Below are 70306 nucleotides of genomic sequence, written 5' to 3'. Positions count from 1 at the left end.
AGACAGCTTCCTATTGTTTCAAATGGATAACTTGAGCTTCCAACCCAATTTTCCAAAATTAAAATCAGCCAGTTTAATCCTAGATAAGAGGTGATGCACGATGCTGAGCAAAGGCATTCTTAAATCACCTGTTCTTCTATAATAGACGTAATCTATCCCCCTAGTACAATAGGGTACAATGGGATAGGATTGCATTTAGGCACTGATTTCGATCAAGAAGTGCAATTGGTGCAACTCATGCTAGCTTTGCCTATTAAACTTGATAGGACTTATGGTCAAGTTTAATCAGATTTGATTGAATATGGACTATTTATTTGTCATTTTTGGAACACAGAAAGTCAAATTATCGTCAAAAATGAAAATAACGTCAATTTTAAGGGTCATCTCAGGCCAAAAATGTAAATTTTTGTTAGAGACAAAATTTATAGAAATTGATCACACTATTAGATTGGAAACGAAAAATTAGATAAAATTGAGTATTCATTTGTTAGTTTTGGAGTTCGGATGGTCAAGTTATCGTCGATCAAAACAATAGGCAAAATATCGATTTCGTCCCAAATTTTATATAAATAAAATTTTTAATTTTTTATATACTTCGTCTTTTCCAACCCGTCCAACAGCCAACGGAATTTTAAATTTTTTTTTTTTTGTTTGTAACTTTAACCTCAGATTCACAACAAACGACTCACCGTCGACGACTGACACAAAAGGGAAAAAGGTCCGCAACCTCGACATTTACAAAACTTACCCAAGATCCTTTCGTTTCATTTTCTCTTTCATCCCATATAGTCAAAAATCAGCCATATACATATACTGGGATTTTGAAACTTCGACATCGGATTTTACTTGTTTCAGGGTCAAACTGTCTTCCGTCGCAGAAGAGAGAAAGAACGATGACGTCGAGATCTTCAAGACCACTGGGCCAGATCCAAAAATCAGCCATTTCAAAATTTGAATCATCTCGATTTTTGTCATTCGTCTCGATTTTTGTGCACGTGCTTTAATTTCTTCGCCTAGAGATGGTAAGGAACTCTCAATTTCTATTAGTAATCGTAGATTGTGAAAATTGCATTTAGGTTTTATTAAAAATTTGTGGTGAGTTTTCAAAAAATTGAATTCAATCAGTTATTTCAAATTCATGCCAGAACTTGCATATTTGATATGTTTAATTATATTTTTTAACAAATTATACGTGGGTAGGATATTTCAACGGGCTATTTCTGTCAGTTGGGTCCTGTGCACCGCTTGGACCCCCTTTTGATCTAAGTATTGTACTTTTTCAATATTATTGATGAAAATGAATTTCATAATTGAAAAAAAAAATGATTTAATATTCAATGAACTCAAATTGAGTTGATGAATATCAGAAAGTGGATATTTTATTTGAAAGATTAAAAACGGTAAAAATCGAAAAAAATTAAAAAGGGTATGAAACGGTAAAATGTCAAAGTCACACCCGAGGGGTGATGTTTGCATTTTACGTTGTTGTGTTGTGTGTAGGTTGGTGAACGGATATCCAGGGATAATATTACTGGTTGCATGTTTATTTACTTTCTGTTAGCGCGAAGTGTTGTTTATGTTTCCGGTTCGTTATTTATTTTAGGCCGGTGGCCACAGTTGCATGGTAGGAAACTAGATATTCATTCTCAATCTTGTATTGTTAATTTCTCTTTTGATTTTCAAATGAAAATTATATATATATATATATATATATGTAGCTACTTCGTGAGTTGTTAAAGAGTTTGTGAATGCCTAAAGGGATAGTGCATCATATCATTCGGAGTAGTGTACTATCCTGGGATGTACGGTAGGGACCACAAAGCTCATACGTGGTATGGGACACAATGAGAGTGGAGTCACAACTGGAATCCGGGTTATTCTTCTTTATCTTTACCAGTGAACCTGTAATGTAAAGGTGGTCGTATAAAAATGATTTGTATATTTGGGAATCATATGCACGCTTGATAGGCATAGACGAAGATGATTAGTTAGTGGTCACTAACAATATATAGTAGTCGAACGTTCTGACACATCGAAAAGAAATCCATTGCTTACAGTCACATCAAACGGCCAGCCTGAGCAGGATAAATGGTCAACCAAGTGTGGTAAGTGCAACGACCGGCCACAAAATCAGAAACTAAAAGTCAGAGAAGAATTGTAACATCATGTCCCGACTGAGAGCGATCCAATCGTGAATCCCAACTCTCTAATTCCAATACTCCACCATAATGTATTATGTATATGTTGCCTTACTTTGATATATAAAATGAAATGCATGTTTAATGTTTCTATTTGGTCAATTAGATTTTTATATAAAGTAAATACTATAGTGAGTACCGTTGGTTGATGTAATGTCAGTTTTAAAATGTTTAGTTGCTCATCCCTAACTATATGTACCAGTTAATCGTAGTTTCTTCTGTAAAATTTTGTATATTTTAAAATGATTCAGTATGTATATTCGTTCATGTTAGAAAGGGGTTATTAGCAGAAATCGTTGGTTTCCTTACTGGGTAACCATTGTTACTCACTCTTTCCTTCTCCATTTTTTTAGTTTTAGATCTGAAGCTTGGCGAGGTAGGTATAGGCACGGGTGAGAATCATCTGGTGGGTCAGATAGACAGCCAGAGGTCATCACTTGGTGAGTATTGGGGTTATAGCCCCTAGTGGTGTCGATTGTCCAAAATTAATAGATTTTGTTTTGAGCGTTAGGACTTTTGTTAGAGTGAGAAATATTTGTATAATCATGTATTCTGGTTGTTCTTCTGCACTCTGATCTTTTGTACGTTATTAGATGTATATAGGCTTCCGTTAGTATTGTATTTTGTATGTATATATGTAGGATTGTATGTTTTTTATTATGTGCAGGTTGAATCGCCTTGGAATGCTAACATAAACAAATAATACCATACCGAAATTTCGAGGTGCCACCTTGTGCCTCGAGATCTGACATGGGGTTTGGTATTAGGCGGGGAGCCACATAAATCCTATCTTGAGGTCTAAGAATCACTCCTGATTGTGGCCGTGCTAAAGGACAGTTTCTCCTGATATGTCCCATCTACCCACACCCAAAACATGTTAATGGTCCCGTTTGTATAGGTTTCTATGGGACAGGTGGTCTTAAAATCTATTTGGTTGGTCCCCTTGGCCCTGCTGGCCTCATTGAAGCCCCAACTGGTCTATAACTCGGTGGCATAGGAGCTCAGTACTACGGATATGTGGGTCCAAAGGTACTCAATCTTGAAAACATTAGCTTCTTGGTCGGGTCAGCCCTAAAAGGAAAAGAAAACTGGGGTTGACTGGTCTACCCCCTCGAAGTCTACAACTCCATCTCCTCTCGCTCAATCCTCTGATCTCGACTTATTGTGTCTCTATAGCTGGTAATCTCAATCACTGACATCCTGGCCATTAGGTAGGGTCGCAGTCCTCTGAAAAATCTACGGGCCTTCTACAAATCGGTTGGAATAAACTCGAGTGAGTATTGTAACAATCTAGTAAATCTCAGCTCATAATCCGTAACGAATAGATTGATTTGCATCAACCTTGAAAATTCCTGATGCTTAATTTTTTGGGCCGTCTTGGATATGAATCTGTCTAGGAACATCCTCTCAAAGTTGGCCCACTCGGAAGGTCCATCTCCCAAGACATTCCTCTCAAAACGCCACCAATGGTTGGCATCCCCGTCAAATTGAAATGTAGCCACCGGTACCCAGTGGTCTCTCGGGCACTACATGGTACTCAAAATTTCTCGGGTCTTCAAAACCCATTCCTCGACCTCAGTCAGGTCGGAAAAACCTCTAAATCTAGGTGGATGTAATCATTGGAAGTTTTGTAGCCACATCGCCAGATCTATCTGTGTTTGGGGCAGGGGAGTCCTCGCAGCCCTCAACGGTACAACCTGTGGCCGTGACTCGTGTGGTGGCTTCTGGGGTAAAATAGGGTCGGTCCCTTGTGAAGAAGCTTGGTGCTCCCTCAACTCAGCCACCTCCATAGCTAGTTTAGCCTGTTACTCGAGCATCTCTTCTCTAAACTTATTCTAGGACTCAGCCATCTGCCCCATAAATAACATTAGTTGTATTATCGGATCGAGGGTCTGATCTGATGCTTGTCCTGCCTCAGTTGTGTTTCAGCATTTCCCTCTACCTCTGTCTCGTCCACTCATCTGGTTTCTATTCTTCAACGACAAGGCATTTATCAACATAAGGTAAAAGTCGTTCTTATGAAAAAATTAATTGATATCTTAAGTAGGAATTTATTAATGAACACCATTTTCATTACTAACAGAACGAACCTAAAATCCTATCTTAGTTTTACTAGGTTCTATGGACTCTAAACATGGAAGAGCTCATAATCCCAATACAGAACTACTAATGAGTTCTGATACCATCTGTGGCGTCCCGCCAAATGCTAATACAAATCCCAAGGTCAAACTCTTGGTACTAGGCGGCACCTCGGAATTTTAACATGGTTCCCTCTGTTTATGTTAGCATTCTACAAGATTCGAAGACCTGATAAGACAATAACCAACAAATCTTGTACATAGAATGTGCCAAAAAATATACAAGATGCAGAAGACAGTAAATTACAAACATTATAGAGTTAGATCAGAGTACGCAAGGAGTGAAATATACAGGATTACAAAAATTTAACCTCTCACTAACATGGAATTATCCCTTCACTCAAAAAACTATGTACATCTCCTGGGACGAACAGACTCCTAGTAGAAGTAGTCCCAATGCTTATCGGGTAATGGACTCTGGTCATCAATATGACCAACCAACTACTATTCGCCTGATTGCTTTATACCCGCCTCCCCAACTACGGGCTCTATAACTAAAAAAAATGGAAGGAAATGGTGAGTAACAATGGTTATCCAGTAAGTCAACACATCACCTAACGTGATCGGGTAATCATACTGAATCATTTTAATATATGCAAAACTTTACAAATTAAACTACGATTAACTGGTATATATAGTCAGGAATGGCCAACTAAACAGTTTAAAGTTCCACAATAGGTAGCCATGTTTTTCAATTTATAATTCAAAATAGAACAACAGATACATATTACACAATGGTAGAGTAGTGGAATTAGAGAGTTGGGATTCACGACTGAATCGCTCCCAGTCAGGACATGATGTTATAATATTTCACTGGCTTTTAGTTCTCAATTTTGTGGCCGGTCGCTGCACTTTCCACACTGGATGACCATTTGTCCGACTCAGGCAGGCCGTTTGACGTGACCATAATTAATGGGTCTCCTTTCGATGTTTGAAAACGTTCGACTACTCTAAGTTGTTAGTGATCACTGACTAATCATTTTCGTCTATGCCTATCAGGCATACATGTGATTCTCAAAATATACAACTTTATTCATATACGACCACCTTTACAATACAAGTTATTGGTAACGATAGAAAGGAATTGACTCGAAATTCAGTTGTGACTCCACTTTCATACGCGTCCCATATCACATATGAGCTTGGTAGCCCCTACCGTACATCCTAGGATAGTACATCACTTCGAATGATATGACGCACTATCCTTTCAGGCATTCACAAAGCTTTTTAACAGCTTACAAAAGTAGCTACATATATATATATATATATATATATATATCATTTTTTTCTTTGAAAATAAAAAAGAAATTAACAATACAAGGTTGAAAATAGATATCCAGTTTCTTACCATACAACTATGGCCACATGGCCTAAAATAAATAATAGAACTCAGCGCCTTGTGCTAACAAAATTTAAATAAACATGCAACTAATCATTATCCTTGAATATCCTTTTACCAACCTACACACAAAACATCAATGTAAAATGCAGACATCACCCCTTAGGTGTGATTTTGACATTTTGCTGTTTCATCCCCTTTTCCCATTTTCTCGATATTTTCACTTCTCAACTTTTCAAATCCAACATTTCTATTTTCAAGCTCTCGAAATCTTTTTGATCTTTCGATCGAAAAACTATTAAATTTTTATTAAAACAGAATCCCAATAAGTGCATGAAGTCAAATTGCCAAAATTAGAAAAGCTAGTGAAAATTTGACTAAATGTAGGAAACTCAATTTTAAAAGTTCTTGAAATTGAAAATAGGTTTTTGGAAATAAAAGTCTTGAGCACGAGATTCAACACAATGTAATTTTTATAACTTAATTCAAAATAACTCGAAAGATATTAACTTTTGAAAATTTGTCGAAAACGTCGAAATTTACGTTTTGTTCTTGAAAGCAAAATTTGGATTTTGATCTTTTGAGATTTGGATCTTAAAACCATTCCCATTGTTCCGAAATGGGGGGTAAAACCTTAGTTTCATTATGGAAAGTAAAGGGTGGGAAATCATATACAAGCTGTGGGAAGAGCAAGCCAAAGCTAAAATCAAGTTTTGACTAAAAAAAATTCTGACGATGGCGCCGTCAACAAGCTAATGCTTGCTCGAACTTTTGGTTTTTCGATATATTTTTTAGGTTTTCCCTTTCACTCAAATCCCTCGACCTACCCATGAAACTAATGTTAAAACTTGATAAATAAATAAAAAAACATATCAAATCTCTATTTCTAACATGAATTGAAAATCAAACAAAGATTTCTACTATTTATCAATTCAACACAAGTTCGATAAAAATTCTTAAATACTTATTTCGAAATCTAATGTTACTACTAAGAATCGAAAGTCCCCTACCGAAGTTCGTGGACACCAAAGGTGATGAGCTAACACGAAACGTAAGGTTGGATGGCACGAGAGTCAAGGTTGGACTGACTTGAGTGCAAAATGAACAAGGGTTTGCAAAACATCCAATGACGGTGCTCTCCTTCTCTTTTACAATGAAGTATTTGGATGAAGTGTGTTGTGGTTTACTCGAACTACACGACTAGTTTTTTATGGAGGAACGAGAATGGGCAAATAAAGATATTGAGGTGGTATTTCTTATCGTACTCGACAACTTTACCTTTTTCGTCGATGTTCAACACGGCCTCATTCTCAACGAATCTTGAAGAGAATGAGTCGAAACCCTTGAGTTGGAAATAACTGATTGTTTGTGAGTTAGAGAGGAGAAAAATAAAAATAAAAATGACTTAGCTCTTTTTATAAGAAAGCTGGAGGGCATATTTGTATTTTTCCTTCGTTTATATTTGTGAACTTAACCATTCGGACTCAAAAAAAGACAAATGAGTATTCCATTTCGAATATTTTTTTGTTACGGACCTAATGGTGATGTCGAATTTTTCTGATTCTAGCTCTAACAAAATTTCACTATTTTGAATCCCACTCAACACGAAATTCGAGGATTTTATAATTTTTTCATTCGAACTTGAATTTGAGTTTGCTTATAAGCTAAAGTATATATTTTGACATTTCTAAATCTCATGGTGAAGTCGGTTTTCATTGAAAACGAACTTAACAAGATTCGAATATTTTACCCTAAGTCTTTCGTTAGAATTTTCTCACAATTTTACTATTAACTCTCATCGAGATACGAATTAAAAATTCGGGGTATTACATATTTCTTAAAAATCCTTAATTTTTTTTTTTTTTTTTTTTTGAAAATGATCGAAATGCCCCTAGCAGAGCATATCCTTCATTTCTTAACAATCTCAAACATAGAAATATCATTTTGGATCAAACTGAACATTTTTTGAAAAATCTCACATTTTCTTGAAAATGGACAAAGTACCTATGATAGAGCATCCTCCCATGTCTAGACTAAAACTTCCTGAAACATATGAAAAATGATTTTCAATTGTTCAAAAACTCTAAGAAAACATTATCCACATTGAAATTCTCATTTAGGGGAAAAACAAACTTTTCCCTCGCAAATAGTCAAACTTTACTAGCCTTGTAACATTGCAACGTGGTTGACCATGTGAAAAGTAAATACAATGATCAAAATTACAACTTCGCCATTGAATTTCTTTTTTGTTAAATTAAATTAAAAATGTATTATAAAATTTTTATATTACCAAAACCCTAAAATCCAACAATTAAAATTATATTAAAAATTGTATAAAAGTTAACCAATTGAAATCTTAAAATGTGTTGGCTAATCCAGCCATGTAAAGGTTATCCAAACACTAATGTAACTGCTGCAAAAATTATAAAGTCATATAAGTTTTGGCTCCACTTAATGAGCTCCACAATATGATTTCATGAGGGCCCTTGTCACTTTGAGGCCCCCCCCCCCCCCCCCCCCCCCCCAACCCAAATGGTCCCTGATTTATTTTGGTTGCAATTAATTACTTCATCAAATGGGTAGAGGTCATGTCTTAAGCTAACGTCACCAAAGAATATATTCTCAAATTTCTCGAGCACAACATTATATGTTGGTATGGCATTTCTGGTGGTATTGTATCTAACGATGCCTTCAATATAAAAATAAATAAGGACATGAAGAAACAACGCGAAAACTTGCAAATCACACACCATAGATTGATGACATACATGCAAAAAAATGTATGGGGTAGTAGATGCCACAAATAAGAACATCAACATGATCATAGATAAGATGACAATGACTTACAAAATGTTGTCATTTGCTCTCCATCCCTACAAACGTCGATTAGGACCTCAACTAGGAAAACCCCATTATCTCTGGTCTATGGCATGGAAGCAGTGCTACTTGTTGAGGTAGAGATTCCCTCCCTCTAAGTCTTGATGGAAGTAGAGCTAGAAGAAGCTGAGTGGATTCGAGCTACGTATGATCAATTGACCCTGATTGAGGAGAAAATGCTTGCAGTAACATGCCACAGGCTATCAACAACGAGTAGCTTGAGCCTACAACAAGAATGTCAGGCCAAGAGAATTCTGCCTATGTAATCTAATTTTAAAAAAAATATTTCCTATCTAAGAAGACCCATGGAGAAAGTTCATACCCAACTACGAAGGACCATTGTAGAAATGAAAATAATAACAGGATGAGTTTTGATCCTTACTAAGATAGACAATTTTTTTTCCCAAGTCGATAAAAGCTGACACAGTAAATAAATACTATGCCTAAACCTAATAAGTCGAGAGGTCATATTTCTATTACCCAAAATAGTCACATCCCTAGTCAAGCCTCTCTGAGCCTTAAACTTTTCTCCAAGAACTTAGGATTGGGGCATCTTACAGGCTTAGAATCCAAATAGGACTGGACCAAGACAAATCAGGGTTAAGCTCACTAAATATAAAAAATAAGAAAAAGAATACCCCTGGTCCGCATGAGGGTATACTATGGACGGCCAAAGAGATACAAAAAACTAGAATTTTCAATCCCAAACTCAACTCACACCTCAAGAACGTTAAAACCTTCGAGAAAGTCAAGAAGAGATATTAACATTTTAATTTGAGAACAAAAGGATAGATTAGGAAAAGCAATAACCAATTCCACTCCTTTTATTTTCAATTCGTTTTGAGCTTTATTCCCATTCTTTCTAATCTCAAATCCCCCACCAACATTTCAAATTACAATAAAGACCTCTTTGACCATGGAACGGTCAAGGCAAGAGATTTGTTGCAGTCAACCAGTTGGTGATGACAAAACATTGAGTTATTTTGGCATTAGAAAATTAGAGCTCGATCTTGAAGCTCAACTTGGGTCCCCAATCCATGAAGATCATTGGAGAATCTAAAGGAAGAGTCTATATTAGATATTTGAAAAAAAAAAAAAAGCATGACTTAAAAGGGCATGGTAAAAACATGAAAGGGCATTGTGAGTAAGAGAATCAAATTATGGCAAGATCAAAACTATCGACGTAATGAAAATCCAAAAAGACATTGATGTGTGAAAATGATAGAAAATCAGGTCTGGTGAAAATAGTAACAGGCACCAGGGACATTTCCTTAAAAGTTCTAGTCTTATCAACCAAATACCTTAAAAGTTCCAGTCTCATCAACCCCAAAAGATCAATTCAACCTCTTAATCTTGACAAGGTCCGTCACACTTAAGATCGGGGATGACTCTAAAAGTTCTAAGGAAAATTGGGGACATATCCTTACTATTTGTTTAAAACACCTTGATCTCCACAGAGTATCCAGACCAAACTATGTCAATGACCACGACTTGATCATAATGCTAATTTAACAAAATCCCAAAAATGTTTTTTAAAGACGCATGCGTTTAACATCACAAAAAAAGAGAGTATGTTTTGGCCTATCAGGAAAAGTCTAGGACTTTTGCAAAATCAAAATATTTTGTTCTGCAAATCATTTGCTGAAATTTCTTAAGAATTCTGGTGATCCATGCAATTTTTTGGCAATGCAAATCATTTGCATTGTGTAACCAAGCACTAATAAAGTTGATTTTTGGAAATTATTTGCATTTGCAAATGACTTGCAGCATACCAAGCATGGCCTACGTAGAGAGCTCAAGTGGGGAGAGGGACAAAAACTAAAATATTGGACAGCCAGCTGCTTGACAGACGTCCAACTATCATTGTTCAGATGACTTTTTGTGAGTGGGTGTGACCTTAATGCCATCGCGGATGATTCGAAGACACACCTCGAATTGTCCAAGGAAATGCCTCAACACTTTTTTCATTCTTTGTGCGACAAGCTAATCTCATCATAGCGTTTTAAGAGTGGATGAAGTTCCCTTTTTGAATGGATTAGAGAACACTTTGGTTTTCTTAAAAACCGAGTAGTCAACAGTTGAGAAATTAGCTTGTCCTAGTGAGTTTGTTTGGATATTATTACATATGTTTTTTGGGTAACTCACAAAGAATTTATTTAATAAGATTTTTTAGAACAAACTGTTCGGCCTTTTGCATCATAGCTTGGCCAAAAGTTAAAGCCCAAACCATTTGGACTTCTACAGTGGCACCTCGGCCTATGATAGACCACAACTTTTGATCTGGATATCCATTTGACTATTATCATGAAAATATAGAACCAACTATGTCTTCTGGCGTAGATATTTGGTCTTATGCATGGCTCTCATTGAGCCATCTTTCTTCGGGACATGTAGTGTGCTCGACCCATGGCTCTGGCCGAACCCTCTCCTGTGAAGCCCATTAGTTCTGTGGTAGAGTGATCAGCCTATGTGCATCCAGCAGAGCTGGTGAACATGAATCTCAAGGCACCACTATAAATGCCCATGTGATGTTTTCCTTAACGACTGCACAACATTACATTTGACAACTATCAAACTCAGGGACAACCAAACCCATCACTAGACCACACAAAAGTGTTTGAGCTTTCACTGCACCACCTTGATATTAGGCGTATCAGGCCAACATGAACCCAGTTACCAAACATCAATTTAGAGCCTTCTAAATTAAGGAAAAACAATTGATTACTTCCAAATACTTTTGTTTCTGTGGGATTTTCTGAATTATTTAAAAAATAAGAATTAAGTAACCTGAACCAACAACCAAAAATGTTTTGGATCGATCTTAATCCGAGTTTTTTAATTTACTTCATATTTTAATTGAAAATCAGTATAAACTTAGCTGGTACACAATTTTGCCACTGGATTGAACTTGTGACCCAGTTCCCGTATCAGTTTACATACATACATACACAGATACAATACATATACATATATGGTCAGGTTGGGTGACTCTTGATGAATGATTCATTGGAAAAACACATGCACATGATGACTGTAAACATGAAATCCAACTTTTAGGATTTAATCTGGTGACAAGTATCCTTGAGATATGTGTTATTTGGAAACATATAAATCCTGATCACATATATGTCAGGTTCTAGTGATTCATGGAGAAAACACATGATCCCTACTGTGCAAACACGAAACCCAACGGTCAGGGTCTATCCTTGGGATGAGTATCCCTGAGATGTATTTTTATTGAGATACATATAAATCCCAAACATTGGATTTTGTGTTTACATGGTTAAGATCATGTGTTTTGTCACGAGTCTCTAGACCTAGACAATATTTATATATATATATATATATATATATATATATATATATATATATATATATATAGGGAAATGTTCAGCAACAAACATTTTGACAAACATTTTGGCAAAACATTTTTCAAAATATGGGTTGCAGGTTTTGGAATGGGCTGATTTTTGGTGAGGATGATCTCTACGGTGAGGAGATCATCATCACCAAAAATCAGCCCATTCCAAAACTTCTAACCCATCAAAAATGGTTTACAAAAAATGGACGGTCCACGATTTTTCAACCTGTAAACATGGGGCTAGAAGTTTTGGAATGGGCTGATTTTTGGTGAGGATGATCTTCTCACCGTAGAGATCATCCTCACCAAAAATCAGCTCATTCCAAAACCTCTAACCCATGTTTTGAAAAATGTTTTGCCAAAATGTTTGTCAAAATGTTTGTTGCTGAAAGGGACCCATATATATATATATATATATATATATCTAAAATAAAGCACAATGGTTGTCTTCTCTCAATGGATGAGATAACAATTTAATATGATGAACACACCAATGGATGAGATAAGTTTCAAGTTCTTGACTCATCAATCCAATACCACATTTATTTTATCTCAAAGGAACTTCAGCATCAAAGCTTTCCATGAATATGAATGAGAGAGAGAGAGGGAGAACACAGCATGGGGCCTGGGCTCCAATTTTTTGTTACAAGATTCTGAGAATTTGCACAAGTGGTTCTCAATGCACTTCTACCGCACATACATATTCAATGCCCCACCACTATGGGGAAAGCCAAGATGAAGACTGACATAGATACTCTTGTTTAGACTTTTTAGAAACCAAATACAAAAAAAAACAATAAAATAGCAACCCCCACCACCTCTTTTCCTACCTTTTATCACTCACATTATTTTCCTACCTTTTAATCACTCACATTATTGGCGGTTGTCTGATCCCCACCCACCCACCCTTCCTTCAAAACTCTATAATTCACAAAAATCCTACTAAAATAATTGCATCTCCACTCACTTCAATATCATGCAATGAAACTTATTATTCACTCATTTAAAACATAATAATAAAATAATAGCATTCCAACTCACTTCAATATCTGCAATGAAAGCTTGCTATTCACTCATTCATTGCAGAAAAAGGCTCCTCTTCTAGAAATGCATCTATTTCTTGGTGGTTATTATTATTTTTTATTATTATCATTGTCCTTATCTACCTGACATGGAAATTAAAAGAATGCCATTTGATGACCTAGAAAGGGAAAAAGTATCTATGGTTGTCCAGAGATTGGTTTTGTCTTCAACACATAATGTATGGTTTCAAAACTCGGTTTGACGTTTCATTTCGTCAATGGACAAGGCCGAGTTGTCTTGGATGGGTCAACTTGTCTTGGACTAAATAAACCATTTAACTCGATTTAAAATATATATATTTAAATGAAAATAATTATAATTTTTTAATAAAATAAAGTAGATTAGAAGATGTTTAGCCATAAAATCATGTTTTATTTATATAATAAATATTTAAATTCCACACAAAAAAAAAAGATTAATTATTTTAATCAAAATCCCAGTTGACTCGGCCAAGTTCCATTGACTTGGTCGAGATTTTCAAAATATCATCTTATCTAGCAAGATGGTGTGAAGGCTTGGACACCCGTGTATATTTGTCTTGTTGCCGAACAATACCAAGATGACTCGGGTGAGTCATCTTGGTTTCTAATGAGATTTAAAACCATGCCATAGTATAAACATGGCCCACCTCTGCATCAACCCAGACCGTTCACCTCTTGGATGACCCACCAATAGAAAAGTCAGGATTGATGGAAAAGTGGGTTACATATGCATTGAAGGCAGTACAAACCTGTTTAGAGCTTCTAAGTGGGAACAAAACAATGCACTTGTCAAGTTACAGTGTATCCATTGTTCACTTGGGGAGGAATAACATTAATGGCAGACATGATATAAATTACAAGATTATGAATTTGATTGTTTTTAGATTGTCAACCTTGTATGGTTACTTAGTCTAAAGAGAAGCATGTAAAGTTGGTGTGATTTGAGGAGAAAAAAAAGGGGTGAAGTTACGAGAAGGAATCCTTGTAAGCTTCACATTGGCAACAACAATATACATGACATAAGCATTGCACTGGAATACTAAGCATCACTAGGTGGGTCCATTTGATAGAGAGATGAGATAAAATTTACAAAAAGGAAATGTCCACTGACACTTCCTTTCCCTTTAGATACTTCTATCCATTTATTCCTCCTTCCCTTTGTTCTACCCTTTTTTAAGAGCACCAAACACCATCCCTTGAAGCCCCTCCATCCCTTATCCGATTTCGAGAGTGGTGGGGATAATGATCTCACAAAGGGAAGAAGAAGAACTAACCGAGATGTCGGCCAATATCTTTCAAACTGGGTTGAAATCTAGTGGTGATGATAACGAGGGAGTAAGTGACGATGATCTTGGAGAATGGTTGAATTTGAGCCTAGGTAGGCATGAACCATCGACGGTAGGTGATTCTGACTACCCATCGAAATCTTCTCCCAACAAGGTCTTCTCATGCAACTTTTGCGCAAGAAAGTTCTTCAGTTCACAAGCATTGGGTGGTCATCAAAATGCACACAAGAGGGAGAGAGGAGCAGTTAGGAGGTATCAGTCTCAGAGGATGATGACTGTGATGGGTTTACCCTTAAATGTTCCTATAGCCCGATCACTTGGAGTCCAAATTCATTCACTTGTTCAGAAGCCAGTCAGAGGGAATGGAATGGTGGCACGATTTAGTGATTCTAACTTTGGGATTGGGATGGCACGAGCGCCCTTCAGGATTGAAGAAGCAAAGGATATGATGTGGCCTGGAAGTTTTCACGTAGATCCCCAATTCCCCAAGCAACCATCGACACAACTTCAGCTCGACTTGAATCTCCGACTCTGATCCAACCAACCATAACATACGATGTCTGTTCATTACTTCCCATTTTGGGTTGCTCTTTTGTTTCTTTTTTGTATTTTGTATAATTTAGCATTTGTTCTTCAGCCCATGAAACTAACTAGATATGGACCTAACAAAAATCAAAGATTCCAGATCCCTAGGATGCTCTTCTCCTTAGTACACCTAAAAAGGAATGCTAAGAATTCCTATTGTTCATGCAATCTTGCACTTGAAACCTTTAAGTATAATACTAATAATAATAATAATAATAATGCCAAGTATCATTTGTCAATACTATAAAAATGAAAAGTCACAAAATTCTACTTTTCAATTTTTTTTTTCTTCAAGTTTTGCTTAAGCCATACCTCGCATGATTCTAATGATAATAGAAGAGAGCTTCTATTGCCACATCAACTTTTGCTAACAGCAACCCAATTCATATATAAATCACCGAAGAAATAACACATATCTTGAGGTGCTGTCAGCAAAAGTTGGTGTGACAATTGAAGCTCACTAATATAATTAATAACAGGAAATCAAAGAATGGAAGGAAACAACTAATCTTAGATAAAATAATAATAGAGTAGAAATCAAGTTCAATGTAGAAGGGAAATCTGGGGTTCAATCATGAGAATGGTGGTTGGTCCCATTACAAGTATTCACCCCAATATTTTAAGCATTCAATCTATTGTTTCAAACTTATCCAAGCAGCCCTGACAAAAACAAAAAAAGTTACTAAAAGAGAGTATTAGTCCTTCCTAGAACTGTCAGGCTTATCAAGTATGCACCTCTAGTTGTCAAGAAATCAATTCATTTGGCATTTCATGTGTTGTTGATGACTCTTCATCGACCGTTGCGTTGCTTCGTAACCAATGACCATTACATAAACCTTAACTTCATAATAAATCAATGCCTTATTTTCCCTACTTTCTCAGCCCTCTCATTATTCAATCAGATCAACAGTTTCCATACTCTGGTTGAGATTAGATCAGCTTTCATAAATGCTAAAATCATCCTCATTGAAGTCATATTATCCCAAAGGTTTGGGGTCTTCTGAATGAATCATGTTCCTCAATTTCATTCAAGCTTTATGGAATGAAGGACGGAGGTTTGGCTGAAAATCAATATCAATATCCTAATTTGGCATCCCAAAATTCAGATTGCTTTAGATGGGTCACCCATAATTTACCACTTGACAAAAGATGATTCACCTCCACTCTTCTTTGGAAATTTTCTCACCATTAATCCAAGATAACTTGAACCAGATAAACATCATCATCATCATCATTATTAAAGTCTCATCCCAAGATTCAGGGTCGGTTGAATAAATCCATTCCTCTATTTTTTATTTTTTATGTTGATAAGTTGAAATTTTATTGATAGAAAAATGGGGTCGAGGTGACCCCTAAGAGTACAAGAAACTTACCAACAACAAAAATAAAAAATCCCTTAGTCCACCTCAAACTAACTCTCTCCTTACAACAAAATCCTCAAAATAGATCCCATTGAATTCCTTAAAAGCCTTCCCCAAGAATAATTTCAGTTCTTCTATTCATTCAAGTATTTTCATATTCTCTAGAAGCATAACCACTTTCAAACATCTCAAAGTCAGTGGGGGAGCATAATCACTCTCCCTCTTGCAAATAAGAATACCTTTAATTGTACCTTTCTTTTTTATGTTTTCTCACTGTAATTGGTATGTATAGGACATGTAGGGGCAAACTGGTCTTTTCTAGTTCCACATGTCCCACTTAACTGTAGCCCTAATTCTCTTATATAAATATAAGAGAGGAGGCCCATAGAAACTACTCTATTGAGCCTCTCTCTAAACTTCTCCTCTAAATCTCTCTCTTTCTCTTCTAAATAGTAACATAGTATCAAAGCAAAGTTTAGATCATGAAGTTTGAGAACCTACCTTCTCTTCCTATTTCCCTTTCTTCTTCTTCTTCTTCGATCTACTTGGTATTAAAATCTTAGGCTTCTGATTACAACATAGGGTTTTAATCTTTTAATTGGTGAATACTCACAGTACGTGAATACATTTGAAGTTGGTGTTTTGTAGTTTGGTGGTGTGTTTTTTCCTAAGAGGTTCAAATCTACTTTTTGAGTATCCGCGATTTTTCAAAAAAGGGACTTTAGTCATCTGTGATTTGATCTGTAAGTACATAGACCATATTAAATTAGATTTGGTTATTGCAATCTCATTTTTGAATCAGATCGATTTTTTTTCCAAAATCTAGCCGCACTGTGATAAATCCTCGAGATTTGATTAATATTTCAGATCTGATTTATTTGGTGCGATTTGTTTATTGTGAAGTGATTTTGGATGGAGATGAAGTCCAACTTTCTATCTTCTCCTAATTTCTTTAATCTTCAGATGACCTTGATCTAATTAAATTGAGATGATTTTATCCCTTGGTCAAAATCTGTTGAGGTGTTCCTTACTGCCAAGGGAAAGTTGAAGTATCTAAAAGATGATCCGCCTAAAACTGAAGATCCTCACTATTCTGAATGGGTTTAGGAAAATGCTCAGATTATGACATGGTTGTGGAATTGTATGGATTTCACCATTGGTGTAACCTTGATGTTCCTATCTCTGCCAAGGAGATTTGAATTTAGATTGGCAAGATGTATTCTGGAGCGAATAATATTTCTCGAATTTATCAGTTGGCTGAAGAGTTCTTTTCCATTCAGCAAAGTGATCATAGTTTACCAGCATATTACTCTCGCCTTCAAAATATACAAAACGAGCTTAATGTATATCAACCCCTTACTATTGATTTGGTCGTACTACGTTGACAGAGGGAAGAGATAGATGTTGTTCATTTTCTTTCTAGTTTGAAATCTAAGTATAATTCTGTTAAATCTCAGATTTTGACCAGTAAATAGTCGCTATCACTTACTGAAGTTTTTTCTCGCCTTTAGAGAGTTTCTGTTGGTGGTTCTAGTGTTACATCATTGGTATCTGAATTTGACCGATCAACATTAATTGTTTCTAAAAGTACAGATTGTGGTCGTGGTCATAGTAGTGGCCGTTGTGGTAGTCGTGGGTATCGTGGTAACTATGGTGGAGGCTGTGGAGGAAGTTGTGATTCTAGTAGGAGTTGTGGTAATGTTCGTGGTGCACCCAGAAAGTGTACCCATTGTGGACTTGATGGTCACTCTGTGGATTTATGTTAGGATTTACATGGTCCGCCCATAAACTGAGCCAATCAAGCTATTTCTAGTGACATTAATGGTGGTGGTTTTGTTGATCCTCCTCAGGTGGCTTCCCATGCAAATATAGTTACTATCTCTCATGATGAGTATTCCAAGTTACTTTATCCTCCCCAACTTAGTGCCTCGTCCACCAACACTGCGACTTTAGCTCACTTAGGTATATCATGTTTGGTTATTGATTCAGGAGCGTCAAATCACATGACTAGGTCATTAGGTGTGTTTTCATCCATTCAACATTCTTCCTCTTCATCTCAATTTGTCACTCTTGTTGATGGTACTACTTCTAGGGTTTCTAGTATTGGAACTGTCGTTCCCTATTCTACTCTTTCTTTATCTTCTGTACTATATGTCCCAAAATTTCTTTTCAGTTTAATGTCCATTAGTAAGTTAACTCAATCTCTTCATTATTCCGTGACGTTTTACCCCTCATATTGTGTTTTTCAAAATCTAAAGATAAGGAGGATGATTGGTGAGGGATATGAATCTAAAGGTCTCTACTATTTGGATGGTGGTGGAAGCTCGCCTGCTCTTCATGCCACAATCACTCTGCAACAATGGCATTGTCGACTTGGTCATCCTTCACTCCGCTCTTTAAAAAAGATGGTTCCCATTTTGAGTCATATTCCTGCTTTAGATTGTGAGTCATGTTAGTTAGCTAAACATCATCATGTTTCTTATCCACCTAAGTCTGTTAGTAGAGTGCCAAGTCAGTTTAATCTAGTTAATTCTGATATTTGGGGTCCTTATAGGATTGTTTCCCGTTGTAGGTTTCAGTATTTTGTTATTTTTGTAGATGATTTTTCAAAAATGACATAACTTTATTTAATAAAAGATCGTTCTGAGTTATTTTCTATTGTTAAATTGTTCCATATTGAAATTCAAACTCAGTTTGGTGTGCAAATCAAGTTATTTTGTAGTGATAGTGCTAAAGAATATGATTCTAAACCTTTGAATGACTATCTTTCATCCTTTGATATTATTAATCAAACTTGGTGTACACGCACCTCTCAACAAAATGGTATTATTGAACGTAAAAATCAACACCTTCTTGAAGTTGCACGCTTTTTAATATTTCAGAAGCAAGTTCCCAAACCTTACTGGGGGGATGCGATTTTTACATCATGTTATTTGATTAATCGTATGCCTATGCCTGTTCTTGATGGTCAATGTCCTTATATGTTCTGTTTCCTTTGAGTCCTTTATTTTCCTCACCTCCACGGACCTTTGATTGTGTCTCGTTCGTTCATATGTCATCTCCTGATTTTGACAAATTTGACCCACGTTCGGTGAAGTGTGTATTTCTAGGTTACTCTCGTACCTAGAAAGGTTATCGTTGTTATGATCCTTCAGCCCGTCGTGTTTATGTCAGTGCAAATGTTACATTTTTTATTCTGTATCATATTTTACAAATCCAGTACAATATGATAATCTTTTATTTGCTTTTCCTCTTCCTATGGCCAATTTATCTCCCACTGTTCCATTTCCACTTACTTATGTAAGCAAGAAGCAACTGGCACCTTCAGATCTCCATCCTCCTCCAGATGCAGACACCTTAGCATCGTCTTCATAATCTGCAGATCAGGTATCTAGCACTTTTGATATTGATCTTCCTATTGCACAAAGGAAAGGCACTCGTAGTTGTACTAAGCACCCTATTTCTAAGTTTATTTCTTTATCTCATTTGTTTGCTTCGTGTCGTGGTTTTGTTGACGCAATCTGAAGGTCGCATGTCCGTTCCACGCTCACCGCACCAATTTTCTCTTCATTTGTAAATCGATTGAGGGCGAAATATCGCTCTGCCTTCAAAATCCATCCATCTGGATTCGAGCCATCAAACAGTGGCATCTCAAGTTTCCGAAATCGGAATTCATGGCAAAATCTGGTTGAACTCGAGCTGCCATCTATACCATAAGACTCCCCCATGAATGGGCTGAGTAACTTTTCACCTTGAGATGAAAACGCACTGCCTCGAGCCGTATCTTCTTGCAATTTGATGAACTGTTCGAATCATTTGTTCATATTCTACAATTCCTCCTTCAACGTGCCAATTTCCCGTTGAACTTCTTGCACAGCACCTACCACTTCCTCCATAAAATCCATCCGCTGAGCAACGTTTTTGGCTGCCATTTCCTAGGTACGTTCGCTCTGATACCAATTTGGTAGGCACTGGAGCTAATGATAAACTAAGGTAACACAGATAGTAGCAGAAAATTGGATGAGGGAATTTATATTCAATCTCTGAATAGGTACAGATTAGCCAAGCATTTGAGAAGCTTGGGAACTCTCCAAATTGAGCAAGCTCAATACAAAATAAAACTTCTCGTATCCCCCTCAAACCAGCTCCTCTTCTTATATTCTCCTCACCACCTAGCCATAACAGAAAATTCTAACAGAATTCCATAACCATCGTCCTTCCATAACAGCCCCTACTCTCTAATCATTACTTACATGTCAGCTGTCATGTAGAATCCCGGAATTACCCCTGCACCTAAAGTAAGTGAAACGCACCAGTGGCCTAACAATATGTGGTGAAGTATTTGCCTGATGGGTCTGTTGTTGAAAGCTTACCTCGTGGCCAAAGGTTATATTCAGACTTATGGTGTGGACTACTCAGAAACTTTTTCTCCTATGGCAAAAATGACCTCTGTTTGTATTGTCATCTCCTTTGCTACCCACTTTTAGTGGCCATTATGTCAATTGGATGTTAAGAATGTCTTTTTGAATGGTGATTTGGAAGAGGACGTGTATATGGAGCAACCTCCTGGTTTTATTGCTCGGGGGGGGGGGGGGTCTAACATGATGTGTAAGTTGACAAAAGACCATTTATGGCCTAAAACAAACTCCACGAGCTTAGTTTTGGAGATTCAGTGAGGTAGTAGTTCAATTTGGGTTGAAACAGTGTCAAACAGATCATTCTGTGTTTGTTCGCTTCAGTTCTTCAGGGACTATTATTCTGGTAGTTTACGTTAATGATATAATCATCACAGACAATGACACTAATGGAATAGAGGAAATGAAAGCCTTCCTTCAAACAAAGTTTCAAATAAAAGATCTTGGCCAATTGTGTTATCTCTTACGGATAGAAATTGCAAGATTCAAGAAATGTATTAACCTGGTCCAAAGAAAGTATGTTCTTGATTTGCTTGATGAGACAGGTATGCTAGGAAGTAAATCTATGGACACCCCAATGGACCCTAATTCAAAATTGAAAGTAGATAGTGGAGAGTTGTTTGATGATCCAAGAAAATATAGAAGACTAGTTGCTAAACTCAATTATTTGACTATCACTCGTCCTGATATTTCTTTTGCAATAAGTGTAGTGAGTCAATTTATGGAAACACCAAGGGTTTCACATTGAGAAGATGTTCGGATCCTTCGATTTCTTAAACGATCTCCAGGACGTGGTTTGTAGCATAAGTCCAAAGATCATTTGGACTTAGAGGGGTATTGTGATGCTGACTGGGCATGTTCTCCATCTGATAGGAGGTCTACATCTGGGTATTGCACTTTCTTGAGAGGAAATTTAGTTCCCTGAAGAAGTAAGAAGCAAAATGTGGTTACAAGGTCTAGTGCAGAGGCAGAATATAGAGCAATGGCTCTTATGACATGTAAATTGACGTGGTTTAAGAATTTGCTTGGAGAATTAGGTGTTAAGATAGCTACTCTTATGCAATTATATTGTGATAATCAAGCTGCAATTCATATTACTTCCAATCCAGTGTTTCATGAGCGAACAAAGCACATTGAGACAGATTATCACTTTATTAGAGACAGGGTTTTATGTGGGAAAATTAGTACACTGTTCGTGAAGTCTAAAGATCAGTTGGCGGATATGTTCACTAAGGCACTTAATTATCGCCTCAGTCTTATTTGTTCCAAGCTGGATTTACTTAATATTTATGCTCCAGCTTGAGGGGCAGTGTTTTCGTTTCTTTAGTTTCTTTTATTTTCTTTTCTTTAGTAGTTTCTTTTCTATAGTTTCTTTAGTTTGTTCCAAGTTGGACTTTCCAACTAGAGGGGGAGTGTTATTGGTATGTATAAGACATGTAGGGGCAAACTGGTCTTTTCCAATTCCACATGTCCCACTTAACTGTAGCCCTAATTCTCTTATATAAATATAAGAGACGAGGCTCATAGAAACTACTCTATTGAGCCTCTCTCTAGACTTCTCTAAATCCCTCTCTCTCTTTTCAACATTAACACTTACAAACTAGTAGCAAGCTCCAAGAGCATAACCACTTTCAGGATTTCTCAGATTTAAAAACCATTGAGGGCTAATCTAATGTACTTGTTTTCTTTCTATCATCATCTTCACAATCACTGATTGAATTTTCTTCTATAACTATCAGAAACTAAATAACTACATATATCCAGTTCCCTACTGACTAGAATATAAGTTGGTTTCCCACTGACTGGACTCACAAATAGTTCATTCAGCAGCACAGGTTCAAATCGTCTAGAAATGCAATGTTGTTTTACAGTTGCCGACTGAACATGACTTGGGAACTCGCAAAGCGTCCATGGGACATAAGGCATATAAAGTGACCCTTAATAAACAATGAATATAATGTTGGGATTGGACCCATAGCTCAGTTGGTTTGACACATTGCAAAGCAACTTTGAGGTCACGGGTTCAAGTCGTGTTTAACCGTAAAACAAAAATAAAAATGAATGTAATGCCTGCCAAACATTCAGAAATTAACTAAATATACCTAAAAGTTATGGTGGACGTTATTCACCTATAGCAACTTTTTCTTCCATCAATCAGAAAATCCACTTACATATATGTTGGCTATTTAATAATCTAAAGAAAAGAACGACAATTCAAAGTCAATTATCAGTTAAGGTATAGTTCACGGACAACTAGTTGAAAGATGGGTTACTGCTCTCCATTTAGCTTCCTTTCAATACCATTAAGTGATAAATTTACTGATCAACTAGAAGAAGTAAGCAATAAACATGAGCATTTAATTGTAAGCTTTACAAAGTAGATAGCTCTTAAATAAAGTTCTGAATCTTCTGGAACCCCCAAAATACAATTTGAGTTCTCTTGTATGAAATTAAAGTAACCACACCTTTCATGATGAACTAGTAATATAGTGGTTGAAGATTACTGGGGGATTTTCAGCTTTTGTGTCTTATGCATGACGACTGGGAGCCTTTGACTGATAAGATTGGGATCACTATATGCTGCAGAATCAGAAGGAAATCCTTTCTGCACCAGTTAACAAGAACAAATCAATGCGTCAACTTACAACAGCTCAAACTCAGAAAAAAATTGCAGAGCAAACAAAACTATTCTATTTTAATTATGGTTTTGGTTTTGTGGGAGGTGGGGAATTGTGTGTTTTTTTTTAGTGGATCTCATTATTTAATCTAGTCAGACTTGGAATACTAAATTGTTTACTAATGTTATCCCATCAAGAATGTGGGACCATAACCAAAATGTCCACCTAATTGCATCTGCACGGGCAGACCAAACTAGATGAACATAGAAAAAATGGGGAGACCACACTAGGAATAGAGATTAAAGAACCATAGAAAACATATGATTAGGAAATGTGATCTCAATTTGGTGGTTTTGTAGGAGACTCAGATGGGGAATATAGAATACAATGTTAATGCTGATGTTTGGAGCTTGAAAGATGTCCATTGGTGAGATCTTCGAATCTTAGGTTTACAGGGTGGGGGTTTAGGAACAAAAATATGTTGAGCTTGTAGAGTCGGCAGTAGGAACCTTCTCCATTATCCTTTTGCACAAAGTTGTGGGGGAGCAACCTTCGTGGGTTTTTATTAGCATGAGTGGGCCTAAGGATATGAATCTTAGGGCTTGATTTTGGGATAAATGGGATCAAAAAGTGGGTGGGGTGTACATTAGTTGCATGAGGCAAGACAGATGCGGGACTCCAAAGTAAAAGAGGGAGTAGGAGAGGTAGCTAAAGTAGAAGGTTTCTGCAACTAAGTTATTGGTGAAGACTTCAACATCATTAAATTGTTCCATAAAAAGAAAGGTGGTCCCAGGGAGACGAGCATGAAGGATTTTGGGGAATTTGTGAACATAAATTGTTTGATGGATCTCTTTTTTTAATGGGTAAGGAGGACTTGAACTCACGATCTCAAAGTTTCTTTGCAATGTGTCAAACCAACTGAGCAATGGATCTGAGTTGATGGATCTCCTGATGGGAGATAGCTTGTATACTTGGTCCAATAATCAAGATCATGTCCTTTGTAAATTTGATATGTTCCTAATCAATGAATAATGGGCAATTCTTTTTCCCAATAGTTTCTTAGTCAGCTATTGATCAATATCGAATCATTTATTGCTCATTTTGAATTGCAACTTGCAAGGAACTGAATGGGAGCTAGTGTCCTTTACGTTTTAGAGAATATGTTGCTTTAGGCTCTTGATTTTAAGGATAAGGTGGAGAAATGATGGAATTATGTTCTCTTTGAAGGGAAAGAAAACTATATCTTCAAAGAAATCTAAAAGCCTTAAAAAAAAAGATATGATAATGGAATATAGATGAGTTTGGGAGAGTGGATACCAAGAAAAATGAGTAGTTGGAGGATACAAGGCACCATAGACAAGAAATAAGCGATTTATGTGATTTCCAAAGGGGAGAAACCTAAGAGAATCAACCTCAAAGTTGTAATTTGGAAGGTGTGACTGAAATTGGAGTACTGATTAGAAACAAAAATTTAGGACAAGAAGATTGAAAGGAGGATAACAATTCCAAATTCTCTTATAGAAGAGCAAAGGCATCCAACAATACCAAAAGGCTTAAGATCAATGAGATATGTGAATAGGAGGAAAGCATCCGAAAAGGGTCAATTTTTACTTAAAAAATCGTATATCAAGAGTATAACTATAAATCCTCTTTGGATGGTATTTTATTTGGTAGAATTAATCTCAAAGAGAGTAACTAGCTTGCAAATCCTTTCGAAGAGGTATTGAATTCTACAAGGGAGTAAGATTGCCAAGTCGCTCGGTTTGGATGGTTTTTCCTTAGCTTTCTATAAGAATTGTCAAGAAGTACTAAGCCATGATTTTATAGCAAAGGTCTAGGGGAGAGGAGGGAGGGGGGGAGCTCAAAAAACATTTATCTTGGTGGTAGATTGAGACAAAATTGATAAGTTATAGCCTTCTACCATGGGATATGATTAAGTTTTCCATCCTTCAAATTTCTTTTGAATGCGATCTAGAAGGGGATGGCATAAAGAGGAAATCATACGAGATTGGAGCAATGGAAAATCAAGACAACAAATTGGAAGGATGCTTCTAGCAAAGGTTTAAGGAGTCAAGAATATCCAATTCTGATGGAGACATTAAATTGATGGGGACATCAAGACACCATCATTTAAGGTATAGCAGAGGAGGAGAGCCCCACTATGATCATTGTGGACGGATGATCTCTATTTGGGCTTAGTTCGAGATTTGGTGGAGCTTTAGGGAGAAGACCCCATTTGCATAGGTTTTGAAAGACCACATATTGGGAATGAGCAACTCTTACGGAGCATGGATGACCCATTGGGCACATTTTTTAGGATTAGTTTTTGTTTATTTCATTATTTCCAGCTAGGGACCTTTTTGTGATTTATTTTTCAACTATGGTTAATTTTGTATTATGAGATAGTTGGGAGTTTTAAATACTTGTGTTAGTTGATAAAAATATGTTTCAATCTTGACTGTAGGTTTGTTTTGATAGTTGAGATTAGTTTTATAATGGAATTAATTAATGAAATTTGAGTTCTCCAAAGGACGAATGGTGTGAAGCCCTAACTTGGTGTGAGTCGAAGATAGTTATTTGGTTTTTCTTCTAAATCTTCATGCACAAAACCATTCTCTATCCTTTTTTCTTTCTTTAAAACCCTTGTTTGCTTAACACTATTTCTGACTGAACCACCCCAGCTGCCCTAGAACCTACTGAAAATGGGTTTAACCCTAGGTATACCCCAGCCAATCCCCATTTACCACCCTATACATTATTCGAACCCCATAGAATCTGCCCAACAACTCAGCTAAACCCTATTTGGGTTAATTCCCCCCCCCCCCCCCCCCCCCCTATACATTATTCAAACCCCATAGAATCTGCCCAACAACACAGCTAAACCCTATTTGGGTTAATTCTTCCCAGCAGCCCCCGCTCCCCCCCACCCACCCCCAATAGACTAAAACCTATCCAAACCCCATCATCAACCCCTAAATCCATATCCATATCCTAGCCCTATACCCTATTTCTTCCATAACCCCTTATCCAAACCCTAGTTTATAGCTTTTGTCTGGCTTGATTTAGAGCATTGCTACCGGAAACTGTTGATATATATATATTTAAAATTTCACCTAATTTATGATAACTACCAAATCCTTTTCATTGAACACAATTGAGCCTAAACTAGTTTTCGAAATCCTTGAAAGGATCAGGAAAATCCTAATTGTGTGTTGATTGAAAGCTACTAGAACTCCTAACTTCCATAGGACCCTTGTTCATTGTTTAAACGGTTTATTACTGTAGGATTTTGATTAGACCTTGGATTAATTTTTTGATTGCCTATTAGATGTTCATTTTATACTCTGAATTGTCCATGTTAATTTGTTCTAGATCTCATTCTCATCATCTTAGGATAGTTTTCATAGGCCTGCATCAAATTGATTAATGAAAACTAAGGATTTGGGATTCTTTGTTCCATCAATATAGGATTTGTTGGATTTTACCAAAGTCAGTTCTACAACTTTTTTTCATTGACATACCCAATATATTTGCTTTTGGGGAATGGTTGTATTGGAGGTCTATTCCCCTTGCAATTTTATGTAACCAGTAGAAAGAGAAGAATAACGTCTTTGAAGGTAAGGAGTACACTTAGACATCCTCAACAATAAAACATTTATATTTCAGAAGGCAAAGTTGTCTGTGGACCGGACAGGTTTATTTTCAAGGATTTTGTTTTCAATGACAACTTATTGTAAAATTGGCAGGTTAAATTGTTTCTTTAGGTTTTGCTTTTCATAGGTAGGTTTTTTATACATTTTATTTATACATTTTCTTCTCAATTAATAAAACCTATATTTATCAAAAGAAAAAAAAAACAATATAATCTAAAGCATTCTCGTTGTTGTCATGTATTGTCAAGTCATCATCATCGTCACATCAAGCCTTATCCCAAATAATTTGGAGTCAGTTGAACATATCTTGTTTATCGTCACATCATGTGTTTTGCTAATTCAAGCATGTTTATACCTGCTATAACCACCCCAATCTACATCCTTTTTGGTCTCCCCTGCTCTTCTAAAGCCTTCACGTTGTGCATTCCTTCCAAGAGCGATAGTTATAAATCTTGTTGCACATGAGCAAACCATCTGAATACTTTTTCTTAGTTTGTCACCAATTAGGCCAACTTCTACATTTCCATGAATGTGTTCATTTCCATTTTATCTTCCTCAGTATTTCAACTCAGCCACCTCAGCATCCTCATATCTGCAATACTCGACCTATGAATGTTGTCTCTTGGATGCCCAACATTCAACTCCATAAAGCATAGCCGATCTTACTGGCATCTTATAAAAAAATTATTTGCAGCACCCCAAAAGTGCACACCTCCACTTTAGCCATTCACCCCTAATTCCTCAAACTTTCCATCCTTTGGGAAAATGGAACAAAGATAACCAAAATGGTTGCTTCGGGATACTTCCTAGCCATCAATTTTTATTGGCCATCCTCTGTAAATGTGGCATAATTAAAGTTACATACGTATACTCTGTCTCGGTCCCATTATTTTGAAGCCATTGGATTGGAATGTAGCTCTCCAAAGTCTTAGTTTTGCATGGACTCCTCTTTATTCCCATCAACTAACATCATCTGCAAATAACACACACCAAGGGAACTGCTCTTGAATTCTAAGCAATTATTTCATATATAATTAAAGCAAATAGATCTGCATTCAAAGTTGATCCTTTGATGTAATCTGGTTGTGATTAGGAATCATTTGTCTCCACATTTTTTCTCACACTAATGATAACTAACCCATAATAATGTCCTTATAGCAGTATGTCCACCTGGGACTCCTTTCTTCTCAATATTCACCAAATTAACTGTAAATACTTTGTCAAATGATTCCATCATTCCTTGTCAAACGGTTCTCCTATTAACTTTGTTTTTTCTTAAGCTTTATTCTGTCATTCTTTGTCATAATTTCTTAAGTTTTATGCCCAACAATTGGTGCAACTCCATATATAGATATTACAGTACCTTTTCTTCATTAAGTAGGCATCTTTTTAATATACAAAAAAGTACATAATACCCATGCATGTCATTCTTCTATTGGAAAACCATCTGGTTCTAAATTCCTATAGTAGACACCTAATTTTATACCAACCTGACCTAATAATTGGTCACCTCGAGGTCATCTATTTTCCAACGATGACCAAATAAGTATGCACTTTGTAAATATTGTTTGGTTGCCTCTCTTAGGGCGTACGAGGTTTCTGTGAAAGATTTCAAAGGCTCATGGAATATTTTTCATCTGAGAAACAAAAACTTCTTCAAAACGTACAGTTCAATCAAAATATGAGTTTTCAGCAAATCCCACCTCTTAGTCAAATTACCAAAATGCCCTAAATCTCCCAATAACCTTTTTCAAGAAAATCATAAAATGAACAAAATAGGGGGAAATTTATTTTGTGGTCAATCATCAAGAAATATTGCCATCGTGCATCTTAGACTCCAACGAGAATAACTTTGTGAAAATTTATTGAAATCACTATAATAATAAATCAATAAAATACTAACTAAAAATCCTACAATCGTGTCTTGTCCATTGGCAGTACGGTCTTTTAGGCCAATCAGCAGCTAAGTCTAGATCTATGCAAACTTTGATTTTCGAAGTTTTTTTTAAGTCTAAATCAATTAGGAATCATCCCAAACTTTATGATTGGCCTAAATGTGACCCTAAAACCTTGACAAAGGGTATCTATGTAACTCAATTTGATAAGACAACATCACACACACAAAAATATTATAGGGATCTTATGAACTTACTGCAGATAAAGATTGAAATGTGGCTTCCCTCCAACAGCTCTCTCGAAGAACAATGGGGTTGGCACCATTCTCAAATGAACAATACATCCGAGTATCCCTTAATCTCATGAGTACTCCATCAACTCTAAGCTGTAAAGAGAACTAGATCAGTGACTACGGAAGGCAATAAAGAGGCTGCAGATATTTCCTAGAAAATGCATTCTTGCTCTTCAAATATTCATAACTTTTTTTTGTAGGGATCCAGACCAGAACAATTGAGTAATTTTTATTAAAAATAAAATAAAATGATGAATAAAGAGTGCTTGCCTACCCATTTCGGAATTAAAAATTTACATAATGAAGCAAGGAGACAAACTCACCCAGAAACGCAGCAGAAGAAACCAACAGCTTGGCATAACCCTCTACAAGATCACACAACACTAGGTAATATGATATGTATGATGATCTAAGTACATGTAGAAAGGAAGATTGGATCAACTTACCACTTTTACAGTTAAGAGTGACACTCCATTATCAGCCAATTCATCTTCATAAAGAACAACCTACTGAGTCAAAACAACCATGGCACACGAATAAGTACAGAATGAATAAAAATATAAATTAACTTAAGTTGCCTTATCAGTTCTAGTGTCCACCTCATCATAGAAAAGAATGGGCTCCTTTGATGCCAGTGCAACCACATCAATTTGTTCCTTGCAATCCTCCCAATGCACACTACAGCTCTCCTCTGAAGCATTGTCTCTTCCATGCTAGTCATAAAAAGAAAAAAATGACAACAATAATAAGAATAATTACAAGAAGATGATACAAATGGAAAAAAGAAGGGTTACGTTTTCACCCCCGTGATTTGGCATAATTCTATTTCGGCCCCTTAACATTTTGATAATTGCACTTACCTCCACTATAGTTATCTAACGGACTCATTTACCCCACTTCCGTCTATTTGCCGTCAACCAAACAGCTAAAAATGACTTCTTTTTATAAAGACTATTATACCCTTATAAATGTCATTTTTTTTTTCTTTGCATTTTTTTTTTTTTTTTTTGGAAAGAAAAAAGATCTCTATGAAAAAATGGGTTCAGGCGTAAGAGTGTGAATGCTTAGACAGGGACATTTTCCTAGTTTTAAAATTTATTCTTTTATAATAAATAAATAAATAATGAGTGGTAAAATGGTCAAACAACATTTGAACTTTAAAATCGTCTATGAAAAGGGAGGTAAGTGCAATTGTCAAAATGTCAGGGAGTCAACATGGAATTATGCAAGGCTACATGGGATCAAAGTGTAATTTACCCAAAAAAGAAAAAGTGAGCTGTACCTACAAAAAGTTTAAATGAAACATGGGAACTAAGAGAAACAAAACCTTTTGCATCAAACCAGAATTATGCATCATCTTAATTTTTCAAAATAGATCAGTATAAATATATAAACAATGGAGGAACAAACCTCCGCATTTATCTCAACTGTTTCGCTTCCACAATATGGAGTTGTGAATGTGTAGTCATAATCAAGTATCACCTGCTGGAAAGGCTTGCTGCAAATGCAGAGATGAATATAAGATTGTGGTAGCCCTTCTTTTACATAGAAGATATACCAATTTAAATAGTTTGATTACGAACAGACAAATAAATATCGACATTTACATAAGGTGTATATATATAATTTAATATGCATTCGGAAAAGACAAATTACATAGTTGAATATGCATAAGGCTAATTAATTTCTATTTTGTTGGCATAATCCTTGCCGCATAGAAATTACTTGAATATCGAGAGCAACTTCGATCTGCTTGCTTGAGTTCGACACGTGAAGAATTTTCACGCTCACTCCTTGAAAAGACAATGATAACAAGCCCACGATGAAGATAAGACAAATATACACCTCAGATGGAAGCTCCTAAAGTAAGCATTTGATCTTATTCTCTCCAGTACCCGAATAGGAGCAACATTTCTCAAAAGAATATTTTTATCTAACCTTCAATTTTTATTTTTTTCTTTATGAGTATAAATTTATTCAAGGAAAGAGATGAAATAACGTACAATGATAGTCGAGGTGACCAAAGAGAATTTAGGTAGAGCACAAGGACTACCACTTAAAAACGAAGTCCTAAAAAAAACCTCTAAATTTGAAGAAAAGCTTCTACCAAAAAAATAGCTACCCTAAAAATGCACAAAAAAAATCTCTTGGGTTGAGTTCCTCTCCAGCCATAACCCTTAGCACACTGCAAATGGAAGGAAACCCCACTAGATACTCTTCCTCCCAAAGAACAAATCTTGATTACAACCACTAAAACGAGAAAGGACCAAGTTTGGTAACACCCAACTTGGATCGGAAAGCGATAGAAAAAAGACCAAAGGGATGAGACTAGAGGGCAATGCAACAAAATGTGAATTGCTGACTCTCCATTTAACCCTCAAAAATCTCTCTGGCTTAAACGAAATTATCACCGTGTCTCCTCTTTTAACTTTGCAAATTGAAGGTGAGTATATGTATTGGTGCATATCCAGAGCTAGGCGATCTAACTAAGATATCGTCCAAAGAATTGATCTTATAGAGGTGAAAACAACTGCAAATATGCCTCGAGCCAAAGCCAAAGGCGCCACAACCCATGTAGAAACACTTAACTACGCTTCAATGTCACTAATGAAGAGGATAACCAACCTTATGAACTGCACCTTCCAAATGACATACTTTTCACCTGCATTGCCACTAAACCATAATACTGTGGCACAACTCTGGGCACACCCTACTAATCACATATTTGTTAAGTAACCTATAAGTGATAGGATACTTCATCACTTACTTTTTACACGACCTTTCATACATAATAACGCATAGCCTGTAGGAAACAGGATGTAGTGGCACCTACTTCTTACATAACCTTTTGACAGAATATAGCATAACCTATTAGGCTATCACACCACATGTAAGAGCTCTCCAACACTTCTTCAAAGTTATCTCCATGATATGGAGATAACATCTTTTCAAATTGTACTTTGAAAACCAAATCTAAAAATTCATCATAATGGAACTTTAAAATCATCCTCACAAAAAATCAGTCAATTCTGAAATTTCTAACCCTAGTTTATAAGTTGAAGAATCGTGAACTATCAATTTTTTACCATTAGTTTGTAACCACTTTTCATGGGGTTAGAAGTTTGTGTAAGGGTGATCTACTCACTGTAGGGATCATCCTCACAAAAAATCAGCCCATTCCAAAACTTTTTAGTCATATAAGACAAAGCTTTGTCTAGAATGTTGTCTAGGATTTTGTCAAAATAACCTGACCATATATATATAATCTAATATAATTATATATTATACACATTCATGATCTAAATAAATAAATGATTTTCTAGGTTCTACAAATTAAAAATTAGTATGATTGATGATTTTCAAACATTTTGAGCAATCAATTTTTCACCATAAAATGAATGATTGACCCAATTGGTTCAATCAATCTTAAATTCATTTCCATTTGGGCCTCAACTTGAGATATAGGGATATGACAAATTTGGAAAGTGTTCTTGGTTCCCTCTTTTTTCTTCCAAATTTCTCTCTTCTTTTCCCTCCAAAATTATTTCTCAATTGAATTTCCCTCCAAAACCCTCCCTCTTCTTTTTCCCTCCAAGTTTCTCATTTCTCCTATAAAACAAATCATTCCTCAACCAAATTTCTACAATCAAGTCTCTTCATTTCTCTAATCATCAAATAATTTATAGTGAATCCCTCAAAGGTAAGTTTCTATCTCTAAAAAATTTCCCTCATCTTCTTTCAACAATGACAATGCCAATGCACTTGTCACAATTCATAACTCGAACACTGCTTTAGCTCACGCTCATGGAAGCTCAAGATCAATCCATACATGGTTCCATCCTTTGTTATGCATATCTCCATCATCAAAGACAATTGGGGCATGAACGATTATTTATGCATTACTTTGCCAAAGTCCCTTATTTACCCCTCGACCATATTCCGAAGCCGCTTCTACATGCTTCATGAAATTTTTAATTAGATTCTCGCTATGGTTGAAGCATATGATCCATATTTTGCACAGAAGCCGGACGTCATCATTATCCTTGGATTGTCTTCTCTACAAAAGATGATAGCTGCACACATGGAGTTACAATAGACATAGTGGATAATCATTCATCATTGATAAGTCAATTGACATAATTATTTCATCTTCGTTCATTTGCTTTCTTTCTTCCTTTCTTTGTTCTAGCTCCAATTTCTCATGTTCCATATCATTTTTTTTTTGCTCTCTAATTCATTATAGCCATCTTATGAAGATGTGTTTGCCTTTCAAAAGTCTTTAATTGCCTCTCATTATCTTTCATCATCTTCAGATTACCTAGTATTTCATTCATTTTGGCATTTTTGGAAAGTACATTCTCTATAATTCCATCAAACTCTCTTTTTCTTACTTTTTTGTTTTCTCTGCCTTTCTTCCCCTTGGCCTTTTGTCGAAGTTCCCATCGATAACATGTTCTGGGTTTGTGGGCGAATCCAGGAAAAAGGTGGTAGAAGGGTTCGAACTAGAGGGACTTGTGCCATGAAACAAATTCCTCATGATATTTTAATTTTTGGGAACATTCGTTTTCATCACAACCCACTTACTATTACCTTTAGATATCCTCCAACAATATTCAAGCGTAGGGGCGGAGCTAGTGGGGGCAATTGCCCCCACAGAACATTGAGACACCCCCACATTTTCAACTAATTACATGTCCCATTTGTCCCCACTCCCTCACCTCTCTCCCTATTTGCCCCCACACCCTCACCTCCCTCCAATTTTTGTGCCCCCCCCCCCTCCCCCCTTCAATTTTTTGTTGATGACATTGCCTTTTGACCAAGTCTTCTCATATATTGATTGGAAATGACCTAAATATCCTTTTCTTCAACTTATAACCAAAAACCTCTAAATTTCTCTCTAAAACCATTCATCTTCAAGTTCTTCAACTATACAACTAACCATAGTTTGCCCCAACTACAAGAAAATCCTAGACCCGCCCCTATTCAAACGTGTATTATTTTCCTTCAGTTGATTGATACAATTATTTCGCCTCGGAGATCTATAGATATCTCAAATTTTAGAATATTAAAAATACAATTAAAGTAATATAATAAATTTGAATTACTTATTCTATCTTTCTTTTTTTTTATAAGAAAAGCACTTTCATTAAAAAGGCAATCGAAAGGACCAACCACAAATACAAGAAACAAAAAGAAAATTTTACACATTACAAAGGGCATCCCATCTAAACATGAAATCCTTAAAAAATACCCCTATGAATGCCCAATCCAACTTGGACCAATGAAAAAGAAGACCAAGAATCAACAAAAGTACATCATGGTAAGGACTTTCAACCCTGGAGAAGATTTTCCTATTTCTTTCCTTCCACATCCTAGCAAATAGCAAAGGGAAGCAAGGTCGAAAGTCTCTTCTTTCTACCCATGAAAAGATTGTGATTCCAACTTTGGAAAATGGCTAAGGTTGATGAAAGTATAACCCAAGAACAATTAAACAACCTCAAAAAGTGGGACCAAATTTTGAAAATAAAAGGCTAATGTACTTCCACAAAGCATCTTTGTGCCCAAGCTTCGCACTAAACAAGGCAAGGTTTTTAGAGGCACAAGCCTCGAGACGCACCTCAAGGTGATGCGCACCAAAAGGGTGTTGAGGAGTTAGGGTGAAGCGGCCAAACATCCAAGGCGTGGTTGAGGCTTGTAAAAGGCGTGCATCTCAATACGCCTCAACTGAGCCACAAGTATTTTTGCTGAGGCATAAGCCTCAAATGTAAATCAATTTTTTTTTTTTAAATTACTTTTAATTTCATTTAAGTATTTTTAAACACCTATACTTTCAATACTACTAAACAAGTTGTTATGGACGTTGTAGAAAATGATACCACATGATCAAATCAAGAAGAAGATGATATGGATTATGGATGTTGTAAAAGCATTTTATATAGTAGAAATTTGAAAGTGATTGGATCTTGAGATTATTTTTTATTGGTGGACGTGAACTTTTTAATTATATTTATTATAATGGTGGAGCGTGGACATGCTTAGTATTGAGTATTGACTATCAGCTCTTAATTATAGGGGATTGGAACTTGAATTTGAGAGTATGGGGATTGAAACTTGAAATTTTAAAATTAGAAATCTATATTGGTTATCTTATTTTTTTATTTTTAATTTAAATTATTTATATATTTTATATATATTATTTTTTTATAAAATTCAAGCGCATGAGACCTACACCTAACACTTTGAGGTTTATGCCTCGAGGCACTAGAGATCCCAACTCCTCGCCTCATGCCTTAGCGTCTGAAAACATTGAAGCAAGGTACTCACAAAACTTGAATGTTGCTTTACTCATTGTCGACCAATGATTCATCGATGACATTTAGGATCTTAAATTAAGAATTCAACTAAAATTGTTGTAATGTTCAAAATTCATACCCAAAATGACTCCTTTGATTGACTATTTCCATAGACGGGATCTTGCACAATCGCTAACCAACTATTGCACAAGACAGTGTCTTCTTCAAGTGAAAAAGACGAACCACGCACCGCTCAAGAGCAAATCATGTTTTAGTTTGTCCTTTGCGTTGATGGGACATTTTGTAAAAGTAAACAATAACTCTTTATATTTGAAGAGTTTTGAGTTTAAAGTCAAAATGACTTTAGCTTTTAATTAACAGTTGGAGAGAGTTGCCTCTTCAAATTTGAAGATATAGAGAGGCGTAGGAGATGCTCTAACGAGAATTTTTAATAAATTTTCAAAAGACTTACTATGACCAAATAATAAAAACTCCCTCCTAATTGATTCTAATTATGGAAGACAAAGCCATAGTCACCACCACACTAAGGATCTTCTTAGGGCTTACATCAGTACTATTTGTATCATCATAGTTTTAGAACTCGTCAAAGTCAAGTAACCTTACTTGACTCACAATTTTGGATTGTATGAAAATGATGGCGTATTTTGGTAAGGAAAAATATCTATGTTTAGAGGAGACTACTCATCTTATTATCTTTTTATAGCATGTTGTTGCCTCCATTTTATCACAGTTTAAACTTTAGAAGTAGTTTGGGCCAATGTTTTCAAAAGCATAAGCCTTGAGGCATATAAAAAACGTGCTGAAACGGTACACTGAGGCGTTTAGACACCCGTGGCGTCATGAAGCGCTAAAAAGGCATACGCCTCAGCCGAGATGCAACTGAGGCGTACAGTATTTTATTGAGTCGTAAGCCTCAGTTGTAATAAAAAATTCTTTTTTTAACTTATTTTTATTTCTATCTAAGTGTTTTTCTATACCTATGCTTCTCTTACTACTAAATAGGTTGTTGTATAGTGTAAGATTGAGAGTGATTGGGTCTTAAGAGTATTTTTTAGTGGTGGACATGAACTTTTTATAATGGTGGATATTGGACATGATTAAAATTGGTATTGTCTATTGAATCTTAATGATAGCGAATTAAAACTTGAATTTTATTATGTGGATTGAATCTTGGAATTTTAAGTATTAGAAATATGTGTTGGTTATCCTATTTTTTTAATATGAACTTTTTTTTTATGGGTAATATGAACTATTTATATATTTCATATTATTTATTTAAACATTTCATGAGCATGAGGCTTACACCTTACACATATCCCAATGCCATGGGTCACACCTTAGCATCTAAAAACATTGGTTCGGATTGAAGCAAAGGCAAGATATTCTCAAGTAGGGTGTTAAGTTGGATGAACTGCCTTTCAATACGCTTGGAAGATTCCTTTTGTTAGGATCCTCAAAATCTCTTCTTGCAAGATTATCTTTTCCACAATGCAAACAATAATGGGCCCCACCTAACCTCAACTCCTAATAAAAACCTTAAACTTTGCAAACTTCTTGGAATTGGACACCAACTCTTTTAACTTCTCAATTTGATGCCTAACTAAGGACCGCATAGCTTTGAGTAGCATGTGAGGCTTTGTGGAAAGCAGTGATAGACATATTCTCATCACAATTTCCAATTGTTAGATTTTTTTTTCTCTAAAACTGAGTGAAATTTTTTGCAAATTCCCATAACTTTTGTCATAGGCTGAACCATGAATCTATGTCAGCAATCTGGCATTGACTGCGTATGTAATGGACAATAAAGGCAGAACTCAAATCTCCAAAACTCTTAAATCAAGAAATGGGTAACCAATGTCCCTCCTAAATGGAAACAGATGGCACAACTATTCATCACTCTCCCATAAGGTAAAACTTCTTGATGGTGGAGAATGTGCTCCACTAGACCTTTTGTCCCATTGATGGGTGAGAACCAAGGTGGAACAAACTTAGGAGTAGCTCTACTACAAGAATCTTTGATGAGAAAGGAAAATGACTAACATGGCACATTGCATGAGCCAACTGGTCAACTGACTTGCCATTTTTTTCCTTTATGAACATTATTTGGACTTTGGACTTCCTCATCGGTGATAACACAACATCAACCCATGATTTGTTTACTTTTTGGCATGTTCTTCTTGGTTTGGCTCAGAAATTGATTGAGTCATCTACTCCTTCCCATTATTTTATTGGATTTCTTATTCAAAAGGCTCCAGAATAAATTCCAATGTATAAAACTCCTATATTAGCTTATCGAAATCCCATCAATTTGCTATCGAATCTGTTAGTTTTCTATAGTGATCTGCTAAAGTAACACCGAGCAAAGAAGGTTTAAAATCTCATTTTGATGTGTCATTCTTTGATCTGAACAAAAACGAATACAACAATTCTCTTTAACGATTGAGAACCTAAAACAATGTGATAGCAAGATGAAACCTACAAATGGATTAATTGTTCCAACATTCAATCCCATCTAGATAAAGCTATCTACATTTAAATGCACAACAAAATTTCTACATAATCGCTTACAATTTTTATCTTTAAGAACAGATTTATAGCTATAAAAGTTCAAAATCATATATATATTCTACCTTCTGAATTTCCATTGTGCAGCGGCAGGGACCTCAACAGGAGGTAATGCTTCCTGCTTCCATCCAATTAGGGCATCCAAGGCATTAAAATGTAATTTAATGCCACTATCAATGTGCAAGAGAATTAAACAACTTTCTCCAAAGACCATTTCAGGTAAATGGGATGTCTGAAGCTTTTGTTCCCATCTACATATAACAACTAGACTAACTTAGATTCGAAGCAAACAGAGATAAATAAAGATTTTGGGGGAAACAAACTGAGAGAGCTGAAAGAAAATAATTTTGTGTTTTTCTTACTCCTGAACGTGGAGGGAGTTGAGAATGGATTTGTTGCGAGACTCGATCTCCCAACCATGGATTCGAACTCCAAGTCTTCCCTCGGGCAGCGCCTCTGCACCTCCTTCAACCTTCACTGCGCTCTCTTCGCTCTTCATCTCCGTCTCCATTTCACCCTCAATTTGTGATTGTCTTTTTGTTCTTTGACTTGTACCCTACGAAGTATACATATATCCGAAACAAATGTTTTAAAATTATGACCAATTATCGAACCGAAATTTTGATGCAGCTCCTTCCGACTGATTATTTAAATACGTAAACATTAGAAATTAGTCAAGATAAAAAAGAGAAAAAATAGCGCAAATTACTAAAATAGTACATGCGCATTGAAAAATTATCAAAACGATGTAGTTAATTGTAAAAATGGTAGTTTACCAATTTTGAAAATAAGTTATTTAAGAAAATAGTAAAATTTTGAATAGTGTTTTGATATTAAAAATATTCTTTTAACATTTTTTTTATAAAATAAAATAATATGCATATCCCTTATCTAAGTAAACAAGTATAAATATAACTATTTTAATATAGTGATGTTCCCTTTCAAAATTTAGTTTGTTCTAGTACTCAACTGCATTGTAGGCAATTTTCAATGTCGATAGAGATCTAAAACCCCAAAAATCACTATCTCCATTAAAATCAAGGTATTTTAGATCTATAACAAGCCATCGAGTATTGAAATATAAAAAAATGTTGAAAGAATATTTTTTATCTATTTACTTAAATAAGAGTTGTATATATTGTTTAATATAAAAAATACTAAAAGGGGTATCAAAAACATTGTCATTTCAAATTTGATCTTTTCGGTAAACTAACTTATTTTCAAAAATGATGAATTTTCATTTTTAAGAATTAAAATAAATACTACACTATTTAGGTAATTTTTCAATTTTTATTGCTCATGTTTCAACTCCGCCACAAGATCTTATGGATGGCAAATAATTAAATTATTAAAAATTAATCGTTTTTACATCTTAATCCAAAATCCTATTGACTCGAACGTTCATCGAGTGGTATGATTTTTTGTTCAAAATATTAGACAAGCTATTCTGAATCTCAAATGAGTTGATATGATTGATTACATTAACTATATCACCTAGTCACCTCAAAAACCTTTACCCAAAACATGATGTTTTAAATGGTCAAACCTTAATTGGTTCAATCAAGTCATAAATAGTGATCTAGGATCTGGTTGGGATGGTTGAGCCACCATGGGTCAATTAATTCAATTCTAGTGGCTATTTTGTAATTGTTCTCCCTATATGATTCTATAAATAGAGACAGAGAGAGAGAGAGAGAGAGAGAGAGAGACTTAAATTTAAAGATGACTTTTTTATTTTCTTCTAGAGAAATTAGTTTAGAGAGGGATCCTGGGGAGTTTTTGCTCTCTAGGTCTCAAAAAAGTCCAGAGAGAAAGAGAATTTAGATTTTGGAGTAATTCTTCTCAAATTATTATAAAATCAAAATTTCAACTCTCAAGAACAATAGAAGAAGAATTTTATTCAAATTTGAAGAATTCGTGTAAAATAATGTGAGTAAGATCAAATTCATGTTAAATTCAACGAGTTTTTTCTCTCGGGTTTTGATTCCCATTTATTTTTTAATCTGAGTTCTATCATGGATTAATCAATAAAACCTGGATGGATCCGGGCTGGGATAGTGGCACCCATTCCAACTAGCAAACTACGGCCCTAACTATACTACACTATAAATAAACGCTCAGTAAGATACAGCTTTTCAGCCTACTCCTTTATAGTGGAGTCCCGTCATGTTCTAGCCTACGTGCGCAGAGCGCACTTACATTTTCGAAGTAGGGAGTAGTCTGGGGAATCGATAAGTGATGGCTAATAACATCTTGAGTAAGGGGCTAGTCCAATCCACAATGAGAATTGAAGCGACTAGTGCATTTCGAAGATCTTGGTCTAGATGTGGTTTACAGAATTTGGGACTTAACGATGTTTAGTTAGTCATATGAACGGGAGCTTTCGCTTCTTCTCCCACTACACCCTTGGATAATTTCTTTAAAAGTTTTATGGCTAGAATTGTAATAGAAAATCCTCCTACTCGTAAGAGTTTCAACTACGTTAGATTTCTTAAGTGTTATGCTTAAAGTTAAACCTTTCTACTTGTAAGAGGTTAAACTGTTTTAGAATTCACTCATATCTTTTTAAATATATTTTTCTATCATTAGATTTTATGTTTAATTGTTAGTTTTGATCTTTAATTATAAATTTGGATTTCTTTAATTTTTTCCTAGATTGTTTTTTTCGAATTTCGATATAACGAACTTTTCATTTTTGTGTTTTTACTCTAATTGTTGTCAAATCCATCATTTTAACTTTTTGACCTCACAAGCTTGCGCTAATTTTTTTTTGAGCTGCCCTTTGGGGTGTTTGACCTAGCAGGCTTTCCTTTTTTTATTTTCTTTTGTTATTCTTCTTTGGACTTCTGGAGTTACTATATGATCATGTTTTACTCTCTTTTTATAACATTTTTGCATGATACTTAGGAGTACTTTCATAGGTGAGTTTAGGATAAGGTTTGAAAAGAAAGGGAGTTTGAGGCTCAAAACCTTAATGTTCTTTGTATGAAATTTTTTTAAAATATTTTTATTTTTCCTCTTTCTTGATTTGACATTTTTCTTTTCTCGTTTCTTTTTAAGGTAGTTAGGTTTGAAGTAATTTTTTAGTGCCCACGTACCATAGACTTTTGGCATCATACTAAAACGTAATTTGAGTACATTTCCTCCCCTAGGTCGGGTATTCGGGTTAAGAAAGAAAAGGGAAAATGTATTTTTTTTTTTTAAAGGTTGTGAAGGGCTAACGATGACAACATTGATTTAGGTAACAAAAAACTTAGATAGACCGAAAATGGCCTCTTTAGAAGTAACACCATTTAATCTAGCCAAGGTTGATTGATTCTATCATTTTGACACCATCATGATCTTGGAGTCTGACAGCTTTTTTAGGAAATATTATCATGATGATAAAAAGACCTTCCCAATTGGATTTAAATTTTTCTCTATAGTTGAAGATAGATGCTCAATTTTCTTTTAGGATTAGTTCCCCAACTTGCATGTTTCGAGTCTTAAACTTTTTTAAGCACGAGAAACTCTCATTTGATAAACTTGTACTTAATAAAAAGCTCTGAGTTACTTTTTTCCATTGAGTTAAATTTTTTATACTAATGACAAGCTCAATCTACTTTTGACAATTAACTTTCCATTAATACTTTGAGATACAAAATTTTCATTTCAACCCGTAAGACCGTTTTCATGCCACACTGGAGAGTATGGATTAAATCGATGTTCAACATGCCTATGGTATGAAAGATAATTTCTTAGACCAATCTAGATATGATGGTTCAACTATTCCATTAGTCGTAGGGCAATAATTCACTTAGAGTATTTTACCTTTTTGAAATGTCTGGCATAAATATATTTTGGAAGCTCTTTTTTGATCTTATGAGTTTATTTTGGTTTCATACGCAGATGTTTATGTTTTATCGGGCGAGTATTCATTCAGTGCTGAACAACACCCAAGCTTACACCAACATATCCTCATAGGACCACGTAAGTAAGTTATTTGATTGTTTTGAGTAAATTTCTTGTTCCTCTTTAGATAAGTTGGTTCCAATCTAAATTTCTTGGGGATTATCTCCTCTATTTCGAGGTCAATCACCTTTGCTTCCTCTATTAGAGGTTTTGTCTAACATTTATTTTCTTATTCAAGTAACTTGATTAATTTGAGATGGGGTTCATCCTTAGAAGATTCTTGTGGTATTAGCTAAATCTTCAAAATAAAGTGAATCTATATCCCAAACGAACCTCATACCACGTTGTCTCACCCTCAATTTAAGATCTAGATTTTTCTAAATCTCGAAGGTGGAGTGAAAGAAAGAAAAAAATCAAAATCAAAATCAAATCTTCAAAACTTAAATACGATATAAATTTCTTCCAAATAATTTCGACAAAATTTCCCTTAAAAATTGGACTTATGAGAAAATTTCATTTGCATACACATACATGTATAATCAAAATCCATATATCCAACTGCATTCAAACTATCATATCATGACAAATATATATCATTCCAAAAAAATATTATTATAATTACAACAAAAAAATATATATACATCAAATACACATCCCACATCGATCGATAATTATCCATGTCATAAACATTAACTCTCATTCTCTAAACATATACATATAAAAAGACACAATACACATAATGTTAATATATACAAGGAAATTCAAAATTATATAAATAATTTTATTAAACTTCAATCTCAAGGCACATATAATAGAAATAGTGTGTATCATCCTGATACTACGATCCCTCTATATAATATATTCTATTAGAAATAGGCATCCTGATAGTTGAGACATTTGAAATCTGAAATGTTTTGTTGGTACGATGAGTAATAAGAAAGTTACTCAATAGTAAACTCACGTTTCAAATTATTAGTCCAAATATGAATTAATAAACAAGTTAATCTATTACAAATAATATAGATTTTTAAATAAGTAAACAAAAATGAATAATAGTCGAAACATGTTAATCTTTAATAAAATAGTAATGAAATATTTACATCTCATAATAAAACCAAAGAAACATAAAAATGACATAAGAATATTAATCCTGATGATATATTTGATAAGAATGACAATGTACATGATTGATACAAAAATATCGATATGTATATTGATGTTCTAATATTTAACTAATGTGAAACTCACCATTAATTCTTGATTTTATGATCAATCTGACAATTTATCATAATTGGTTAACTGTATTTTCTGATTCAGATTAACTGTTGATCTTTAACAGAGGTCAATCATTTGACTATTATAGACTATAAATAATTATTTGATAAGTAAGGTTCATTGTACCTTTGTGGTATGCATGCGTCCTCAATCAATCTAGTTATCTACAAATCATCTTTACAATATAATTTGTTATTTTTTTAATAAAGATAAGATATAAATTTTTTGAATAATAGGTATAATGATATTCTCAAGTGCTACCCCATACTATCAAAAAGAAAATATCTATTATTCTAAATTAATTGGTTGCTTTTGAAAATAGCTACTGATTAATCTTATAGGTATTCATTACCCCTTTAATTGATAATAAAAATAATAATTATATTTTTCAAAATTTATTTGAATAAATTAAAATAAATTTGCAAGTGTGATAATATTCTCAAATATTCCAAAATTATAAACATGGAACAATAGATTGAAAGTAATAAATCATAAAGTAGTAAACATGCAAGTACACTGTCTCATAGTTACTATCATAATAACATCCCATATTTTATTACACAATGCTCAAAACCACTATATCTGAAATTTCTCAATACAAACACATACAATCAAGAATCTCATTCTTGATTCTAAACAATCGAGACTTTTATTTTCGATTTCAAATTTAAACTTAAACATTTCATCATCTTTTATAGATTATTATCCAATACAAATACATTTTCAAAACAGAGCATTTTAACCATTTTTTTTAATAAAATGAACATTCTACAAAAATTACTATGAAAATTAATTTATTAAACAAATTGATTTTCTAGTTACATTTATCCAATTTCACAATTTAAAAATATCAGAGAAATACATAAACTGTGAACGGCAAAATCCTTCCAAAAACCCATGTCCCGAGCAGATAACAACCTTCCAAACACCAGGGCACTGGGGATGACTCTAAAGGAACCAAAAGAACAATTGACGTTTATATCCTCCGCGTTTGGCAAAAACACCAAGATCGTAACAACCAAAGATTTTTACAAACTCTGAATTTATCATACTCATTGGATAAAGACATTTCACAAAATCGCATTTCAAAAACTACTATTTTGGCCAATGATGAAAAATCTAGGACTTATTAAAACTTCAAGTTTTCAAATCATTAGATACACTTGAGGCCAAGTAAGTACAAAATCTATTTTCTTTGCATTAATCTTTCAACATTTTGCATACATTTAGATAATGACAAGAAAATACAAAAGTGGGAATACAACGCAGTCAATCAAACATCATGGTGAGAAATGAAAAAAGAGTCAAGGCGTTCCTCCAAAGCACGGATTCGGACAGCCTGACTCATCATCACTCTCTCAGCATCCGAAGCATCACGGCTCACTAAATATGCTGTGAAGTCCTCAAAATGAGGACGTTGAGCAAGTCGATCCCTCAACTCAACAACTTCAGCTCGAAACTTAGCCACTTCACTACCATCACTACTTCCGGACTGGGCAAGGGCAGATGTCAGCCGAGCAATCTCTTTCTGCATCTTCTTTTTGGATTTGAGCCAAATAGCCTGAATTCGATGATGATCAGTTTGAGACTCCTCAACTCGATCTCGGTAATCAAAGAAAGATGAAGCACCAGGGCGTGTTCGAGGAACTATCGATACCCATGGTCTCCCAGAAACGAGCTCTTGAATCCAATGCAAGTATGCCGGGAACTGGTGTGCTGCAAAGATGGGTTGACTCAGAATCTCAACCCGACCCCATTCTTTCACAAGTCGACTCAAAAGTGCAGTCGACAATGGACCAACCAACTCACTAAAATTCTCGGGGACAAGCACACCCTGGACATAACCAAATTGACGAAGAACCCGAAGGGGTATGTAATGAGTTAACTCGCGAAGACCAATCAAAACGAGAAAATGGGCACCATCGAATGCAATCACAGGAGACCCTCGAGGTTGAAAAGCACCAACCCATCTCACTTCATCATCATCAAGGTTACCAATAAAAGAATACCATTCTTCTTTTCCACCTGAGATGAAGGGAGCAACTCGCCTCGACATCATGAGTACGAGGTCGGCATTAACGCAAAAGGGACGACTAACAACTTCGGTGGAAGCCAGATGATCCATAAACTAAAGCTACAATAACATGAGCATTCTAAACGTTGGAAACTAGTAAATTCAAGTTTAAATTCAAATCCAAACTAAGTTCAGAATTTACCTGCAGAAGGGGAGTGCACCCTCGAAAAATTCGATCAATACCGGACAAAAAAGCCGTGAAAGATTGGAACATTTCGCTCAAAAGAATTGAAACCAACCGGCGTCGCTTCCGAGCTTGTTGAATTACGTGAATGAGAGAAAGATCTATGATGCCTCCACCACCTGGAAACAGGAGTTGACTCGCCACTGTCAAAGTGAGAGCGTTAAAGTGAATCAATGGCTTCGAGGGATCCGTGAGGCATTCAATCAAGAAAGACTTGGACATTGTCTTTAAAACGAATCCACCATCCGGAATCCTCAAAAACTTGCGGCTTATCCCCAAGAAGTCGGAAGCCTCACTTCGGCATCCATCACGCTATGGTGGAATCACGACTAGGCCTGATATCTCAAGTCCCATCAATACTTCAAGCTCCTCAATGGTGGGAGTCATTTCATGTTCTCCAAATCGAAAAAGGTTGAGTTTGGGAACCCAACACGACAACATAGCCTCGATCAAACCTTATTGCAGCAAGACCTAGGCAAGGAAAGTGTGAACACCAGCTTGTTCAAACCCCATTAAACCTTCTCAAAAAAAAAAATCAAAAATCAAAAATCAAGAAAATACAAAAAATCAAAAATAAAAAAAATAAAAAAATATATACAAAAATAAAAAAACATCAAAATACAAAAAAAAAAAAATACAAAAAAAAAATCAAAAATATCAAAAGAACTTCAAAATCCTTTCGAGTTGTACTCAACTCCGATTTGTCAAAACACGACCGAAGAAATAATCGAATTTCAAATAAAAAAAAAATCACGAAATTTTCATCCAATCCGAGATCTCAAACGAGCTCCGCGCCATCGAGATCAAGGAATTAATAAGGTAACTCTGTTAGACCCCGTGCTTGAGTAACCATTTTCTACAAAAGACATCACTTCAACCGGTAATTCAAAGTCGTGTTTAGCATATATTTTAACATTATGCTTACTTAAACACTTCAGCAGATCTGTTCTCTTGCACTGCTTATACTTACTACCTCTTTTCCCCAAGTTTTACCTTATGTAACTGTAGACACCCCAATTTGAACGGGCCCTTACTCGAAAGGGCCCAAAACAATAATTTTTTCAATAAAGTTGGCCAACGGGCCTCGAAGGCCCGAATCATTAAAACTTGACCTTTTTGCCAAAATCGAAGCCTCTAACACCTCTTAATGGGTTAGTAGGTACACCAAAAGATTTGGCAAGCTCGACATACTCCACTCCACTTGAAATATCAATTTTCCAACGAAATAGGCCAATGGACCTCTAAGGCCCAAAACGATAAAATGGCAATTTTTAAGGCCCCAAGACTACCCAATGGTCTAAGGGACCCACAAGAAGGGGCGTGACCCATCCCACGTGTGTTCAACATCACCGCTCCACGCTTACATCTAAAAAATCGAGGAAATCCTTCAAATGGGCCCAAGAAGCCCGATTCGCCAACACGTGACACTTTTGATCAAATCAATGAAATACAAAATCCTAAAAAATAGAAAAAGTGAGACTTGGGATACCTATCCTTCATCTACCTTCACCACTCTATCTCCGAAACCCCAAACACCATAAGCCCATCCAAGGCCCACAAACCTTCAATCCCTTTCCAAATTAATTTCTAACCTTACCCTTAACCCAAAATTAATCCTATATCATCTAAACCCTAAAACCAACCAACCTTTTCAAAATCCAATCCAAAATAAGGCTTACCCAATCCAAAACAACCCACAACCTCCTAAACCCAAGTCCAATACACTTAAAAGCCCATAAACCATCACCCATACCCAACTCATTATCTAACCCACAAACTTAACCCATTACCCATTACCCACATCAACCAATCAACCCCTCAATATCAAAAGATGACATTTGTCATCACCACCCTTCACGTCCCTCATTCAATCACTTACCCCATCACCACTCTCTAAACAACTCATCTAACCCATCTCACCTCTCTCCTAAATCACCTCAACCCATACCCTACCCTAACCTAACCTACCCTCATTCTCTAACCACCAACATCACAACCCATACTCAACATACCCTAACACACTATCATTCTCTAACAATCAACAACTACCCACATCACAATCCATATCTACATCTATCATTCTCCTTAAAACACTCCCACAAATCCCCTCAACCCATACTTCACTCATCATCAATCAACTAACCCATTTCTTTCTCTCTAATCAAACATCCCCTATCAACCAATCAACCAATCTCATCTCCTCACACTCCTATCATGATTGCCACGTGGCACCATCTCCTTTCTCCTCCCAAAAACCAATATACCCACCTCTTACACAACCCATTCTCCTAAATCTACACACCTCACCTCATCAACCAACCTAACACTCTTTCTCTAAACAACTCTCTTACACCATACTTCCCCATCAACCATCACTCATATCAACTTACCAAACACTCTATCCAAATGGATTTGGGTAGGATCCAAATCATTTAGGTCAAAATCTCACCCATTTCCATATTTTACCAAACTACCCTCAATCTTACTCCAAATTTCATACCTTTCACCCTAAAACCCATGCCATTATCACTCCCTTCAAAGTTTAACCCCATTATACCCCCAAACCCCTCCCAACTTTTATAAATACCACTCCCCTCACCCTAAAAAGGGTTACCAAGTTTCATTAAGAAAAATTATCTTCTCTACTCACCACTACTTCCATATTACCTTCTAAAAAATAAAAAAATAAAAAAAAAAAAAAAAATAATTTGATTCTCACACTTCACTAAGGACTTAAGAAGATCTAGAAGAAGAAGAAAGAAGAGGAAAGAAGCTTCAAGGTGGGTTTAAGACTCCCCCTCCCCTCTCTCTTTCTCTCTCTCTAACCTTCTCCTCTACCCTCTTCTAACCTCCCCCTCTTCTATTTTATTTTATCTTTTTAAATGAATGGTCTTTAAGGCTTAGATTCACAAGGATCATCTCCATCAATGAGATGATCCTATGATCGAGCCAAAAACAAGTCCCATCTAGGGTACAAATGCATCCACGTGGCTCCTTTTCATCATTTATTTTAAATCAAAACGACCGAGTTATGTTGAGGTTACAGCCACTTGGCGGGGAGAAAAGGGTGCCTAACCCTTTCCCTTTTCTCCAACCGAGCCGTTTGCCCGAACCTCTAGGTTGGATTAGTTCCCTATTCGTTGCGAGTCACTAACGCTAAAAAATGGTAACTTTTGGAAAATGTGCACCGGGTGACCATTCACACCCATTCACAATTTGATTGGTGGCGACTCCAAATCGTAATATATGTGGTCATCGTAATGATGAAACCACATAGCTACAGTAACTTTTACTTAGGTGGAACCTTTTCATAAATAACCACATAATAAAAAGTTACTTAAAATTTTGTGTAGTATAATATTCTATTTCTAGGGAGGTGCTTTCGAGTTACTGTCATTGAAGAAGTCTCTAACTCAATGTTGCGTAGCATATTTCTTAATTCCTTCAAGGCATGGTTGTATAATGCTCATTTATGTCCCCAAAAGGGATATTCTATAGTGTTTTTATTATTTTAAGGCAAACTGTAGTCATCCAATACTTTTCTTTTTTACTATAGGTAGAGAATGATTTCGAGGATTTACTCTTTAGCTAAATAAATATTTATGTTCTATCATTCAGGACAGACCATAGCTGAAATCGCCTCGACCCGTTTTCCACTAAATTGTTGATAGGGGTCCGATTGATAAATTAGGGATTTTTAGGGAATAAGGAGTCACCACCTAGTTTAGGCCTAGGAACCATAGATAATTCCAAAATGGATCGGGTCGGTCCATGAATAAGAGAAATGGGTAAGGAGTCAAATTACGGGTTTTGGAAGGTGTTAGGCACTGAACCCGCCCGATCAAGATGATCAGTCTTTATTACGATCTAAACTATCCTACGGTCAACCGGTAAAGACTAAATTCAAGCTAGGATCCCATCATTATCAAATTATATCAAATGTGCTAAACGAATCTTATGGCCAATATTCTCCTAAATATTATTTGATTCTCGAATTCTACATAAAATGAAAATATTTGAAAAAATCTTAATTCTAGCATATGCTCCAAAGTCCACGTAACAATATTTCAATTACAAATCCAAATATACAAAGATTTTCTATATCGACTAAAATAAGAATTTGCAAAAATTTTCTAAAATGGAAAATTGGGAATATGAAACTTCTAATTTGAAAATTTATGAATTTTCTAAATTAGAAATTTGAAATTTCATAAATTGAAAGTTTACGAAAATATGAGAAGCTCCCAAATTGGAAACATGAAAACATAAACTTCCCAAAATAGAAAATTTCAAATATGAGTCTCAAATTAGAAATTTGTAAAAAGGGTTTTTCAAATTAGAGAATTATCAATATTGGGTTTTCCAAATTAGCAATTTATAAATATTAATTTTTCAAAAATAAAAAATCATAATTTTAGGAAAGTCACCAAATCAATGAAAAAATCATAAATCCCCAAAATTAGCAAGCTATGATTTTTCAAAAATTCATTTTTGCCACATGAATTCTTCAAATTTCACATAATTGAATCTCATGATTGAAAATGGCACAAAAAGGATGAATTGATTCAGTCACACTTTGAAAGAAAAGAAATCAATTTTAATGCCACGTGCACACAAATCAACGAGTTAACTTGGTGTCGACATTTTGAAAAGTAAAATAAGTTTTCACTTCCCAATGTCCATAAAATCAGTGAGTCAACTCACATGCCTATTTCATTAAAAAATCAATTTTGAGATTCCCAATGTGCACCAAAAATCAGTGAGTTAACCAATATAACAAAATAAATTGTTGAATAATAAAAAATTAGAAACGAATTGCAAATCATCAAATCAACTATTCACATGTTCGTGCAAAGCTTTCGAATAATAAAAAAACACATTGCCATTCATTTAATCAACTATTCACACATACATGAAAAAAATCAGGACCACGTGACAACCTATCAAATCAGAAGATACATGAATACATGGTGAATCATCGAATCAAGAAAAATCCTAAACACATGGCAAATCTACAAATCAAAACTCATGCATATGTTCAACATTTTTGGACCAAAAAAAAAAATTCGTGATGAAATGGGAGAGTAGAGAAAAGAGTGAATAAAAACTATGAAATAAAAAGAAAAGAAAGGAAAACACAAAAAAATATATTACCTTTGTGATAAAAAGGTAGATGTTGCGACTCATTCAAAATTGAGAAGCTAACAAAAGTTTGAAGATAAGTCAACGAGAAATGATCCAAGAGAGAAAGGTTATCCAATGGAGGCAAATAAAGGAGTGTTTGGGTTGTTAATGGGGACTGTAATGGAGTGTATTTGGACTGTTAATGGGAGGGCTATAATGGAGGGTGTTTAGGACGATGGTTGGGGCTGCTAATGGAGCATACTTGGACTGTTAGTGGGGGCTGTAATAGAGGATGTTTGGGACGATGGTTGGGGCTGCTAACGGAACTGTTAGGGATGATGAGAAGAGAAGATGAAGAGGAAAGGTGATTGAGAGAGGGTGATGAGGGTTTTTGTGTGTGTGAGACATTTTTGGGAGGGGAGAGGGACTATTTTTTATTTCTATGAGAAAAGAGAAGAACAAGATGAAAATGAAGAAGATGAAATTGAGATGGGGCTGAGAAGAAGAAGAGATGGAATGGAGATGGATGCTAGTTTTAATGGCTGAGAAGGAGAGAAGAAAGAAGATTAGGGGCTGCTGTAATGACTAAGAAGGAGATAAGAACTAAGGTTAGGGGTTGCAGTAATGGCTAAGAAAGAGAGAAATTCCTTCTCTTTGATGTTTCCCTTTTTCCTCTATATTTCTTCCTGCATTTCTTCTATGTTGCCTCTTCTTGTTGTTTGCGAGAGAGAAGTTCAAGAGAGTCCCCCATGTAGACGAGAGAGTCTCCTCTTATAATATTTTTTTAAAAAATTTTTGTTTCACTTCTTTCTTTTTTTATTTGCTTTGCTTTCTTTTTCTCACGTTTCCTAAATAGAGAATGGAGAGAGGGGATCTTACACTACTCACCTTAATGGTATCATTGATGAATTCCTATTTTTCAATTTTTAGAATGATTAAATTTCAATTTTAACCTTGAAGGCTTTTATTTTGATCTTGAACGGTTGGTTTTAATTTTGAATTTTGAATTTTAAATTTGTTGACTTAATTTAATTGGTTAGCTTGTTTTAATTTTAATTTGTATCTTGATTGGTTGATTGGATTTTAAATTCACTTTGATTAATTGATCGAATTTTAATTTGAATGTTGATTATTCGATTGTATTCTTTTATTTTTTATTCGTTGATCGAATTTTAATTTGCATCTCGATTGGTCGATTTTATTTTTGATTGGTTGATCGATTATGTTTTAATTTGAATGTTGATTGATCGATTAGAGTTTGATTTAAATATTTATCGATTGATTGGATTTTGATTTAAAATTTTTAAGTTGATCATTTGAATTTGAATTTTTGTTTGAATTTATAATTTTTCAAGTTGATTGTTTTATTCTAGTTTTCTTAAAAGTCAAGGTCTCTATGTTCAAGTTGGACATTAAGGGGTGTTTTGGTTATTATTTGATTTTTTTTTATAAATTTCTCCAATTTTGTCGATTTGGATCCCATTATACTCGAAATCCCATTCTGAGTGCAATGGAGGTAATTTTGAGATTTTTCAGAGGTCCAAAATTCATGAGGGGTATTTTTGTTATTTTGTCAATTTTTGTCTATTTTGGTAAATTTTGGCGTGAAGCTTCTTTAAGTCCCAATGTGATTATTTATAAGTCCCGAGGTCATCTTTTTCTTAACATAGCGAGGTCTCTAAATTATTTAAATATATAGTAAACCTAAGCGTACGTGCTTGCTAAGTTAGATGAAAAGTATAGCGATCCTAAGCATGCGTAATTCTATGTCGTGTGGTAAAGAGAGAGAAGATAGTAGAATTAGAAGACAGAAGAAATTGGAAGGATGCTTCTCACAAGCTTTTGAGTTCTTTACTCTCATCATTAGGAATCCACATCAACCGGGTGACGGATCACCAAGTCAGGCGGATGAAAAATGGGGTGTTTACAATAGCTGTCCAACTCTTCACTCTACTAGTTAAGGCAAATGAGAGTTGCAAGTATCGAAATCTTAGAAGAGCTGTTAGAATTGGACTCTCAAAAGAGCCCAACTCAGTGCTATGTTACTCGTGCTAGAGTAGGACCCCGACCAGTTTCTTATCCTACCAATTAAGGCAAATATGACTCATGCAAGCCCAGATCTAGGCGGGATCCATCTTTAGTGCCTTTGGACTCATGATAGAGTAAGGCCCTAACCAGCTTCTTACTCTACCAGTCAAGGTAAAGAAGACTCGCGTAGACACGGATCTAGGTGGCATCCTTCTTTAGTTCTATAAAACTTGTGTCAGAGCAGGGCCCCAATCAGCTTCTTACCTTACCAATTAAAGTAGAGAAGACCAACATAGGCCCGGATCTAGGTAGGATTTACTTTTTAGTGCTATCTTAATCTCGTCAGAATAGGGTCCTGATTAGCCTCTTACCCTGCCAATTAATTCAGAGAAGATCCATGTAGGCACGGATCCACTTTTTAGTACTATATTACTCTCGTCATAATAGGGTCCCAACCAGCTTTTTACACTTCTAATTAAGGTAGAGAAAATCCATGTAGGCTTGGATTCAAATGGGATCCATCTTTTAATGTTATATTATTCTCATTAAAGTAGAGTCCCAACCAACTTCTTATCTTGCCAATTAAGGTAGAGAAGATTCACGTAGGCCTGGATCCAGGTGGGATCTAACTTTAGTGCTATATCTGCATGTAGACTACCAATGATTAGAAGAGATTTTTGTATTGATAATATCTTTTTAAGTTACATATATTCCACGATTTAGGCAGCTTTTGATCGGTTATTGTCACCAAGTAATACACTTCCTTTTGACATACTCTTACTACTCTGTATGGTCCTTCTCAGTTAAGACCTAACTTTCCATTGTTCTATTTTTCTATATTCTGGAATACTCTACGCAATACTAGGTCTCCTTCTTTGAACTGCCTGTGGCGGACTCTCTTATTGAAGTTACTTTTTAGTTTCTTATGATAACTCTTTGGCCCTATTAGTGTTGCTTTTCATTTCTCTTCCAGCAAATCCAATTCTGTGATTATATACTGGTTGTTTTGATCAGTCTGCATTACTCTTAACCTGAATGTGGGGAAGCTATTCTCTGTTAGTATTACTACCTTCATTCCATAGGCAATAGAGACATCCTTGTGAAAGTTCTGGTAGTTGTCCTATAAGCCCATAGTATACCATGCAAGACCGTTGTCCATCTTCGTTTTGCTTCTCCCAAACTTTTTTTTAGCATGTCTACTAGAACTTTGTTTGTAGCTTCAACCTATTCATTGACCTGTAGATACTACGACATGGAGAATAACTGTGTTATCCCATATTTTCTACAAAAATCTTTGATCTGCTCTCTTACGAATTATCTCTCATTGTCTGAGACTATATTGCATGGCAGACCAAATCGGTAGATTATGTTTTCTCATACAAACGTTTGGACCTCTCGCTAACAAATTCTAGCAAAAAAGAGTGCTTTCACCCACTTGGTAAAGTAGTCTGTCGCTACTAGCAAGAAGGTTAGGTTACCCGATGCCCTGGGCAGTGGACATACTAGATCCATTCCTAATTGCACAAACATCTAAGGGTTGATGAGGGAATTGAGTTGCACTGCTGGTTGTTAGATTATTCTTCCATATCTTTGGTAATTGTTGTAATGCTTGACATGCAGAGCCGCGTCCTTCTACAAATATGACCAGAAATACCTTGGGAGAGTACTTTGTAGGCCAAAGACCTTACCCTTGAATGATTCCCACAATCTCCTTTGTGGATCTTACTTAGCACGTCCTTTGTCTCTCCTAGCATTAAGCAACATAGTAGTGGCCTTCCTATTGACTTCTTATATCATTTCCCATCCATGATAGTGTATTTTTCTACCCTGTTCTTCACGTGTCTTGCCTCCTTTGGATCGTCAGGCAGCATTCCTAACTGTAGGAAGGCAAAAATCAGGCACATCCACCATTGATCTCCTACTACAGCTATCACATTGACCAATTCTGGCTCATCTATCACAGGTCTTTCCTAGTAGCCTAATGGCAGTTCTCTCTTGTCTTGTCTTGCCAACATTGAGGCTATGAAGACTAGGGCGTCTGCATGTCTATTGTCTGTCTTTGGTATGTGCTTTATTCTCATTTCTCCAGTTCGAAGTATGGCAAACTTGATTTTCTCCAAATAAAATTGTGTCTTGGGATCTCGTGATTCAAACGTCCTGTTTGAAATGGTTAACTACTAGCTGTAAGTCATTATAAATAGAAGCCTTAATTACCTTTAGCCCTGCTAGTGAATTGAAGTCGAGCAACATTGTTTCATACTCCGCTTCATTGTTCGATGCTCAAAATTCTAGTATGATTATTTTCTCTATCCTAGAACCGTTAAGAGTGATCAACAACACTCTTATTCTTGATCTTTCCAAGTTTGAAGACCCATCCACGTAGACTCTCCATCCGGGATGGTTGTATGATTCTTGTCCTTTTTCCGTATGTTCCAACTATTCTACCAACATATATCTCTTTCTTCTACTGGACAGTCTGCCAAGAAATCTGCCATTGCTTGGCCGTTTATTGAAACTCTGGGCTTATATTCAAGCCCAAACTTTGCTAGCTGTATAGCTCACTTTACCATATTTTTCAATTCCTCCGTATTTCCTAAAATAAACTTCAAGGGGGTACTTTGTGATGACCTATACTCGATAAGCCTGGAAGTACGGTTTCAAGTACAAAATCGTGAAAATCAAAGTTGATCCCATCTTCTCGGTTATGGAATAACATGTTTTTACATTGGTGAAGGTCTTGCTTAGGAAGCAGATGGGTTGCTTTGTCGCTGTCCTAGCCCTAACCAAGACTAAACTGAGCGTGTATTTAGAAATCTCTAGGTACAACTCTAGTTTCTCTCCTACTTATAGTTTCGAGAGTATAGGCGGTCAACCAAAGTATTTCTTCAACTCCGTGAAGGCTCGCTCAGATTCCTCTATCCACTCAAACTTGGTGTTCTTTTGTAATAACTAGTACATAGGCTTGTATTTATTTGATGATCTAGATATGAATCTATTAAGGACAACCAACTTCTGGATTTGTTTCTGCGTTTTTGGGGAGGGCATTTCTAGTAGTACTCTAATCTGGTTTGGGTTGCCTTCTATACCTCTCTTCGTAACCAGGTAACCCAAGAGCTTCCCCGAAGTTAATGCAAAAGTACACTTCTCTGGGTTGAGCTTTATCCCAATCTTCCTCACTTGTGAAAAGACTTCATTTAAATCAATAACGTGATCTTCCTTCTTTTTACTCTTCACCAACAAGTCATTAATATAGACCTCTACGATTTTTCCTAACAAATCTCTGAAGAGTTCTATTACCAACCTTTGAGTTGCTCCTGTACTCTTCAACCCGAAGGTCATAACTTTTTAGCAATAAAGCCTTTGCTCGATGATGAAGGTTGTTTTTTCTTGGTTTGTTGGGTTAAGTTATACTTGATTGTAGCCTGAATAGCCATCCATGAAAGACAACCTTTCGTAACCTAAAGTCGCATTTACCAACTGGTTTATCTTCAGCATAGGAAAACTGTCCTTCGAGAAAACCTTATTTAGGTTTATAAAGTCAATACAAACTCTAACTTTTCTTTTCTTCTTTGGTACTACTACTATATTTGCTATCCAATTAGGGAACTATATTTTTTTGATAAACCCTGCTCTGATCAGCGTACTAACTTCTTCATTTATTACTTCTTTGAATTGAGGTGCTAGTCTCATTGGTTTCTATTTCACTGGCTTGATAGCCACATTCAAATGGTGGCAAATCATTTCGAGGCTGATCTTCGACATTTCTTCTATGGACTGGGCAAACACGTCCCGGTTCCTTCTCAAGTAGTCTATTAACTCTTTCAACTCTTCTGATGCCAACTCTGCTCTTACCTAGATCTGCCAACCTTCCCCTACATCCACCATATGGATGTTCTTCAGGCATAGGGGTTCTCTAGGCTCGATTTCCTTCATTGTAACTACTATTGCTGAACGTTTTCTTCGGAGAACTCCTCTTTATCCAATATGCACACCTAGGCTGCTATGTGATTTTCTTTTATATCCCACATCCCTTGCGACATTGGGAATCTCAGGACCTAGTAGTACGTTGAAGGTACGACCCTCATCTCATGGGTCCACCACCTGTCTGCACGGGGTGAGACTATCTCTCCCCACGGTTGGTTTGTTTTCCCATCAAACCTAATCATAGGGGCTCCTACTTGAGTAAACACGTTTCTACTAAGACCTATCTTTAGAAAGACCGAAGTGTACAAGATGCTGACTGAATTGCCACTGTCAATCAACACCCTCTTAAGAATTAAAGTGCTCACTTGGAGGCATACCACTAGTTCATCATAATGGGGCCTTGCTACCCCCTTCTAAATTTTTCTCCGTGAAAGCTACGATCTGTTCTTTGTAGGGTTTTGTCTACTCTGTAGGCCAACTTCATGTTGAGTAGACGTGAGCAAGGTGCTTTGCTCATTGCCTCTTGGTTATTTCATTAGCCCTACTTAGGCCTAACTTTCTACTTTCTTATTTAAGGACAATATGTATAATTGTTGCTCTTCCATCCTACCCTTCAACAGGTGGCTGGTTAGGCCTCTAATTCCTATCTCGAGGTGAATTCTACCTCTGTCTTTTGGGCAGGTCCCTTAGTCTGTCTTACTCTACCAACTTCTGTAGAAACCTTCTCAAGGCTTGACATTTGTTGGCGGTATGTGCCTGTACCTTGTGATACTCACAATATCGTTCATCTCGATTTATCTGATCTAAAAAAAGTGGCGCTGGCTGCTCAAAGTAAGGTTCATTCGCGATGAGCGATAAGATCTCATTAGGGGCATAAAGAAATATGTCCCCTCTCTTTTTCGCTCCCTGTCTTGCTCGAGTAGTCTCTTCCTACTCTACTATTGTGGTTGATGCTGCTTGTCGGGTTTTACCACAACGTGTATTACTTTGTTCTTCCCAACTGAGTTTCAGGGATCATCTTCTAATCTAATGTATTTTTCTGCACTTTCGAATAGCTCACCTAAAGATTTTGATCTCTTCTTCAGAAGAGACCTATACAACCCTGAGCTAGATGGCAAATGAATGCCACTATTGCCGTTCTCTTAACATAATTTTCTAAGAATATTGTGTCTTCCCTGAATCTCCTCGTAAACTTTTTGAGACTTTTTTTAGACTGCATTCTCATGTTGAGCAAAACATCCATGTCTTCGCCACTCTTCATATTGCCAAAGTATCATATTACAAAAGTAGTACAAAGCTCTTCAAAAGAAGCTATTGATCTACATGGTAATTTGTGGAACCAAGTTAGTGCATTTCCTTGCAGACTAGAAGGGAAGAGCCTATAGATTAAGCTCTTATTCCCTTCCCACAGTACAAGTGGAACATATGTTCCACTGGGTTTTTCGTCTCAGAATAAGGGGTGAAATGTGGCAGCACAATTTTTTTTCAAAATTTCTCTTGCCAAGATCTCTGCTATAAAGGAAGACTTCTAAATTCTCTTGACAGCTTGCACAGCTACTGTGCCAATATCTTTACTCTTCATCATCTCATTCTCCATTTGGATCATCTCTCTGATCTCCTCTCGAGTCAAACCCGTTATGGGCTCTACTTGAGTAGTTACAGTGGCAACTTTTATCTTTACTTCTCTAGTTGGGATTAATGGTTGTGAACTTCCTTCAACATTTGTTCCGCGATCATCTCCAACAAGAGGCTAAGGATCTCTCGGTGGGAGATCTTGTCTTGCTAACTACTGATTCTCTAGATGTTGACTCAAGTTCTGATTCTGTTAGACCAAGTCATCTATTTTATTTTGTATTTCCTCCTATTGCTTCCTCATGGCTTCTAACATCGACAAGAGTTGAACATCTATGGCTGGTGCCACGGGTGGGGATGCATTGACTTCAATGGTTCTAGTGGATCTCTCCATTGTTTTGACTGAAATCAATATGTTATTGGGTTCCTACGGACGACACCAGATTTGTGTGGTCAAATTCTGGTGAATGGTATTGGATTCTACCTCACATATATGAAATAACTCTTTCCACCTCCTCACTAGTGTTGGCGTGGTACCTGCCAAAAACTCTCCAATGCTTAAGTTAGAGAAGTAGCAAAATAATCTAATAAATTGGTTAGACTTCCGATCCGTCAAAAAATCCTTTCCTTTGTACTAATCGTACTATTTATAGATCTTTTATTCAAATCAGGATTTTCCCTTCTCACGGGAGATGATCTCGGGGAATCCCCTTGATTCCTTGGATCTTAAATAGAATGGGAATTTTCTAGATTGGATATGCTATACAGGGGAGATATCCTTTGAGATCTCTGGGCTTGACATGCGGATATAAGGATTACGGGTATTCTTTGATCAAGTATGCCTTACTTAGCAGACTAGGTCTTATTTAGTACTATGCTACCCTTCTAGCCAGACCAGGTGCTCTCTACTTTGACCCGCCTTTCTGTTGGGTAGCGCCCATATGCTGATTTGCGCATGGTACCACACAACTGACCTGGATACGTGTACGGTCTAGATAACTGCATGATTATTTCCCTTTAGACCACCTATCCCCAATCATGCATAGTCTTTGGTTAGAGGTTTAGAAACATGTTTTGAAAAAAAAAAAAGATCCTAATGGATTGTTTTCCAAGTCTTTAAAGTATTGCAAGTCTATGTTGACCTATGAAGGTCAAATTGTAAGATTTTGTTTCAATGATTCATGTAATAGAATAAGGTATCCTACTTTTGGTAAGGGGGGATTTTATATTTTTCTCACTTTTTTCAAGTTGGAAATTGACATTGGAGAGTCTAGATCATTAGGAAGTGGCTTGTAAGGCTTAAAAAGCATGCCTGCTTGTGTATATGAAGAATGAAAAGGAATATATATATATATATATATATATATATATATATATATATATATATATATATATATTAATATTGATATGGTCACTTAAATAGCAACTTGATCCCATCCCATTGCCACATATTATTTTTTAATGATAAGTTGTTGCCATTATATTTCAAATATTTTTGTCACAAGTGACAACACCTTTGGTAAAAAAAGGTAGAAGGATTTGATGGTCACAGAATGTCCAATAGGATATTATTTTTCTTATTGAAACATAACTCATGCCATCTTTTAACCAAACTAAACATTGAGATGCAACATTGAAACGAGGATGCATCTACATCCTCAAAACTCCAAGGAAGGCTTGTTATTATTAGAGAAATCTTTGGTGTACTCCGTGTGTTGGTGTACCATTCATGGTCCATCCGTCCCTCTACCTTTTTAAAAAGAGTTTGGTTTATTTACTCTTAACCAATAGAATTGTGACAATAATATTGCAGTATAAATAATTTGTCATCTTATTAATATTATATTACTCGTTTTGTGGTATTATCATTGTTTTCCCAAAAAATATGTTGATGATGTAAGGTTTCAAGAGTATACTTCATGTGACATACTCGAGTTACATAGTTGAAAATCAATTTGGTTACATATGACCTCTTAAGGGTAGGCCAGTCATAGTAATGTTGGTAGTAAGAGTGCTCTAATCTATCTTAAAGATGTTGCTTGCGGGGTCCTCCAATTCACTGGTGATTACCAATTACATGTAAAACATGGCATGTTCTCATTTATTTTTGTCTTTTCTAAAGATGGTTGATTCAAGTGTGTCTTTTATATATATATATATATTTTTTTTTTTTTTGAGACTAAGGGACACTTGAACAATTATAGAAGGTATGCAATAGTTTTGGTTCACACGATTTTTAGGAAATTGGTTTTTGGAGGATGGGAATTGAAATATGTGGCTTTCTTTTCTTATGCGACGTCTTGTTTTTCAATATTCTATTATATCTTCCTTTTCTTTTGGATAAGTAAACATTTTCTTTTCTCTTCTAACTTGAGCAAAAATGTATGATGTTCACTAAATGTGATAATTTATGCTCTTTTCGGTGTATATAAATTTAATAGAAACTATTTGTTTATGGGATTAAGAAGTTTTCCTTTCTATTATATGCAGAATAATAAAAGTGGATCTCAAGTTTCTCTTTAAACCATTTGTTTTTGTTGCTACAAAGGACATCATTAGTCAGGTGCATAAGATTCACTTCCCTTCTCCCACTCTCAGTTTTGCTAACAATCACTATGCATTTAATCTAATGGTCTTGGTGTATTCTTGTTTCTTTCCTAAAACATTTTGTTTTTCTTTTGTTTGTCTTTAAAGTTTGTTGGATTAGTTTTACATATTTTCTGAAGTCATATTTTGTTGAGGAGAACTGTTTATTTGAAAGCAAATTGGCACAATAGACACCGTTGATGTGTTTTGGTTTATATGTTGCAGCTTAACAAGGAAGGTGTTTACTTTTACGATTTTTGGTTCCAAGCTTTCTAAGGATCTCCCTTCTGATTTTCAAAAATGCCCGTGCATGGTAATTTGTGAGTATAATCTTAGTGTGTTTTAACTCACAAGCTTGCTTATTATATTAGATAACATTGAAATCCTTACTCTAGACATACATGTCACACGAAATAAACTCAAAAATAGACACATGTTGGTATCAATCAAAACACATGGCCACATACAAATCCACTTTGTTGAGACGTTAGTACTATGTACAATTTAAGCCATGTTGACAGATATATATATATATATATATTCAAAAATAACTTTAGATAATATCAACCATACATATAGAAATGACGGATTCTGATAAAAGCTAACATAGAAAATGTCTATTTTGGTGCATGTCTAACATATGAGTTGGAAAACATGCCCTAAAAAGAGTTACTTGCTCCCCAATAGTAATTAGTTGAAGGAGAAGGGATCAAATTTTGGAATATTGACATGACAAAGCACACCATAGTTGTGTGGCATATATCTCTATATATGCATTGTTTATGGAATTGCTCATTGGTGTATTTTGATTTTGGTTTTTGGATCTTATGTTCATTTCAAAACATGAAATGATTAACGCATAGTCAATTAGTCGTGTAGTAATGTACTCATGTCTCAAAACATGTCTTGTAATTGCTCCCTTGCTTCTGGTTGGAATACAAAGAGAACTATTTTGTATCATTCTCTTGTTTATTTGTTTACTTTCAAGATATAGAAATTGAAATACTTCACTATAGATCAATCAATTTTACAACTAAGCTTATGCTTTTTTTTTCGTATGTTGTAATCTTTTCCTATTTTAGTTTTTTCTTATGCCTCTTTTATAGGAAATATTTGTTACATTTTTATGTTGTTTCTTTTCGCGATGGATAATTTACTGGTGTGTTTCATTAGTTCCTACCAATATTCCCCCAGCTTGTTAACCTTCCTCTAGATAAGTTCCAAGCAGCACTCATTCATATGCTATAGATATTGTTCTCTCTTAAGTTGTCCAAATACTACCTTTTTATATGATTATGGTTATTCTATGAGTGTCGGGTGTTTTGACATTGCTTGAATTGTGACATTATTGTTCCCATAGCTTGTATAGATATGGTATCTTTTTTAATGGAAATAAATGGATTCTGAGATCTTGATCTTGATATGTTTATGGCTTTATTGCAAAGATGAAGTTTTTATGACAAAATCAATTCAGAGTTATGTGAAAATGAAAGTAGCCCTGAAGGATCCTAAAGTTTGGCTTGACATCAAGATGGGGCAACTTGGTCTCATCGATAAACAGAACTCAAACTAATTAATATTTGATGAGGTTGCTGCAATTAGGAATGAGACAGAAGAAATCACCCACCTACTACTTGATCTTCGAGGCCTAAACAAAGAAACCCAATTGACTCACAACGCTAAAGTCTTATGGGTATTGAGACTGGATGGATTCCAACATGGTTACTATCCTTTGAAGGGTTAAAATCATCAATGCAAGATTTAAGGTTCTTGATTAATCCAATGTAGCTATTGTAGTATATCAATGGCTTATAGAGAAGGAAGTCTGGTAGAAAAGATGAAGATTTAAATCAAATAAAAGATCAAATTCTCTCAAAGCGTAAAGAAGGATTGAAGAGGAGTTACTTCAATGTCATTAGTGAAGAGGCATGTGAGGGGTGACATATAAGATGATTTTAGATGGTGGACGAATTGATTTCAGCTGTGTTCCAATGATATGGTTGTAAGTTCATTTGATTTTTCAATTTTTAACAATGGGAGTTTTTATTTTATAATAAATATCAATATTTGCAGAGTAGGAAGTTTATTGAAATATTTTTTTTCGATGATTTTAAATATAGTGTGTTTTATAAATAATTTGATGAATCATCTTAAGGAAACTTAGTTTCCATTAATGGGTTTTTATTGTTCTTTTCTTAATTTAACATTTGTGAAAGTTCCCTCGATTCGGGGGATGTGCGGATTCGCTTTTGATTTTTGAGGTTTGGGAGTCGCCACCTAGTTATTATGGTCTAGGAACCAAATATTGACTCTAATAGATAAAACACTAATCTGCAAAGAGAACAAGTTCGGGGATCACATTACGGGGTTGGAAGGTGTTAGGCATCAACCTCTCCCGGCAAACGCCGATCTCTAGTATTTTCCAAAAGCAATTACATTGCTAAAAGATTTAAAATAAATAAATAAAATAAATAAAAAAGTAAAACAAAATACCTAGATGATCGTAACGATTTGTTCCTTTAGTACTAGTGGGGAACGTCCTTGTACGAGTTTCTTTATTTTTGCTCTATCACTAGATCTGCTTCAGATCTTCAAGTTGAGGTGTCTTCTTCTTAGATCTGAGTATTTTTTTTATTTTTTTTAAAGGGTTTTTGGGTGTTTTTGAAGGACTTCTTGGTATTTTTTGAGTAAAGGCTGGGATTTGGATGATAGGTAGGGAGTTAGAGCTTCAAAATTAGGGTTCTGAGAAGGTTAGGGAGACTTTTTAGCCTACTTTTTCTAGGGTTTATTTTGACCTGCGAAATTACATTGTGGAAGCTTCTATTTATAGATTTTTTTGGAAGAATTAGGGTTTGACTAGGTATCCTTTTAGGGTTTTGACTTAAGTCTTATTTGATTGACTAGGTTTCTTTATATTAGGGTTTTAATTAGGGTTTTGACTTTAATCTTATGAGATTGACTTGATTTCTTTTAAATTAAGTTTTTTAATCTTGCGTACAATGAAAGAATATATTTGTGATTTTTAGAAAAATCCCCCTTAATTTTATTTTAATTCTTTAGGCCACCAGATGGAGGGGTTTTTTTAATAAATATCAGGGGGTTCCACTTAAATAAGTAGGCAACCATCAATAATTTTGCTTGAAGGTTTGATTGATTAATTTTCTTGGTTCAAAATTTTAAATTAATTTTTTTAAGGTTTCACTTTTACGTTAATTAATGTTTTAATTATTAATTTTGAAATTTAAAATGGTTAAAATTAGAAAATTATCATTTTGCCTCCGAAGAGAACTTTTGCGTTTCAAGTCGTTTTTCGATGTTCCAGGATGTTTTGGAATCGATTTTCATAAGGAATTCAATGGGATTGTAGGTTTGTGTTATTTATGGATTTTTTATGTGAAATGATCGTGTACCCTATGAAGGGCATTTTCGTAATTTTATTGAATTTGGTAAAAATTGACAGAATGATTTATTTGATTTCAATTTGTTATTTTATAGGTTCGAAAGGATTTTCCTAAGCATAATGTGGGCTCTAAGGATGTTTTGATATTAGGGGTATTTTGATAATTTGGTCATTTTTTAATGATTTTTATCGTAAAGCTTCTTTTTATCTGCAAAATGATGATTTTTACGTTTTTAGTCATATTTTCCTAGCGTAGCGTGATTTCTAAAGTTTTGTTTGTTTGAGATACCTCATCTGAATTTCTAAAACATATCTAATAATAAATAAAAAACATTAGAATATTCATCCATCATTGAGAACCGTTACAAACGGATTGACGAGTTGATTAATCAGGCGAATACAAAAATTGGGTGTCTACAGATGACCCTCTTTGGTAGAGGGTTGAAGCAAACTAGATAGCAAATCTATTTCGGTAGATAGTACGATATCTGAATGCCAAAGCTAGTGATAGTTCATTTTGCAGCTTGATCTAATAATTCGTCGAGGCGTTCGGATCCTTGAGGGTAAAACTCTCCTCGAACTAAAAAATTGTCAGGTCCTCAAGTGCGAGCTCTCATTGATGGCTTCAGATCCCTGAATTTTTGAAAATTCTCTCTGACTAAAAATGTGCAAGTGTATGTGCTTGAAATCTGAGATAAATCTCAAAGGGTTTGAGCAAAATCTGAGCAAAAACTAAGCAAAATCTGAGTATAACTAGGCATAATCTGAGCATAAATTGAGCATAATCTGAGTGTAATCTGAGGATAAACTGAACATAATCTGAGTGTAAAACTGAGCATAATTCTGAGAAAATTCTCGACGACATCTGAGCATAATTTTGAGAAAACCCTCAGTGGTATCTAAGCATAATTCAGAGAAAATCCTCGACGGTATCTGAGTATAATTCCGATAAAACCATCGGTGGTATCTGAACATAATTCTGAGAAAACCCTCGGCGGCATCTGAGCATAATCCCTAGAAAACCCTTGGCAGCATCTGAGCATAATCCTGAGAAAACCCTTGGTGACTTCTGAGCATAATCCCGAGAAAACCCTCTGTGGTATCTGAGCATAATTCTGAGAAAACCCTCGGTGGCATCTGCGTATATTTTTGAGAAAACCCTCAGTGGTATCTGAGCATAATTTCGAGAAAACCCTCGACGACATCTGAACATAATTCTGAGAAAGCCCTCGACGGCATCTGAGCATAATCCATCTAAGCATAATTTTGAGAAAACCCTTGACGGCATCTGAGCATAATTTCAAGAAAACCCTCGGTGGTATCTAAGCATAATTTGGAGAAAACCCTCGACGACATCTGAGCATAATTCCAAGAAAATCCTCGACGACATTTGAGCATAATTCTTAAAAAAGCCTTGGTGGTATCTGAGCATAATTCCGAGAAAACCGTCGACAGCATCTGAGCATAATTCTGAGAAAACCCTCGATGGTATCTAAGCATAATCCTGAGAAAACCCTCGATGGCATCTGAACATAATCCAGAGAAAACCCTCGGCGGCATCTGAGCATAATCCCGAGAAAACCCTCGGTGGTATTTGAGCATAATTCCAAGAAAACCTTCAGCAGCATCTGAGCATAATCTGAGAAAACCCTTGGCGGTATCTAAGCATAATTCTGAGAAAACTCCTCAGTGGTATCTGAGCGAAAAGTAAATCTGGGAAACAATGGATGAATATGAGAAAGAATAAGTAAATCTGGGAAAGAATTAATGAATCTGGGAAAGAATGAATAAATCTAGGAAGGAATTAATGAATCTCGGAGAGAAAGAATGAATATGGGAAGGAAAGATTGCCCTATTTCCTATTCTATGCGAAAAGGGTAATGAATTAATCTCTAGGCAAAACCAAATATGAGATTAGAATTGTTTCTGTTTGAAACTCAAAGTCTTTCAAAAGTTTTATTAATTTTTAACTTCTTTGGAACCTTAGGGGTTTTCAAAAAATTTCTATCAAAGAGGGTAACCTTAAATTCGAGATTCCCATTATTCTTTAGGATTAACATTGATCAACCTTGAAAACAAAATACCCTTAATTTGATAGGAAACAATGCATTGAAGATAGTTGAATACAATTTTATTTTTTTATTTAAAAAAATGCCCCTAGTATATGGGGAAAAATTACAAGTTAGAGAAAAAGAGAAGTTCCCCTTATTACGAAGGTATGAAATATTTGATTACCACAAGCGTAATAAAGATTTAACTTTTGATTTTGACTTTTTATATTAAAGATTTTGAGTCAGGCTCAAGAGAACAAAATATTTCTTTTTGGGATTCATTGTAGAATCCACAATTTTCCCTCTTGGTTCACTTAAGGAAGTAGAAAATTTTCTGAGTTTTGCTTGGTTTAAGCTAGATACTGAAACTTGGTCATTCAGACTTTTGATGTTTTGGCTTGGACTGCCTTTTAGCTTTTCAACTCAACGGGGATCTTCTTTTTTTTGTCACCTTAACTTTTGCCTAGATCGCCTTTTCAAGTTTTTGATTTAGCAAGCTTTATATTTTTTATTTTTTTGCTCTCATTATTTCCAAGGCTGTTCTTTCGGATTTTCAACCTTGCGAGCTTGCCTTAATTTTTGCCTAAGTCGCCCTTTCAGGTTTTCAACTTAGCAAACTTTTTTTATTTGCTCTAATTGTTGCCAAGATTGTCCTTTCGGATTTCAACCTTGCGAGCTTGCCTTTATTTTTATCTAAATCACCCTTTTGGGTTTTCAACCTAGCAGACTCTATTTTTTTCTTCATTTTTGAACTTCTGGAGTTATTGTTTGATTATGTTTTGCTACCTTTTTTAACTTTTTCACATGGTACTTAGGAGGACTTTCATGGGTAAGCTTAGGACTGGGCATAAAAAGAAAAGAATTTCGAGGCTCAAAAACCAAAATGTCCCTTGAATGGCATTTCTTTTATTTTTCATTGAATTTTCCTCCCCATTTTGAAGATATTTCTTTTTCTTTTGAATTTTTTCTTTCTGAATTTTTTTTTTTGAAAAATCTATTTTTTTTTTGATGTGGTTGAGTCTGAAGTAACTTCTCAGGTTGCCTACATACCCCAGAATTTTTGGGATCAGACCAAAACGAAGTTCAAATTTTCCCTCCCCTAGGTTGCAAAGGATTGAGAATTGAGATATTAAACTAGGTAGCAGGAAAATTGATTCGGTCGAAAATGGCCTCCTTAAATGTAGTACCGCTTGATCTGGTCAATGTTGGATGGTTCTGGTGGTTCAATTCTATCATGATCTTGAAGTCTGGTGAATTTTCCTAGCAATATTTCCTTAATGGTTGAATCTCTCCAATTGGGTTCAGACTTCCTCATATGGTCGAAGAAGAGTGTTCACTTTTCTTTGAAGTCTGATGGTTAAATCCTTGACTTGTAAGTATGAACTTTGACCTTCTTATTAAACGTGCGAGTGACTCTTCTCTGATAAGTTTACACGTGGTACAAACTCTAAATTTTTTTTTCTTCAATCAAGTTTAATTCTTCGTACCGATGACAGACCCAGTCTATTTCTAATAATTGACTTTCCATCAAGACTTTGAGATACGGGATTTTCATTTCAATTGGTAAGACAACTTCTATATCATATACTAGAGAGTAGGGAATAGCTCCAATGGAAGACTGTATTGAAGTACGATACGCCCAAAGTATGAATGACAACTTCCTTGATTAATCCCAATGCGATTGACACATTTTCACGATGATTATTTTGAGATTCTTATTAGCTGCTTCAACTGCTCCATTAATCTGAGGACGGTAAGGAGATGATGCTGGATCTTAAACTTTGAACATAGAGTAATAATCTCGACTTTGAAGTGTGACCTGTTATCAGAGACTAATTCCAAAGGTACCTTGTATCGACTTATGGCATTTGCTTTGATGAACTTTACAACTTGAGATGCAGTGAGGACAATATTGACATGTTTTGTAACATCTTTTTTGATCTCATTAATATTTTTATTTCATCGAGTGAGTATCTATTCTATGTTAGATAATACCCAAGCTTACATCTAACATATCCTTATCGGATCACGCGCACAAGTCTTTTGAAATTTTTGAGTAAATTCATTATCCCCTCGTGTTCTTCTAGGGATAGGATGATTTCTATCTGAATTTCTTTAGGAATTATTTTCTGTTCCGAGGTCAATAACCTTTACTTTCTCAATTAAAGGTTGAGCCCGACCATTATCTTCTTGTTCATGAAAGAAATCTATACTTGAAATTAGATTATTAGTTAATTCGTTAATAAACTCGAGGTATTAAAAAATTTCCTTTATCCAATCAAATTCAGATGGGGCGACAGAAACCTCTATAGACTTGACAAATTAACTTGACTCAATAAAAAAAGAGTAGACTCAATCTAAAAAAAACATGACATTGAAAAATTGGACTCGAGCTTACTCAAATAACTCAAGACAAATACCCACAACAGGCTTGATTAGGACTGAGAGATTGCTTACAACCAGCGGGATTGAGGTACTGTGATCTTCAGGGAACAACTGTATAATTTTGAGAGATTTTGGGGTTATTACTGACGATTCATTTAGTGTTGACATTTGTTCTAACTAACCGGACTAGTGATCCTCACAAAACGGTGAACGATTGAGCTTAGGTGCAATGATAACCTTGTAACCATATTAGGTGAATTTAAACAATTTCAGTGTTACCCCTTTGATAACATTTTAAATGAACCCTGAGATTTTATTTGAATTTTTTACACCAATCCATTAAATAATTCATCCATTCAATGATTATTCAGAAGGAAAATAATTTAATTGCACTCTTGAAAATTATTGAAAAATACTGTTTTTATTGTATAAAAATTTTCACAAATCTAACTATTTTTTGCAATCATTTTTTTTAGAAAAACATATTTTGGTAATTTTCCAAGGCCTATGTAAAAAATAGATTTTTTGTAAAAAACATATTTCAAAATTTTTCCATGCAAAAATAGATCTTTTGTAAATCATTTTTCCTTCATTTTCTTTTCTTTTGGAAAATATTTTTTTTGAAAAAAATTCTTCTTTCGAAAAATATTTTTCTTCTTTTAAAATGGGTTGAAACCCGAATTAGTAAATAATTTGAATTCCATTTTGATTTAAATGGTCCGACCCATCATGATCGTTGGATCGAGATGGACTGGGTCATTATGAACCATTGCCAAGTTTTAAAATGGATTCTTTATTGGATTGGTGCACCCAATGATATGATAACCTATAGTTAAATTAAACAAAAATTTGACTTGAGGACAAAATCAAAATTTCCTAATCTCAACATTTGAAAAGTCCATTTTCGAAAAGCAACTCAACAACACCCACGTTAAGTTCGAGTTGTGACTTATATGGAGGTTTTTAGACTCTAGGTTTACTACGTGCAATGCAATTTATCTGGCCACCCTTGTCCAAGTATACCTATATACTTCTCGAACGTACTCAATCAGATGGTACGTGGTGACTTGGTTTGATATACCTTATAGGTGATAATCTAGGACTCCAACCCAAATCTCTGGAGTCAAAAGCAACCAGTTTAATCCCCAGTTGAGAGGTAGTGCACAATGCTAAGTAAAGGCCCACTTAAATACCTCTTGTCTAGAGTAGACGTTGTCTATCCCCCTCGTACAGTAGGGTAAAGCGGGGTAGGATCTCGCTTAGGCACTGATTTTGACTAAGAAGTGCAATTGGTAAATTTAGATTAACTTTGATATACTGTATATGTACGATTCTAGGGTTGGCAATCAGGACATGTGACTTTGCGGCTTACAATAAGACAAAGGCTTAGGTCGCTCCAGCATTGGTGTATCGATATATCTATCAGTGTCACCTGATATATCTTTCAGTATTGGTGCATCGATATATCTTTCAGCATTGGTCGCTCCAGCATGTGACTAGAGTTGTGATTTTCATGCATGACGTCGCATCTCACGAGAAGACCGGGCTATACACTAGTGCCACGTTGGACATGCAAGCATGCAATGCAACAATATAAACGTGCTAGTGGTGTGTGCAAAACATGGTGGGGTGTGCCTGGGGCATTTTTCAGATAAATGAGCCCATGGGCTAGATCAAACCATACAAACAAGGATATCACATATATTAATCAAAATAATACAAATCCCATCATATCAACATTAAGATCAAAGTAAGCACATCCAAATATTTATCGAGATTATAGCATATCAATCAATGAATATAACACAGAATAATCGATCAGATCTAATATTGAAACAGGCATAAAAACC

At 35.5% G+C, this 70306-nt stretch overlaps 2 protein-coding genes across 3 annotated transcripts; one reads left to right on the top strand and one right to left on the bottom strand.

The window, feature by feature from the left end:
- The first annotated feature begins 14255 nt into the window (after positions 1-14255).
- Positions 14256-14798, top strand: LOC147404781 (zinc finger protein 7-like). The gene has a single exon (XM_086437908.1). It carries the CDS (start codon positions 14256-14258, stop codon positions 14796-14798), a length of 543 nt encoding a protein of 180 aa, XP_086294034.1.
- An 8108-nt stretch (positions 14799-22906) lies between these two features.
- On the bottom strand, positions 22907-38605 carry LOC147404780 (TIP41-like family protein). Of its 2 annotated transcripts, XM_086440856.1 has the most exons (8): positions 38325-38596; positions 38028-38213; positions 30494-30581; positions 29683-29796; positions 29530-29589; positions 29407-29448; positions 29048-29176; positions 22907-23229 (listed from the first exon to the last, which is right to left on the bottom strand). In XM_086440856.1, the coding sequence occupies exons 1-8, from the start codon at positions 38471-38473 to the stop codon at positions 23125-23127; spliced, it is 873 nt and encodes a 290-aa protein (XP_086296982.1). In that variant the 5' UTR covers positions 38474-38596; the 3' UTR covers positions 22907-23124. The 2 variants fall into 2 exon arrangements, with proteins under 2 accessions (XP_086296982.1, XP_086296983.1); XM_086440857.1 differs by lacking the exon at positions 38028-38213 and having other exon boundaries at positions 38325-38605.
- Positions 38606-70306: the final 31701 nt, after the last annotated feature.

Source organism: Akebia trifoliata, chromosome 4 (genome assembly GCF_017979445.1).
Source record: "Akebia trifoliata isolate Shusen 1 chromosome 4, ASM1797944v1, whole genome shotgun sequence".
Taxonomy (NCBI): Eukaryota; Viridiplantae; Streptophyta; class Magnoliopsida; order Ranunculales; family Lardizabalaceae; genus Akebia; species Akebia trifoliata.
Note: the sequence above shows the minus strand (reverse complement) of the source record. Positions and strands in the feature narration are given on the sequence as shown.

Coding starts and splice junctions, on each gene's coding strand:
- LOC147404781 (XM_086437908.1), top strand. CDS start 14,256: ATGTCGGCCAATATCTTTCAAACTGGGTTGAAATCTAGTGGTGATGAT.
- LOC147404780 (XM_086440856.1), bottom strand. CDS start 38,473: ATGGAGACGGAGATGAAGAGCGAAGAGAGCGCAGTGAAGGTTGAAGGA. Junction 38,214..38,324: donor AACTCCCTCCACGTTCAGGA/GTAAGAAAAACA, acceptor TGTTATATGTAG/ATGGGAACAAAAGCTTCAGA. Junction 29,590..29,682: donor CCATTCTTTTCTATGATGAG/GTGGACACTAGA, acceptor TTGACTCAGTAG/GTTGTTCTTTATGAAGATGA.